This window comes from Rutidosis leptorrhynchoides, chromosome 2 (assembly GCF_046630445.1).
Source record: "Rutidosis leptorrhynchoides isolate AG116_Rl617_1_P2 chromosome 2, CSIRO_AGI_Rlap_v1, whole genome shotgun sequence".
NCBI classification, from domain to species: domain Eukaryota; kingdom Viridiplantae; phylum Streptophyta; class Magnoliopsida; order Asterales; family Asteraceae; genus Rutidosis; species Rutidosis leptorrhynchoides.
Window position 1 is genome coordinate 658203013 of NC_092334.1, and position 72089 is coordinate 658275101.

Here is a 72089-nt window from a genome sequence, read left to right on the forward strand (position 1 = left end):
ACAGCAAAGGCTCAGCATGCTTCAAGGTCTATGTAATGCTTCGTAAGTTTTTTTTTCTTCTACTCTTGTTCTGTAGTTTTTATTTATTATTTTTTTAATAAATAAACATTGTTAACTGACACCTATTGTAACACCTTAGATGTGTTTGGCATCACTGTCTTGAACGACAAAACATAAAAATATATGAAAATAGGGAAGATATTACGAAATACGAAAATCATGAAGGAAACCTCGTAGCAAATAACAAATAGACACTTAAACTTCGTCCTAGTACTTGTTTGATAGAAATCTGACAGCTATTATAAGTTTGTAACACCTTAAGTCTCACATCAATGATTATGGGATTATAAGGTAACTCTCATGCTTAAATGTTATTTTTGATATCACATGCATGGTACGTGTTGCGAGTACGCTACAGTTGTGCGTGCGAGGGCGAGGGGGAGTGACCTCTTGGGAAACTGTTCCATGTGTGGTCGCCAAGAACGAGACGTACGCCTGCACGCTAAACGGACAATGTTGTGGTCATGGTAAGTGGGGGTGTTATATGGCCAAAAGCAGGTGTTGCGAGCACGCTGCAGTAAAGCGTGCTTGGGCGATGACACTACCAGGATGGATGGCTAACCTCTTGGGAAAGTAGTTCTCGTGTGTGGCCGCAAAGATACATATTTTCTTAATTATTTTAGTTTTCAAGCTTACAGTCTAGCGGTATTTGAGGAGCCTTTCAACCAACGAGGTTGGGGGTGCAACCCCATCGTGGGCATATTCATGAATACATTTGTATTGAGTATGTGAGTTTCGTTCTAAAAAATTATTTTAGTTTTATTGGTAAACGATTCATGGTGTTTTTTTTTTTTTTTTTAAGTGAGAGGAATTTTATTAATAATACAACCAATATACAACTGATACATGGGCTACAAGAAGAAACCCATGTACCCATGCAGTAAGAAATTACCCCACACATGTACGCCGGTGAGAATAGAAAGATGATGGATTGGATAGTCATTCTAACTTTTCATGAGTGGCTTTTTTAGATATCCACTCGAATGAGTTCAATTCATCAATTGTATCTCGTTGAATATCATTTGTGTGGTCCTAGGGTTTTCTCCAACAATCTATTGGTTTTGGCTCTTCCAAATCCTGTAACCGCAAATCAGTTCAACCGTTTATCATAGCATTTTATCCTCCCTTGAGTGGAAGTTCCCTCCGTTACTGTTGAACATCTCAGATGTACTTAAGTTTGGCGAGATGTTAAGGCCCCACCAATTACAAACACGAGTACAAACCTCCATCACAAGCTAGCAAAATATTAGAGAATGATCTACCGATTCTAGGTGGTCATCCCAAATCAGGCACCTTACCAATTGAAATCCACACCTTTATTGTCAAGGCGATATGAACCAACATTCTCCTTTTTGTCTCTCCACACACAAATATGCCTATTTTCTCCGAACTTATTTCGAGTCGCACGTGTAAAATACAATCATATGAAGCTAAACATTTTACACAAAAAATACATATACCAACTCCAAGTCGATTAAGTGTTAAATTCGATAGATTAATAAGTTTCCCACATTCGAAAAAAATATATGAACTACGGAGTATTAAGAAATTATTGCGTTTTGTTTTGTCGTTTTTATTTTCTTTTGTTATGTTTATATACGGAGTAATACGGTTTTCTATATATTTAATATTTAATTTAATTAATCTGGTTTCGAAGCTGCACCTTCGACTTTGATTTCAACAACTACTAGCGTTTTGTCTTTTAATGCAATCCCAAGTCTCCCGTCCTGACTCTACATAGAATCTGTTGAAATAATCATTATTTTATCAACAAATCTTTTTGTAATTGACTACTAGTGTGATTGAAATAGTGTTATATTAAAGTATTATTAAACAATATAAAACGTTTGGATCCAAAGTGTTGGTAGTTATGCTAAAATAGTCATCTATGTCATTGATCAATCACACCGTGAGGTTCAATTATAGATAGTTCGGTAAGGTTCAATTATAGATAGTTTATAGTTGTTTTTTGCTTTCCAAATACGAGCATCTTTTAATTTTATTTTATATCTTTTGGTTGAAGACGTTTTCTTTTTGAAAACGTTTTCGTAACTATATGAGTTGTCGATATTATTGCCAAAAGAAAAAATAGACAATACTACGCCTTAATTAAATAGCATGGTTTCCCACAGTTTTAAGAATCGATAAATCACAAATAAATTACTTCGTATATGTAAAAATTATGGTTATGAGGGGCGATTCCATTGTTTACGCTCATTTAACCATCTCTAAATTTGTCATCTTCATATTTGAATGAACGACGAAATCTTTTATGCATTTTTTATCTTCAAAATTCATTCATCTCCAACAATTTCTTCAAAAGTATCATTTATAAAATACTTCATCCGTATCACTATAAGTGTTCACATTTGACTTTCAAAATCTTTCTATGTTAATTTTGACCGTAAATATCTTTATTTCTGTTATATAATATTTGATAAAATATATATAAATGAATTGAGTTTATAATGCGGTTTTATTTATATTTCATCAAATTTTATGATCAAAGTTAACAAAAAAAGACTTTAAAAGTCACATGTAGACACTTAGAGTGAGACAAATTGAATATATATATATATATATATATATATATATATATATATATATATATATATATATATATATATATATATATATATATATATATATATAGCCAAAAGTTCAAACGAGAACTATAAAAAATGCGAGAACTGCGAGAACTTTTGATTTATAAAGATTTTCACATGCAACTAGATTGAATTACACATAGACCTTGATTTATATATATATATATATGGTAGGATCAAGGGGGAAGTGACCAATCGGGGGGAAGCAAAATTTTTTTATTTTTTTATTTTTTTTCGTTTTTGAAAAAAACTTTATTTACGAACATTATTGATTGGATGAAAATATGAACATTTAATAAAGACATTTTGTGATAAATGTTTTTATTTTGGCGGGAAAACGCTTGAAGAATTAATATACAACAATTATCGTGTTTTTCGAGCGTATGTTGAGGTTTTAGTTATTAGGGTTTATAGGGTTTAGATATTAGGGTTTATAGGGTTTAGATATTAGGGTTTAGGGTTTAGATTTAGGGTTTAGATTTAGAATTTATTTTGGCGGGAAAACGCTTGAAGAATTAATATACAACAATTATCGTGTTTTTTTAGCGTATGTTGAGGTTTTAGTTATTAGGGTTTATAGGGTTGAGATATTAGGGTTTATAGGGTTTAGATATTAGGGTTTAGGGTTTAGATTTAGGGTTTAGATTTAGAATTTAAATTGAGTTTTTAACACGAACGGTTTAGAGTTTAGGGTTTAGGGTTTAGGGTTTTGGGTTTAGGGCTCAAAACCCTAAACCCTAAACTCTAAATCGGCCATATTTTACTTCACAAAACATGAAAAAAAAACGTTAACATTCTTCACGATCAATATTATCTTGAATGTTATTTTTGTCGATCGTTTTCCCGCCTAAATAATAACATTCATCACGAAGTGTCTTTACTAAATGTTCAAATTTTCATCCAATCTATAATGTTCGTGAACAAAGTTTTTTCAAAAAACGAAAAAAAATTTGCTTCCCCCCGCTTCCCCTCGATTGGTTACTTTCTCATTGATTCTGCCCATATATTGTAACTTTTTTGAAAGGACGATGAAATCTTTTGAGCATGATATATATATATATATATATATATATATATATATATATATATATATATATATTAACTTTTTTGAAAGGACGATGAAATCTTTTGAGCATTTTCTTATCTTCAAAATTCATTCATCTCCTCCGATCATTTGTTCAATAGTCTCATATACAAAATATATTATATTATATTATATAATATTATATATTGTATATATCTCTAATTTACGTAAATGATCCTCACATCTCACTGGCCCTTTAGGGCGGTGATAACTGTTGAAACCAAAAAACATGGTCCAACCCGACCGGGTTTCTTTTGTTGTGTAGGGAATAAAATTGGTAAACAATAAAAAATGCATGATCGAAATGTAAATATGTGTATAAATATGAATGAAACTCTTACACACTATAATTTTATTAGGGTTTTGCTAACTAGAATCCCATAATGACTATGAAATCAATATGCAATAGTTACACATCTTCAAATAATGAAATTACATATTGATATTATACTCATAATGCAAAATTGCATTATTATTACTTAAAATTTCATAGTCATTATTCAAAATTGTATTATCATTATATAAATTTGTATAATCATTATTTAATATGACCTTATCATTATTTGAAATTGTATTATCATTATCTGAAATTGCATGCACTATTTTAAAGCGCATAAACAATTTAAAATTGCAAACACATTTGTTTTTCTCTGTGACGAAGCGTGGACGATTTGATTTACATAACATTTGGAATTTTTCTAACCGCATTGTTTATAGAAGATTAAATAATAATGTGGTTTTGGACTCCGCAACGAAGCGCGGACCCCACCAATACTAGTTATATATTATATATCAATTTATATAATACTATAATAAATATTAATATCAATTCTATAATATTAATATTTCATTTATCAGTTTTTTTTTTTTTTTTTTTTTTTTTTGAAAATCAGCAAAATATATTATTAGTATAAAAGGAGATTACAAGGAGCCTTAGAGAATAAGGCTATTACAAAAATGTAACGACCCAACTCGTCGTATTTTCGGCCCATAATTTTTTTTCCTTTTTATCATAATAATATATGCAACATTAGTCCATGTACGTTTCTGAAAACATCATCATTACAATGTTAAGTTTAAACATCTTTAAAACATACAATATATAAATTAAGTTTACAAAACGGGAATGCAACCCGGGACCCATTTGACGTATCCAAAATATAGTTCATGACCCGACTAGTTCACTTTACAACCAAAACCGAGCATGGTGATTGGGAACGCTACCCAATCCTAATCAAAAGTATAAAGCAATCCGTAAGGCACTAGTCCCCAAGCTACCCGAGCCGCCACTTGCAACCTATAAAATATAAACAACGAGAGGGTAAGCTAATTGCTTAGTGAGTAAAACATTTATACACATACATATATAGTTTACCTACACGCATACCCAACACATAACCCGTATACACGTATAAGCAATCTAGCATTACCACATACAACAATCAACAACATTAGTATATAAACCGCCACAATAATATACTAAATCATAACAATGCATAAACATACCAAACCATTCCTCGCTATGGCACTACCGACTTGTAGACGACCAATAACGTCGAGTCTCACTCGTATGATGTCACCGACTTGTGAATCATCATGAGGTGTCACCGACTTGTGAATCACCAAAGGGTGTCACCGACTTGTGAATCCCCCACCAATACATATGGGTCACCAACTTGTGAACGCCATGTGGGGTCACCGACTTGTGAAGCACCACTAAGTGTCACCGACTTGTGAGACACTATGAAGTGTCACCGACTTGTGAGTCACTCCCCGGCATATGGTGTCACCGACTTGTGAATCACCATTAGGTGTCACCGACTTGTGAATCACCTACCGAGACACTACCGACTTGTAGTTCTCATCCCATCATACCAACAAATAAGTCACCGACTTGTGACACATACCAACCTAATACTCACGATGTGACACCGAAGAGCCACATCGCACACGAGTAAATAAACTACATACATACATGTATAAATATTCCACTCACCTCGATTACTTGAAGAAGCATATCCCGCACTTGAACTTCTTCCACCAACTTCACGTAATTCACCTACGCAAATCATACATGCAAATAAGCTACAACTTAAGCTTATTCGACTTAAAACATCACAAGTATAATTTCGACTATTTACACTTGACCAACTTTGACTAAGTCAAATCTCGCCCGAACCATCCATAATCACAATCGAATAGTGATTATGTTCCACTAATACATTTTACACAAGGTTTGATCAACCGATCCCCCATTTGGACTCACGACCCGCCCAAATTGACATAAAGTGCAATCTACGCCTTTTTGCACTTTTAACAATACTCAAAAGTTCAAAACTAACGAGACCACTTCCCGCGTTCCCGAAATATCTAAATACACCTCTTTTAGTCTTTGAACGCATTTTAATTCGACATTTACACAAAAACCCATTTTGACCTAAAAACTAGTCAAAACACCAAATTTGTGAACTTACATGTAACGACCCGACCAAAACCGTTATTGACGGCGTCGTTAACTTAGGTCCCGTTGCGTGGTCGTAGTCCCTATATGAGACTCGTTTGACCAAAATTATGTCGCGTTCATTTGAAAGGTATAAAGTTATAAAGTATGAATGAAATAACTTGCGACATAATTAGTTTAAAAACACAGTTGCTATAAATAGCGTAAGTATGTAAACAAAAGTTTGAATCCAAAAGTGCTATCCCTAGCGTATGCATGCATGGTTGACTCCAAGCAAGAAATCAGAGTGTATGCATGTATGCTTGACCCCAAGCAAATATGAATGTACGCGGAAGCATGTATCAAATAGCCATGTATGAACCTGAGAAACATATAGAAAACTGTCAACGAAAAACGTTGGTGAGATCATAAATGTATTTGTAAAAGTATATTTTGAACCACAATCGTTTGTATAGATGATTATCCAAATCGTATTTATTCCGAAGAATGTAGTTTGTATTGCGAGCACCCAATTACCAAAGCTTAACTGAATCTTCCCTCTGAATTTTGAATATAGTGTTAGAACATACACTATGCACGTTGAAATTATATTTCATCCACTAACGGTAGCGAACCGTCTGAATGAGGGTTCGTTAAACCCGTATGGCCACACAACATAATCACTCGCTTACACTTACACCCTGCAAGTGGAACTAATGATAATTGGATTGAGGACTTTTGTTCTAACTCGTCTGTATCCTTGTATTCGTATTTGTGTTCAAAGTATAAAAGTATGAAAAGTATATATACATGTGGAATGTATATAAGTATGTAATGTATATGTTTCTCAGCCCACGATTTAAAAGAATAAAAGTTGTTGAAAAGGTGGGACTATGATCTCACCTCGAGTGCACGAGTATAAAGGTACTTCACAAAGTAAACGTGTGCATGAAAGTTGCTTAGTCTTGACCTAAACAAGTAAATTGTATCAATTAACCGGTTACGACACATGGTTGGGTGAAATGTGTTCAATTAGTCCTATGGCTCGTTACGACTCGAATAGTATAGCATGTGAATCACGTTGTCAAGTTTCATGCAAGAATCAAGTATAAAAGCATGTTAGAACGATTGTAATAAAGTTTGAGTTGACATTTCAAAACCTTACCATTAGAAAGGAAATCTTATTACGTTTCCAACGATATTTGATTCATCGAAAACGGAGTTACGGTCAAAAAGTTATGGCCAAAACAAGTTTGCTGAAGTTCGGATGAAACAGGCAATTGTCGCGGCGCGACAAATTGCTCCGCGGCGCGACAAATGCCTATGTTGAAGGTCAGAAAGCCTGAAAAACATGTTCTAAAATCACCCTTTGGGCCACGGCGCGACAAAAAGCTCCGCGGCGCGACAAATAACGTGGTCTGGTGCCTGGTCAGTTTCAAAAGTTCAAGTCTTGATCCAAAATTCAATTTAGCACAAAACGCAAACCGTAAACACTTAGAATACGCATCTTATATCATTGGAAAGCTCTTTTGACAAGGAATACAATTAACTACCTTTCACAAGCAAAAACATCAATTACAATAACCGAAAACTCGTCAATTGATCAAGAAGGGTTTATTTTCAAAGTTTCAAGTTCGTAAAACGTATTTTATGATTCGGGAATCCAATTTACACATACGATATGCCGTTTCGAAGGTAATTAAGCATACATTACAACTAATCACTAACAATTAACATTCCATGGCATTCAAGCATCAGAAGTTCATGTCAAGAACTATCAAACCCTAGTCAAACATCACAAAATCAATATTCATGTTTTTGAAGTTTTCTTAATCAACCTACGCATCAAAACGAAGCTAGTGATACTAGTAACACAATTAAAACATGCACTTTAACAATCTAACAACATTAACTCATCCAAAATCAAGGATTAAGCTAACCCGTTTCAAGTTCATGCTAGTTACTCCAAAAACAACAAATCGAGCAAACCAAACATATATTCATGCTAGACACGAGCCATAGACACTAACTAACACCATTTCAAATCAAAAACACGAATTTAGAGAAATCTAGAGTTTTAGAAATGTTACCCAAAATGGATGAAATTGGTACCAAATCGAAGAGGATGATGAGAGGACCACGAATATGTAATTCGTTTTGAAGTTTGCTTCCCGATCCGAATTTAGATGATGAATTATGTTTGTGTTCTTGAGAGAAAAAAAAAAGAAAGAAAGAGAGAGAGATGGAGGGATTGAATGGTGGAGAAAATGGGTTGACTAGTTGACCTAGTCAACTAGTTTGCCCATTTGGCAACTCCGGTCCCTCGAGTTTCAAAGCGGGTGCGGGATTTAACCGATCGAATATTTTTAAAACGCTCGAGTAAACGGGTGATGTCAAAATTAAATAGCGGGAATATAATGAACGTTACTCACGGAAACTATTAATTTAAATACGAAAGATTATGTTTTAAAAAAAAAAAAAAGACGGTGTTAAAATTAAATTTAACGGAAAAACGCGGGATGTTACATTATCCACACCTCAAAAGAAATTTCGTCCCGAAATTTAGTTGGAAGTAGTAGTTGTTGAATCTTCCTCGAGATTTTGTGTTGCCAATTCTACGAATGAGGGAGAAGTACGTTCTAGGGTATTTCAACGAATTTTGACTGTCGGGATCATATGTTGTTTTAAGGTTTGGCTTCACGATTTATGGTTTCAACCGGTCCTCCTAGGAAGTGAGGTTTATCGTCGATAGTGAGTTCATCAGAGGAGATAACAAGTTCTCGTTTCGCAAAACACGTCTTTGAGTTGATACATCGAATGTAGGATAAACGGAGACCCAAAATGAGTCGGAAAAGTCTAAACGGCTAGCGACGGGTCCAAAACACCCCAAGAATTTAAAGGATCAAAATATCGCGGATTTAGCTTCCTACGTTTCCCGAAACGGATTTGCACCTTTCCAAGGTGCGACTCTTAACGTGACGCGGTTTCCCACGTGGAATTTGAAATGTTTACGTCTAACATCGGCGTAGCTCTTGGTGATTACGAGTCGCGTAGGGTTTTACCCGAATATGAATAAATTTTCTCGGTTGCTCATGAATAACCTCGGCCCCGGTGAATTGATCATCGTTTACTTGGTTTGACAAAGGAGAATGACGTTTCCGGGCACATGTGGTTTCAAAAGGTGTGACGTTAAAACTCGAATGAAAATCATTGTAGTACGAGGATTAAGCTAAAGGAAAATACTTTTCTCAAGTAAATTTGAAGTTAGTAATACAAATTCGTATTATGGTTTTCAAGACTTAAATCGTATGTTTGTTCGGTCCGTCGGGTTTTGGATGATACGCGGTACTCATGTCTAAACGTGGTCCCGAGGCTTTTTGTAAGGTACTCCAAAATCTAGAAGTGAAACGAGGATCTCAATCCGAAACGGGGTATATTTCCCTAAGGCATATTGAACAAGTTTGCTAGGAATTGAAAACGTTAGCTAGGACAAGTTTCTCAAGAAAATTCGCGTCGCGGAAGATTTATCAGTTTCCAAAAACGTTCGTCGGGGCAAGTCCTCATCGGTTTCTGAAAGAAAAACGTTCGTCGGAACTATTCACCCTCGAGGTGAATACTAGTATAACGTGGAGAGTCTCTCTCCATTGGGAATTTAGAATAAGGACCTCCTGAACCGGAAGTACGAGGGTGATGCAAAAGAAGTTTCCGCCTCGATGTGAGCATAACGAGTAAATTGTAGTTAGTCAACAAGACTGCGCGAGGACGAGCTAGTATACCCGTGTGACATACGGTTGAAGTCGAATGGAATCGGTAATTCATTCGGAAGCATAAGTATAGTTCGACAAAAGTCGAAGGGGTGTCCCCGGTATGGTTGTTATCAATATTCTCGGAGTTTTCGGATGTCCAAACCTGAAAAGATGAAGTCATGTACATGGCACATGGTGGTGTTTAGGTTGATCGAGTCTAACCACCATCACGCGTCACTAGAACTTTGGTATGTCTTACCGTAATATAACCACGTTGATCGAGTGTCGTTATATTACGCCAAATCATACCTCCATTCCCTCATCACTCCATGGGTTCAAGTTCGTGTCATCGTGAAAATCTAAAATGAACAAAATGTAACGACGTCTCAAACATGATTCGTATTGAATCGAAAGAATTAGTGCAACTCTAAGGATGCGTTCCCCGAGGAAAGTGTATAAGTGATTGTTCACGTCAATGCGGTTCGAATCAGACAATGACGTAGTTAGGTATGAAAAGAGTAACGAGTCATGATAGCGAGTAGTACGCAACCGTAGCGATAAATAGTGATGACGATACTCATCTAGAGTAGTGACAGTGACTTTACAATACTCATGGATTGTAAGATGAGACGGGGTGAATAACAACCAAGGAGTCAGAATTCCCGAACTAGAGTGACTAACGAAGTCGTGGTCATCCGTACGCGTATAAACTTTGAATTCGCGTGTATTACCAAAAAGTGGCGGAATACGAGTTCGTATGATGAAGGTTGGGTACCATTAAAAAGTTTGCCTAAGAATGATTCAAGTATAATGCACAAGTAGTCAAGTATGTGCTATCTATAGCAAATGTATGTCGGAATGCAAATGCTAACTATCCGGTTGTAGTCTAGACTCACTAATGCGTCCTAACGACTCTGTTAGACACACTAATGCACGTCCTAGTTCCCTACAACCAACGCTCTGATACCATCTGTAACGACCCGACCAAAACCGTTATTGACGGCGTCGTTAACTTAGGTCCCGTTGCGTGGTCGTAGTCCCTATATGAGACTCGTTTGACCAAAATTATGTCGCGTTCATTTGAAAGGTATAAAGTTATAAAGTATGAATGAAATAACTTGCGACATAATTAGTTTAAAAACACAGTTGCTATAAATAGCGTAAGTATGTAAACAAAAGTTTGAATCCAAAAGTGCTATCCCTAGCGTATGCATGCATGGTTGACTCCAAGCAAGAAATCAGAGTGTATGCATGTATGCTTGACCCCAAGCAAATATGAATGTACGCGGAAGCATGTATCAAATAGCCATGTATGAACCTGAGAAACATATAGAAAACTGTCAACGAAAAACGTTGGTGAGATCATAAATGTATTTGTAAAAGTATATTTTGAACCACAATCGTTTGTATAGATGATTATCCAAATCGTATTTATTCCGAAGAATGTAGTTTGTATTGCGAGCACCCAATTACCAAAGCTTAACTGAATCTTCCCTCTGAATTTTGAATATAGTGTTAGAACATACACTATGCACGTTGAAATTATATTTCATCCACTAACGGTAGCGAACCGTCTGAATGAGGGTTCGTTAAACCCGTATGGCCACACAACATAATCACTCGCTTACACTTACACCCTGCAAGTGGAACTAATGATAATTGGATTGAGGACTTTTGTTCTAACTCGTCTGTATCCTTGTATTCGTATTTGTGTTCAAAGTATAAAAGTATGAAAAGTATATATACATGTGGAATGTATATAAGTATGTAATGTATATGTTTCTCAGCCCACGATTTAAAAGAATAAAAGTTGTTGAAAAGGTGGGACTATGATCTCACCTCGAGTGCACGAGTATAAAGGTACTTCACAAAGTAAACGTGTGCATGAAAGTTGCTTAGTCTTGACCTAAACAAGTAAATTGTATCAATTAACCGGTTACGACACATGGTTGGGTGAAATGTGTTCAATTAGTCCTATGGCTCGTTACGACTCGAATAGTATAGCATGTGAATCACGTTGTCAAGTTTCATGCAAGAATCAAGTATAAAAGCATGTTAGAACGATTGTAATAAAGTTTGAGTTGACATTTCAAAACCTTACCATTAGAAAGGAAATCTTATTACGTTTCCAACGATATTTGATTCATCGAAAACGGAGTTACGGTCAAAAAGTTATGGCCAAAACAAGTTTGCTGAAGTTCGGATGAAACAGGCAATTGTCGCGGCGCGACAAATTGCTCCGCGGCGCGACAAATGCCTATGTTGAAGGTCAGAAAGCCTGAAAAACATGTTCTAAAATCACCCTTTGGGCCACGGCGCGACAAAAAGCTCCGCGGCGCGACAAATAACGTGGTCTGGTGCCTGGTCAGTTTCAAAAGTTCAAGTCTTGATCCAAAATTCAATTTAGCACAAAACGCAAACCGTAAACACTTAGAATACGCATCTTATATCATTGGAAAGCTCTTTTGACAAGGAATACAATTAACTACCTTTCACAAGCAAAAACATCAATTACAATAACCGAAAACTCGTCAATTGATCAAGAAGGGTTTATTTTCAAAGTTTCAAGTTCGTAAAACGTATTTTATGATTCGGGAATCCAATTTACACATACGATATGCCGTTTCGAAGGTAATTAAGCATACATTACAACTAATCACTAACAATTAACATTCCATGGCATTCAAGCATCAGAAGTTCATGTCAAGAACTATCAAACCCTAGTCAAACATCACAAAATCAATATTCATGTTTTTGAAGTTTTCTTAATCAACCTACGCATCAAAACGAAGCTAGTGATACTAGTAACACAATTAAAACATGCACTTTAACAATCTAACAACATTAACTCATCCAAAATCAAGGATTAAGCTAACCCGTTTCAAGTTCATGCTAGTTACTCCAAAAACAACAAATCGAGCAAACCAAACATATATTCATGCTAGACACGAGCCATAGACACTAACTAACACCATTTCAAATCAAAAACACGAATTTAGAGAAATCTAGAGTTTTAGAAATGTTACCCAAAATGGATGAAATTGGTACCAAATCGAAGAGGATGATGAGAGGACCACGAATATGTAATTCGTTTTGAAGTTTGCTTCCCGATCCGAATTTAGATGATGAATTATGTTTGTGTTCTTGAGAGAAAAAAAAAGAAAGAAAGAGAGAGAGATGGAGGGATTGAATGGTGGAGAAAATGGGTTGACTAGTTGACCTAGTCAACTAGTTTGCCCATTTGGCAACTCCGGTCCCTCGAGTTTCAAAGCGGGTGCGGGATTTAACCGATCGAATATTTTTAAAACGCTCGAGTAAACGGGTGATGTCAAAATTAAATAGCGGGAATATAATGAACGTTACTCACGGAAACTATTAATTTAAATACGAAAGATTATGTTTTAAAAAAAAAAAAAGACGGTGTTAAAATTAAATTTAACGGAAAAACGCGGGATGTTACATTACACTTCAAATCACATTCAACACAAGTTAATTGGTGATTTAAACTCCTAAACATGTTTACCAACTCACCAATTTCATCATCCAAACTCTAAACCCACTAAAATGGTTTTCCTCACCATTCACTAGTTCGAATCTTCAATTTAACAACTAGTGGGGTTTTGCTCAAGATCATACAATCAAAAGCCCTAAATATAAACATGAACACAAAAATGAAATTCGGAGTTAGGACTTACCGCTAGTATCTACTTGTAGCTAAGAACGAGGAGAACGACTTTCCTTCACGCACCAAGAATCGAATCACAAATCTTCACCTTCAAATATCACTTTGAATCTAAGAGGGTTTTGGGATTTGAGAGAAAAGAGAGAAAGAAAAGAGAAAAGAAATGAAGAAAAAGAGATAAGTGGCTGAGATTTAGAGCCACAATCTGATCCACACGCGAAAAGACAAAAATACCCTCGACCTACCCTTTTTTAAAACTGAAAATCGGATCAGTCCTGCAGGAAGGTCGCGGCGCGACCCTTCATCCTTACGGCGCGGTTGTTGAGGTAAAACTTCGAACTGGTTAAGTGCCCTCCTGATCTTGATTTGCTTGCATTCTCGCGGCGCGGAGGTCTCCATCGCGGCGTGGACCAACACGTATTTTGCCAAATTTTCGGTTAACTAAGTCCAAGACTCGTAGCATGACTCGTACCCTTCATACTGGCTTCGTATATACACCTAGACTACATCATAAAGTCTCACTCGACTTAATACCTTCATAAACCATGCATATACTTATACATGTATACATTCTCATGTGTATATATATATATATATATATATATATATATATATATATATATATATCGTGTACTCCATATACATAACGTATATTTATCAATATATACATCTAACATCTTCATGTACATATTTACACATATAATACACTTGTTACGTACACTTTACGCCCGAGATAATTATTCAAAATATCCGGGTCTTACAAAAAACGAAAAAGAAGAAACAAAACGACAAACGAAATTACAGAGAGCGAAAATGCAAAGTAATCTTCACCCTGCTTGTTCTCTAACCATGATCCTCGATACCATTGGGATTTGTTGTCAGATGTGTGAAGGATATCAAAACGAAAGGAGAAGACCGGATGCATATGGAGGCGCGCCGCGGCCTAGAGAGTAAACGAGAGACAAATCGATGAAAACCTTCTGTTTCGATTTTGTGCGTGGAGGCGCGACGCGGCCCCATATGGGCGCGCCGCGGGTCGTCTGACGGGAAGGAAGTTTTCAAAATTTTGTTTACTTGCTCCTTAAGTCATTGTATGCCTATAAATACATCTTATTGTAACCCTAAACCCTATGTACGAAAATATCAATAAAATCACTCTAGTTGACCGTGGACTAAAGCAATCACACCGATTGCATATAACCACGTAATTCTTGTGTCGTTTTCTTTACTTTTCATTATTATCGTTCGGTTGTTGTTTGTGGGATCACCAAATCTGAATTGATGATTGTTGTTTGGGTCCATAAATTCCCAACAACTAGTATCTAGAGCACAAGTTTCTATTAAAGGGCACGATGGCGGACGAAGGAAAGTTTAGAATTGATCGGTTCGATGGGCAGGATTTCGGGTTTTGGAAGATGCAAATAGAGGATTATTTGTATCAGAAAAAACTGCACTTACCTTTAAAGGAGGAGAAACCTGATGATGTTAAACAAGAAGATTGGGATCTACTAGATCGCCAAGCTTTGGGGCGGTTATGATGTCTCTTGCCAAAAACGTTGCTTACAACGTTATTAACGAGAAGACTACGTTTGGGTGCATTAAAGCACTTACAAACATGTATGAGAAACCTAATGCTGCCAATAAGGTTTTTTTCATACGTCAATTGTTCAACCAAAAGATGAAGGAGGGTGCTAGTGCTACGGATCATATCAATGATATTAACAATCTCATCTCAAGACTTGCTTCGGTGGAGATTGTATTTGATGATGAACTTCAGGCACTGATCTTGCTTTCGTCTTTGCCTGAAAGTTGGTCGGGTACCGTTACGGCGGTTAGTAGTTCTACGGGAACTTCTAAACTCAAGTTTGAGGGGATTCGAGATTTGATTCTTGGAGAAGATACTCGTAGGAGGAATTCTGGGGAATCTTCAGGGTCGCTCTTAAACACTGACAACAGGGGTAGGAAGAACGATAAGGGTACGAAGAATGGTAAGAAATTCAAGAAGAGGTACAACTCTAGGGACCGAGAATCGGCGGTTTGTTGGAATTGAAATCAAAAGGGTTACTTTAGCACTCAATGTAAGAATCCGAAAGCGGATAACGCTAGGGTGAACTTTATTTCCGGAGATACGGATGACGCTTTGGTGTGTTGTGTTGAAAATTCGGTTGAAGCTTGGATCATGGATTCGGGTGCATCATTCCACGCTAATCCTAGTAAGGAGATGATGAAGAATTTTAAACCGTATCGGGGGAAAGTAAGATTGGCGGATGACAAACGCTTAGACATAAGAGGCATTGGAGACATGATATTAAAGACCTCTCAAGGATCCGATTGGACGTTGAAATATGTGAGATACATTCCAGATTTGAAACGGAAGCTTATCTCAGTTGGTCAATTGGATGAAGAAGGCAATCACACTACCTTTGGTGATCGCAAGTGGCAAGTCAAAAAGATGGTCGTATCTTGGCATCGGGACATAAAAGGGGAACTTTATACATGGTCGAGGTATTCGATGATGATGAGGTTAATGTGACGAGTAATGTAGGGGCCGATTCTACTCTATGGCACCGTCGTTTAGGACATATGAGTGAGAAGGGGATGAAGTTGCTAGTTTCAAATGGGAAGATTCTGGATTTAAAGAAGGTGAATATCGGGTTTTGCGAACCATGTACCTTGGGGAAGCAAAAGAAAGTGTCCTTTGGGAAATCGGGAATTGCGCCAAAGAAGGAGATTCTTGAACTTGTTCATTTCGATGTTTATGGACCTACAACGGTCGAGTCACATGGTGGTTCTCGCTACTATGTCACCTTCATTCATGACTCCACAAGGAAGGTATGAGTTTATTTTCTTAAAGTTAAATCTGATGTATTTGCTACCTTTAAAGTGTGGAGAGCTGCTGTTGAAAACGAGACATCAGCAAAGAATCTAAAGACTATTACGAGGAACATGGTATTCGTATGTTGAAAACAGTTCCGGAAACACCACAGCACAATGGGGTTGCCGAACGCATGAACCGGACGCTCAATGAGCGGGCTAGGAGTATGCGGTTACATGCGGGCCTACCAAAGATGTTTTGGGCAGATGCCGTGAACACGTCAGCTTATTTGATTAATAGGGGACCTTCGACACCGTTAGAATTTCGAATTCCTGAAGAAGAATGGACCGGTAAAAAGGTGAGTTTGGCTCACTTAAGGGTTTTCGGGTGTAATGTTTATGTGAAGACCAAAGACATTGACAAAGACAAGCTTGATGCAAAATCACGAAGATGTACATTTATCGGGTATGGTTGGGATGACATGGGTTATAAGTGTTGGGACAATGAGGCAAGAAAGGTGATTCGTAGTCGAGATGTTATCTTCGATGAAAACTCGTTGTATGGCTCTAAGGTAACGGTTAAATCCAATAATGATCCGGTTATGTTTGATGATTTTGTTGATGTGAATACAGGTTCTAGTGGGAGTTCAAAAACTATTAAATTGCCGATTAACGGTGATGATCAAAACGATGGGGATGATTCGGAGAGTGGTGAAAGCTCCGAAAGTAGTGGGAGCTCTAATGGTGGAAAAAGTGGCGATGTAACTCAATCACCACAACCCGTTACACCACCATTGAGACGCTCAACTAGAACGCCCAAACCTAATGTTAACCCGTTACACCACCATCGAAAACTATTAAATTGCCGATTAACGGTGATGATCAAAACGATGGGGATGATTCGGAGAGTGGTGAAAGCTCCGAAAGTAGTGGGAGCTCTAATGGTGGAAAAAGTGGCGATGTAACTCAATCACCACAACCCGTTACACCACCATTGAGACGCTCAACTAGAACGCCCAAACCTAATGTTAGGTTTTCTCCATCGGTAAACTATTTACTCCATACCGAAAATGGTGAACCCGAGAGTTATTTTGAAGCAAGACATTCTAAAGAATCCATACAGTGGGAGCTTGCTATGAAAGAAGAGATGGGGTCACTAATAAAGAACAAGACATGGTCACTAGTGAAATTACCTCCAAATAAAAAGGCATTGAACAATAAATGGGTCTTTCGGGTCAAAGATGAGTTAGACGAAAAAAGCGGTACAAGGCTCGGTTGGTAGTTAAAGGACTTCAACAAAGGGAGGGGGTCGATTTTAAAGAGATTTTCTCGTCGGTTGTGAAGATGACTACTATTCGGTTAGTTTTGAGTATTGTTGTTGCTGATGACTTACATCTAGAACAATTAGATGTTAAGACCATATTTTTACATGAGGATCTTAATGAAGAGATTTACATGATGCAACCTATGGGCTTCGACGTAGTTGGTAAAGAGAAGTGGGTTTGCAAATTAAAGAAAAGTTTGTATGGGTTGAAACAAGCACCTCCACAATGGTACTTGAAGTTCGATGACTTTATGACTAGGAAAGGCTTCATGAGAAGCGATTCGGATCATTGTTGTTACTTGAAGAAATTCAAGCTTTTCCTATGTTATATTGTTACTATATGTTGATGATATGTTGATTGCAGGATCGGACATGTCGAAAATTAATAAGTTGAAGAGACAATTATCTCTTGAGTTCGAAATGAAAGATTTGGGTGCTGCTGAACACATACTCGGGATGAGTATTACAAGGAATCAAGTTGAAGGTACTTTAACTTTATCTTGAACCAAGTATATTGAAAAAATGTTAAAGCGGTTCAACATGGAAGATTCAAAGGCACGATCCTTGCCTTTAGGCGGTACTTTGAAGTTATCGAAAAGTCAATCACCTACAACGGATAAAGAGAAAGAGGCAATGGCTCAAGTCCCTTATGCATCTGCGGTTGGAAGTATTATGTATGCTATGGTATGTACAAGACCTGACATAGCTCATGCAGTGAGAGTTGTGAGTAAGTTTATGTCAAATCCGGCTATTGAGCATTGAGAAGGAATAAAGTGGCTTTTGTGCTACTTAAGAGGTGCTTCTAAAATGGGATTACAATTCACTAAAGGTGATTCCATTTTAAGAGGGTACGTTGATGCTGATTTGGGTGGATGTGATGATTCGGGGAAAAGCACTACGGGTTATGTTTTCACGGTTGGGAAGACTGCGGTTAGTTGGTTGTCTAGACTCCAAAAATGTGTTGCGTTATCAACAACGGAGGCTAAATATATGGCCGCCGCCGAAGCAAGCAAAGAACTAGTTTGGTTGAAGAATTTTATGATGGAGTTGGGGCGAGTTCAACAAAATTGGATCCTTTACTGTGATAATCAAAGTGCTATCCATTTAGGGAAGAACCCGGTGTTTCATGGTTGTACGAAACACATTAAGCTAAGGTATCATAAAATTCGCGAACTCATTGAAGATGATACTTTAGTTGTTATGAAAATTCCTGGTACTGAGAATCCTGCTGATATGTGTACTAAGGTGGTTACGATCGGGAAGTTGAAGTTTTGCATAACTTAAACTAGTCTTCTTGCTAACTGAAAATAGAAGACGTCGACTAGAGTAATAAAGGGTTATTGATGTTAGATTTCGACAAGTAGTGTTGAAGACCTTGTATCGAAAGTCTGCTCTTCCTGCGATGCTGAGTTTGCATGTTCCATGTTTGATTGGCGGTATAAAGAAGGTGGTTCGACGTTCTTGGTTGAAATGGTTGGAGTTGGGTTATTGGTTTGACTATCTTCAAGTGGGAGATTGTCAGATGTGTGAAGGATATCAAAACGAAAGGAGAAGACCGGATGCAGATGGAGGCGCGCCGCGGCCTAGAGAGTAAACGAGAGATAAATCGATGAAAACCTTCTGTTTCGATTTTGTGCGTGAAGGCGCGACGCGGCCCCATATGGGCGCGCCGCGGGTCGTCTGACGGGAAGGAAGTTTCCAGAATTTTGTTTACTTGCTCCTTAAGTCATTGTATGCATATAAATACATCTTATTGTAACCCTAAACCCTATGTACGAAAATATCAATAAAATCACTCTAGTTGGCCGTGGACTAAAGCAATCACACCGATTGCATATAACCACGTAATTCTTGTGTCGTTTTCTGTACTTTTCATTATTATCGTTCATTTGTTGTTTGTGGGATCACCAAATCTGAATTGGTGATTGTTGTTTGGGTCTATAAATTTCCAACATTTGTTAACCAATCTAACCATTCGAAAATTTACTTCTTTGAACGATATTTTATCCATTCGAAACTCTTGATTTGTATCTCTTGTAAAGCAACCGAACCCGTCAAGGATTGTTTTCGGAAGACCACCTTGTTACGATTCTGCCAAATAGTGTAAGCACAAACCCGAGATGCCCTTTTTGATCCCACATGCGCCATCTCACAAACCGATGGGTTATGAGGGGGAGGTACGCCCTACCAATTGTAAACTCGAGCCCACAGATCTTTTGTGAAGGGGCAAAACAAAATCGAATGAGCTAGAGATTCAACGTCATTGTCGCATACCGGACATCGAACTGTGTCAAGATCTATACCCCGTTTATCTAGTTCTGTATCTAGTTCTGTTCTAACGAGCCAACGGTTTTTTTGGACCCGCGATATAAACACCTCGATTTTTTGCGGTACCATTATATTTCTCATTGTTGGTTCTTCCGGGGCTAAAGCGTTGGAGAGTTTATCGTTGATTAAATCTGCTAGTGTACTCATGTAAAGCAACCCATTACCCTGAATATTACATTTCCATGAGTCATTCTCCTGATTACCAAACTCGAAATCAGCAACTTCGGTCTTAATTTGGTTCAGCTTGTCCAGGAGTCTGCCCATGGGTTCACGGGTCCAGGCCCATTCAAACTCCAAAGCAGGCCCAATTCGCGAAATTCGTTCCATTATTGTTGCTTCTTTATTCTACTGGATCCTGTATAGTCTTCCAAACCGAATGTAAAGGGGTTGATTACCAAGCCAAATGTCCTTTCAAAAGAGTGTTCTGGCACCAATATTTATCACTCTAACAAGAGAGTGAGCAAAAGGAATGTCTAGTTTTTCTAAATCGATTTTTATGGCCTTGACACCATTCCAAATCGACTTAGAATTGTTGCTAAAAAAAGGTTCCATAATCCTTCATCCCACCCTCCCGGCCGTAGATGCATTTATCAGGTTATCTTGACTTACATTATATTATAATCATAATCAAATCATTTCTCCTTTCACATGTTTATAATGATATTTTTTTTTTTCAAAGGCGTTTATAATTATTAATTATTAATTTTAACAATAATAATATAATCATAATAATTTATCATTATAATTACTACAGTATAACGTCATGAATTAATTTATACACTTTATTTACTATTGCTTAAAGCCTACCAAACTTGACTGAAACTATTTTTAAAGCACATGTAGAAACCAATAGGTATTTTGTCAACATTCCTCCAACTTCCCTTATAAAATGGTTTCGTTTCTTTTTAAGACCATCAATCACCAAAGCAAATATCATCATATCTCTTACACCTAGCTCAAGGTATGACTTTGATCTTCAAATCTCAAAACTACTTAATTAATTATAATTAACCAAGAGTTTAAGTTATAATTAATAACAAATACTTGTAGTATATACTGCTATTATAATTAATAACAAATACTTGATGTATATACTGATATGTTTGTTTTAATCATTAGTTTCTTCTTGTACAGGTTCTTAGACTTTTTCTACAAAGACAATGGGAGGAGGAGGCAGAATGAACGAGTCTCCGAAACCAAGAGATGTTTTCAAACATGCTCCTGTCGAAAAACCTCCATTCGGTATAGCTGATCTCAAAAAAGCAATACCTCCACACTGTTTCAACCGATCTCTTACAACCTCGTTCTACTATTTAATTCGCGATTTGTGCATGATCTTTTCCTTATACTACATCGCAAATAACTACATTACCCTCCTCTCCCCACCCTTTTCGTACATAGCATGGCCGATTTATTGGATCACTCAAGCAAGCGTTATGGTGGGATTATGGAATATCGTCCACGATTGTGGTCATCATTGTTTTAGTGAATACCAATGGGTTGATGATACAATCGGCTTTATTTTTCACTCGCTTGTTCTCACTCCATACTTTTCTTTCAAATATAGTCATCGTACTCATCACGCTAACACAAGTTCACTTGAAAAAGACGAAAATTGGGTCCCTAAACTCAAGGATGATACTTGGTTTGTTGAAATTCTTTCCAATCCAATAGGTAACGCGTTGTTTGTTATGTTTAGGTTAGTTTTCGGCTACCCTGGCTACTTTATCTTCAATCTTCATGGAAGAATCTATAAAGGGTTCCCAAGTCATTTCAACCCGTTAGGTCCTATCTTCAACGATAGCGAACGTGCTCAAGTTTTTCTATCCGATATTGGAGTATTCGCCGTTCTGTATGGACTCTATCGAATTGGTGTAAAACAAGGTTTCAATTGGTTACTTAACATCTATGGTTACCCCTTGATCATTATGTGTATGTTTTTCATGTTGTTCACATACTTGAACCATAATCATCCTTCGGTCGCTCACTACGATTCAAGGGAATGGGATTGGTTACGAGGCGCTTTAGGAACGGTTGATAGGGATTATGGATTATGGAACACATTTTGGCATGATGAACCTAATGCTCATGTGGTTCATCATTTGTTTTCAACTATTCCACATTATCATATTGTAGAGGCTACAAAAGCTGTGAAACCAATTTTGGGCGACTACTATAACTACGATGATACTCCGATCTTAAAAGCGATTTTTCGAGAGACAAAAGAGTGTCTGTTTATTGAAGAAGATCCAGAGAAGAAAGGTGTTTACTGGTTTAAGAAGTAGATTGATGTTGATCTCCATTAGTGTTATGTATCATATATGTTATTAAGGTACATTGAAAAAATATGTGAACCAAATCACGTGCTAAGATTTGCATAATATTTTCATTCAATTACAAAATATGGTAATCAGTACTTTACTACTTTATATATTATATTTCAAATAATTTAATTATAAGCAATAATTAACAATCAATTAATGGTGATAATTTGCGACAAAATCTGAAACTATACATGAAACTTACACAAATGTCGACATTTCATTTTTATGTTAAGGTTCGGGTCAACGGGTCGAATACCAAGTACGGAGTAATTAATTTCAGGTTATTTTAAGAAAAGATATAACTTGCCAGCCCATTAAATCTTTTAACGCATTTACCTAAACATTAAACCCTTTAATGCATTTATCTAAACTCAGACACCCACATAATACTTACACGAATATTTACACCACAAAATGTCTTAAGCAGGACTCGAACCCTGAACCTCAATGTTATAAGGGTGATCTTGAAACCGTCAAATCAATGTAATAGTCAATATATGTAAATATGGCAAAGATATGTTTTGTATTCCAACTAGCCTCGTATTTGTATTATTATAGAATTCTAGATTGCCTTGGAGCACAAGATGTTGGGGATGTATAAATACTTATTCTTATTAATAAGAAGATAATGATTCACATTATATTATGGTATCAGAGCCATAATAAAATGAGAAGATCACGATTCACATTATATTACATTGGCTCTTTAGTTTTACCTAAACATGTTGTGTGGATCTTGTCTTGGTTAAGTACTTTAGACTCATTGAGCCCAAATCATTTTCAAATTAGGTTTAGAAATATTGACCCGTAAACTCAAACAAGTGAACTTGACTCAACGTAAACTAGTCACTAAGTTACAATCTACTACGTACAACGCAATACGTTTTGAGTCTTAGTGTGATAACTGATAAGTGATACGTACGCACTATTATAGGCCGTTAATACTCATTATATGTTATGTTATTGAGTTACCCTTGGTGACCTCCATATATTACTTACAAAATAAATTGCCATTGACAAGCTATTATTAGTAGACTACACTTAGTGGACCCCCTTTAGTGGACCATTCTTAATAGGTTTTTCCTACTCCTTTTCTTATACAAAGAAGACAACTTACAAGAAGGACGACAAATTCTATTCTAGACAGACACACGATACAAGACAAAGAGATGGAGAACATCATCTCCTCTCATTAACATTCATTGAGGCTCGACAAAAGTGAACAACGAACACCCCCTCCATCTTAACCATTTTAACCGAGAGTTGTACCTTCGAGGTTAGAATCCTAACTATAATCAAACAACTGCACTCAAGTCAATTTTGGCTTGATCAATATGAACTGATTAAACATTATATTAAATGTTAGTTAAAAAGTATTTCATCAGTTCCATATTAATAATCCATTAAATCATTTTAAGTTGTCCAAATTATAGTCCACTTCCATAAATAATAATAATAATATAAATTTCTTTTATGGGCTATTGACCACAACGCCCAAATTCTCTCCGAACTATAAGGATTCGCTCCAAATTTTTTATTTTTTTTTTTTTTTTTTGCCAAAAAGCCCTCGCAAGTCGCAAACCCACGTGCGACTGTGCGATTGGTGAGTTTTCCGAGGAATTTGAAGTCTCGTTCTGGAGACTAACACGGATGACCAAGACAACTCATCTCGCACGGCCGCACGGTCACTATGTCATTTGTGACTTTCAGTGTACTGTGGGTAGTGCGGATTAGATGTACGACTAGCGTAGCTCGCAAGGTCTATCTTGCGATAGACGTGTACCTTATGAGGATAAGATTTTCTGACAATTCTTGATTTTTTAAGTTAATGTTTTGTACCTTATTTTGACTAAAAATTAACTGAGATTACAAATACATTCAGTTTGCAATATATACATTTTGCTCATGCACTTTCATCACTTTCAAACAAAACATTCAACCAATTAACTCTCAACAAAATTGAAGAATCTACACTACGTTCCAGATACGATTATAGCAACATATTATACAAATGAGTAACCAAAAATTTATTGTACGTTTATGTAAGGGAAGTTCCTCATGGGGAACATACGATGATAGCTTTGAACAAATTTCGTGGCTCTTTGTGATACATTGGGCATATCCTGATAGCGGTAATTATCAATAATCAATCGTGTTTTCCCTTTCAATTGTACATTAAAGTGAAATAATAATCAATCATTTTGTATATGTTTTTTAATGAAGCGGACTCGAATTTAGGAGCAATATCTCGTTGTTTGAAAAAAGACAAAATGTATAAGGTGATTGGTGTTATAAAGTCTTGCGTTCCAAATGCACTAGGTGATCTCAAAGTTGTGTTAAAGGATACTACGGGTTCTATTTCAAAGATAATTCATCACAAAATTCTAGAAGAGGTTAAGGACATTTTGTGACGATCGCTCCAAATCCATATGGACGAACACGTCATTCATTGATTTCATTGCGAGGTATTTGACCTCTATGTGATACATTTTGTAACATTGTATTCGTTTGAAAAGGTATTTCATAAATGAATATATAAATTCCAGGTTTTTAACATCTGATGATTTCTACGTATAGACAATCACCATTTAAATGGTTTACAATAATACATCTGTTGACAATACAGTCAAAATAAGATACATGGTAATGGTTTGGTGAATGCAAGTTTCTTGTATATAGCATGTATGACTCCAAGCACATATCTTGTATCACGTATAAGCAAACAGCGGAAGACTTCTAGAATCCTGAGAATAAACATGCTTCAAGTGTCAACACAAAGGTTGGTGAGTTCATAGTTTTAATATTACACATAATCCGTATATCAATGTGGATTACAAAAGTTCAGTTGTTTTATTCAAAACGTTTATCAATAGGTTTTACATAAAAGGTGGATCACAAGATTTCAGTTGTTTCATCCGAAACGTTTATCAATCGGTTCTACAAAATTGAGCACCCTGGTAACTAAACTTTAATGCTTATATAATTTGTACCCTTTGTATAATCATCTTAATAATACACGCAAACCAACGTGTACGCTTCTCAAATAGCATACGTCCGTTAAAAGGCTAGCGCTCTAGCTCGGACGGGGATATCAAGCCCTATGGATCCATATACAACTACTCGCGCCCACCAGTTCTTATAACTGGCAGTTACTAGTTACCAAAGCTAAGGGATTTTCGGTTCAAACTCAGTGTAGAATTTAGTATGTACTTGTATCCATTGCGTTTAAAATAAAGTGCATGTATTCTCAGTCCAAAAATATATATAAAAAGGGATCATATGAAACTCACACATATAAATATTGTAAATCAGTTAATAAAGCATTTGCATGTATTCTCAGCCCAAAAATGTAGAGAGTAAAAGGGATCATATGAAACTCACAGTTAAATATTGATATACAATATTGTAGGAAAGCACGTAGACGCATCGGAGATGATAAACACGAGGTTTGCTTCACAAAAATACCCCCGAACATTACCCATAACCTCCTTGGTAATAACCCATATTTTCCTTAGCTCTAGCTCGCTCGGAAACTCGTTTTGAAAGTGACACGCTCAAGACCTCGTCGTAGTATTTTATGTATAATATTAATACTACTACTAATAATAATAAGATTAATAATAATATTAATCTTAATAATAATAATAATAATAATAATAATAATAATAATAATGGGTCTGAGGCACAATGGCCATGCGATCGCATGACCTCTTTTTCCAGCTCACAATCGTGTTGTATTTTAGTTTGTCGACATATTTAAATATAATATATTATATTTAATTTATATAATTATTTATATATTATATTATATTTACGTGCATAGTTAACTTGTAACTTTTGTTCCGATAAGTCGTACGTTGTTACTTGACTTATGTCCCGGTTCCGGTTTCTCGAATGTCCTTTCGTACGCTGAGAAAACTTGCATTTTACATTTCGTGACTCGTACCTTTGTTAAAATATAGCCTTAAATTATTCCTAAACTATACCACTCAAAGTATATCTTAAACTTTCGAGTATTTTGGTCATTTACTTCTATAAATCATCGTCTCGCTATTTGTTAAAATACATTTTTAAAATAGCAAAGTTACTGTAGCAAAGCTACTGTAGCAAGTCAATTTTTACTGTAGCAATTCACTGTAGCAAAGTAAATTTTACTGTAGCAAATAGTGATTTTCGAAAACACTGTAGCATTTTGGGTACTGTAGCAATTTGAAAATACTTTATCAAATTAGTGTTTTACTGGTTCATCTTAAACGTTTTAGTTAACTTATCTAAATATCAATCAAATCAATAATCGAATGTTACTATCGTTTACTAAATAACTTGAAATCATATATATTTAATTAGATATATAAACCAATAAGTTTAATGTACGGTATTATGCAATTAAAACTTTGTTACGTTTTCAAGTTATAGTATATATATGTATCTATTTACATATAATTGTTCGCGAATCGTTGAGAAAATCGAAGGGTACTTGAATAGTTCAAAAATTTTGAGATTCAGTTTTACAGACTTTGTTTATCGTGTCGAAATCATTAATCCTTTAAAGATTAAGTTTAAATTTAGTCGCAAATTTTCTGGTCATTACACATTATGTGAGTCGGATGTGTTCTGATAGTCCAAAATCCTTATGTAATTATGTCTCTAGATTCATCAAGTCTTTGTCTTAACATTACTATGAATAACTTCGTAAACGTCTTCTACAAATATGGTTCTCACCTTACACCCATGTGTTACTTTCTACCAAATCCTTTCTATGTAGATGTTGCATGAACGTCGCTAACGGGATAATTTTATTTCAAGTGTTGTTGTTTCATTTATAATTAAATGTCATTCTACAATGTGTATTAGACGTTTATATCTTGTTTTATTTTTAACTACTCAACTATTTTAGGAACACCAAATGACAAGAATATACTACATAAATAGTACATAAAGTAACAAACGTTCAGACAGATCCCAAGATAGACCATGCGAGCTATGCGACTCGTACACCTAATGCGCGCGATCCACAAAACGCAGAAAGTCGCAAGTCGCATATTGACAGTGCGATTGTGCGACATGAGTTGTCTCGATCATGCCTGTTAGTCTCAGATCGGGACTTCAAATTCCTCGAAAAAATCACGAATCATATAGTCGCAAGTGGGTTTGCGACTTGTGATGGCGTTTTGACAAAAAAAAAAAAAACTTTTTGTGGGCGAGTCCTTATAGTTCACTGAGAAATTGGACATTTTGATTAATAGCCCTTTCCTTTATACCCTTCACTTTTGCATATAAGACTTAAAAATAAAAGAAAAAATGTAAGAAGTAAAAATGTAAAGTAAAGAAAAAGTACATTGTAATGATAAGATTTCTTAAACTGTATGTTTTTTGTCTGTTAAATATTTAATATTGGTATGAGAGAAATTTAATAACAACTTCTCAGGTCTTCTTGTAATACATACAAAAAAATTGAGTCTTCGACTAATAACCATCTATTAACCAACTATCTGAGATAGTCTATATACATCAACCATAAGGTTTTCAAGATTCCGAGCTTCTTGATTGTGTGTGCCTATTGTAGATAAATCCTTGTAGGGTCTTACACACGCTTCTCGAGCCTAGGTTCTAAAGGTTAGCAAGTTATGCTACATGGGTGTCTTAAACATACTTGCATGTCCACCTCTGAATATCGTATTTTTCTTGGAAAAAAGTATTTTGTCAAGGTCTTTGAAGCGTCAATGTACGCTATCTAAATATAGTGTTTAAGCAGAATAACATAATTATTGAAAACAACAATTGTAACATAGCTGAAAATGAAGCATATTATGTACATGTATGAAAATATGTAAAGTACGTGGATTGAGATATGTGAAACGTATAAATAAATTACAAATGAACTTCGTGATAGAAACGTGCACTAGAGGATTCGATTTGATTTGGTTGGACTTCTTTGGTCGATTCGTGAAACTCAATGATTGTTTTTTTTGCAGCTGTTAGGATCACCCATGAGGACTTAACCACTCACGCGTTTATCTCCTACACAGTTATACCCGCCCCCAACTGCGTGCCCAGGACGAAACCCGCACCAATTCCATACGGGCCGGGCATGGACGGTAAAACTCTCCTCCCCTTTACCCCCCAACGCGATGTGGAAAAGGTGCCATGGGTGGAATTTCATGGCAGAGATGAAATTGTGGGTTAATATGTAGCCAACGAGGGTAGAACTCCTGACCTCCCCTGAAGGAGGCAGGCCACCAACTGTGTAGGAGATGAACGTGTGGGTGGTTAAAATTTTAAATTGTTTGTTAATGATTTGTAGTTTTAAATATTAATGCAAGTTTTATTTAATTTTCGATGTAATTTTTTATGTAAGTAATCAATCAAATTATAAATTAAATAAAATAATAAGATAAAGTATTAATATTAAATAAAACAAAATACTTTTACTCTCCAGAACACTGAATTAAAATGTTAGATCACTGAACTAGGGATAAGCATGGTACTGTACCGGTATCGAACCATACCGAATCGGTTGGTACCGCTAACTTTTTCCTCCAAAACTGAGTACCGAATAACGTACCGTTATTATCGGTTCGGTACCGGTACGGTTCCGGTACCGGTATGGTAAAAATAGGTGCTATACCTATATGGTACCAAATTAAATTTGTCACCAATTTTTTTTGATACACGTACAGTGTTGTTCCTATATCAAAGAAAGTAAAGAACAATATGATGCAAAATTTTCTTGTGTATCTTCATCCTTGTTTGTTTATAACCACGAAGGTATATCTTCTGGTGGCAAAATAGAAGTAAAAAACCACTTGAAATATATATATATATATTTTTTTTTACGAGGAACCCCTACTACGAACGGGCACCTTGGCCTCCCCGCAGCGAGTAAACCCCGGGTAAACGGCAAGCCAACCCTCCACCGCTACCAGGTAAAGCATCCTCAGGCTATTGGTCTCTTAAGTTCGCCCCAAGCGTTTGAAGTGCCTTAAAGGGAATCGAACCCGTGACCTCACCTTCATTGAAAGTATTGGTGGCCATCCAAGCTATGCCTGGATGGTTCACTTGAAATATAATTGTCTTAGTGATTATGTTGATAAGTCGAAGGGTACATTCAATTGATTATATTGCAAAAATGGAAGTAACCACATATGTTGATAAGCTCGTGAACTGTTGGTATGTTTACAATTTGTGAAATTTCAAACCCTTAAACTTCAAACAACCACAAGTTATATGTTATAACCCCAATTAATTGCATATTACAGTGAATAGATTTTGATGATGTAATTAAAAAAAAAAGTCATCAATGAAAATGTAAACTATCAACGAACTTAAGACGCAACCAAAATATGTAAATCATGAATGAATAACTTATATTTGTAATATGGTACCGGATACTAAACGGGAAAATACCGGTACCGTACCGAAAGTACCGCATTTAAAATTTTTAAATATTTAAGTACCGAATACCGCACCGATTATAACCGTACAGTACCGGTTCGGTACGGTACTGGTACGGTACGAATAGCGTATCGGGAATTCGGGTACTAATGTTCACCCCTACACTGAACCGTTAGAATCACTACTAGTAAATCATTTTTAACGTGCTACGCCCAAACTAATAAAATAGGATCCATGTGCCCTTTACAAATGAATTTAAATGGTTGACCATAAATATGCCGAAGTCGTAGAAGGTGAACTGCCGATCCAGTTTTTGGATCCAGAAAACCTAACGACAAAATATATTACGATTTTCAACTACCTTTAATTTCGATTGATCGACAGGACAAAACTTAAAATATAAACATATTTATTACTGAGTAATATTTATTTTTCTTATTATTATTATTATTATTATTATTATTATTATTATTATTATTATTATTATTATTATTATTATTATTATTATTATTATTATTATTATTATTATTATTATTATTATTATTATTATTATTATTATTATTATTATTATATCATTATGATATGATTTCATTATCACTATTAATTAAATAATACTATAATATAACCAGAAGCTATATATTTTGTTAATCAAAATACCTCGGGAGATTGATCATTGATCATGCATATATAAATCCAAAACAAGATCAAAGCTGTAGTAAAATAAACTATTGCTCATATACTTCCAAAACATAGGTAGTTAACTAGTACTGTACCTTGATTGCGCAAACACTCTAAAAAATGTTATACAGCACAACCAAATAGACCAATATTAATATAATGTGACAATAAGAAACTAAAAACTTAACAATACTTAAGCACCCAAGCACCTAGTATAAAATGCAGAGGCTTCACTTATTTAGATATCAAACTAATATCAAACACCATAGTTTCTCTTTGAGGTATCTTTCTATTCTCTAAGATCCAATCCATACATCTTATGCTTAAGATGACTTTATGAACAAACACTAACCATACATTTTTATGTTTACCTTTTCAGGATCCTTTGTTCAAAGCAGTTAACATGGGAGCAGGTGGTCGGATGAATGATACAACTCCTGGTGCTAAAAATGTCCTCGAACGTGTTCCCGTTAAGAAAACTCCGTTCGAGATTAGTGATCTCAAGAAAGCAATACCGTTACATTGCTACAAGCGCGATCTCTTACGTTCTCTTTACTACCTTTTTGGCGACATAGCCATATGCTTTACTTGGTACTACATTGCATCAAATTACATTCCTCTACTACCTAAACCACTCAACTATGTAGCTTGGCCGATTTATTGGTTCGTCCAAGGTAGTAGTTTTATGGGCATATGGAGCATAGGTCACGATCTAGGTCACCATAGCTTTAGTGACTACCAATGGCTTGATGACACAATCGGCTTTTTCGTTCACTCATCTTTCCTCACTCCATATTTTTCGTTCAAATATAGTCACCGTAGCCACCACGCTCACACTAACTCAATGGAGTACGACGAGGTATGGATCCCTAAAAGGAAAGCGGACACATTCTATTCCGAAATTCTAAACAACCCACTCGGGAACATGTTCATGACTTGTGTTCGGTTGCTTCTTAGCTTTCCTTTGTACTTTACCTTCAACCTTCACGGTAGACCGTACGAAGGGTTTGCAAGCCATTTCTACCCTCAAAGTCCGATATTTAATGATAGCGAGCGCCTACAAATTTGGCTCTCTGACGCTGGAATACTCGTTGCGTACTACACGCTCTACAAGATCGCAATGGCCACAAGTGCAACATGGTTGTTTTGCATCTACGGCGCGCCGTTATTGGTTATGAACGCCCATTTCATATTTTTCACATTTTTGCATCATAGTCATCCTTCTCTAGCACATTTTGATAAAAGGGAGTGGGATTGGATTAGAGGTGCTTTATCAACTGTGGATAGAGATTATGGAATCTTTAACCATATATTTCATGATGTAACTAATGCTCATGTGGTGCATCATTTGATATCACATATCCCTCATTATCATACTGTTGAGGCAACTAAGGCTGTCAAGCCCATTCTTGGCGATTACTATAAATACGATGATACCCCGATTTTAAAGGCTTTTTGGAGAGAAACAAGGGACTGCATTTATGTAGAACCTGATGAAGGTGCAGAACAGAGTGGTGTGTACTGGTTCCGAAAGTAGACTCCATAAGTTATGCTTTAATTTATATAATATAATCCATGAGTTTACAATAAGTGTTCCAAGAATTGTACTACTTTTTTTTTTTTTTTTAAATTATGTATACCTTTGTAACAGCATGTAAGAATGTATGTTAATGAAAATTTCTTGTATTTCGTGTTATATCTTATCTTCTTTTTATAAAATAAATAACAAAGATTATAAGGTCCAATTTGATGAAATCCTGTGTTTTGAATAAAAAGGGAGCAACATGGTTCAACAAGGGACATGGGACTAACAAGCTATTCAATCCAATTGATCATATATTCATATGTAACTGGATATTAATTAGATATTGTTGTAAATTTAAATTTTTTTTTTTTTTTTTTTTGTTGGAAAAAAAACTAAAAATCTTATAGAAACATGTTGGATTGTGAAATAATGTTTATTGCTTGACAAATGATTACAATACAATCAATATAAATAGCCCATCTAACATAAACCTTAATGGGCTTGGAACAATCTAGAATAACCCTTATATAATTGGGCTTTAAAAAATATATCGGCTAACGGTATAGAGTCGGATTAGCTACCGGAGGACCTGATGTGCCCAGTTTGGAGGTGGTCTCAACAGGCGTGCGGCTCGGGTGTAAGACCCGTTTATTCGTACGATGTATATATGAAGAACACTCACGACGTACAACGAATATATATATATATATATATATATATATATATATATATATATATATATATATATATATATATATATATATATATATATATATATATATATATATATATATATATATATATATATATATATATATATATATATATATATATATATGTGTAAAGAATGTATATATATGTATCGAGTATGTATATATGTTGTGTATATATATATATATTATATATATATATATATATATATATATATATATATATATATATATATATATATATATATATATATATATATATATATAGTGTACAAGGGTTGAACGTAGGGTTGTATAATGGTATAAAGATGATTGTACGATGCGTGTAAGAAGTGTACCAAGCATGTGCGTGTTGCTTGTTCGAACGTCGAAGAAAACTGGACGTTGTTTGGAGTTACAAGGTGTGTACGTACCTTTTCGACCTCAAATAAAGTTTGAGTTGATGTTTCAAAGCCTTACCATTGGAAAGAATATCTTATTACGTTTCCAACGGTATTTGATTCATCGAAAATGGAGCTACGGTCAAAAAGTTATGGCCAAAACAAGTTACTGGAAACTGTTTTTTCTCGGTTACCAGTACCTGTAAGGTTGAGCGGCGCTCCACCCTTTAGAGCGGCGCTCCGATTGCGTCTGGTGCATTTTTCATCATTTTTAAAGAGTTTAAATGAGGGGTATTATGGTCCTTTCGCATATGGACGGTTTGGGGACCTCAAAACTGATCCAAAACTTTATCCTAACTCATTTCCTCCTCTTTTCTTCACTCTCACACACATCAAACCCTAGAGAGAGAGTGAGTGGTTCTAGAGAGGGAATTGGAGGTTTGGGGAAGAAGAAGAGTGATTCGGGCCGGGTCTCAAGAGTTAAAGTTGTTCACCTCGTTCACGGCTACGTTGGGGTAGTGTTGGTAAGTTCTAACTCCGAATTTCTTTGTTTATGATTCTTGTTCATGTTTGGGGTTTGAGCTAGTTAGGGTTATAAACCCCATTTCTCATGAAATTGGGGATTTTGTTGTATGTATTGTGTAAGTAAACCAGGTTATTGAGGGTTTAGGGTTTAATGACGAATTTAGAAGTATTTGTCATGGTTTGGGTGTTAAATCACTAGGTTGTGAGTTTGTTAGTGATTTTGGTGTTCTTAGGAACAAGTTTGCTAGTCAAATGGGTGTTGACTTGATTTGGTGTCAAAATGGGTTTTGAGTCAAGTTTTGGTGAATCAAGTATGTAAATACTTGATTTAGTTGTTAATTAGTGTTTTGGAAATATAATCACTAGTCGTTAGTGATTATGGGGCGTTTTTAAAACTTTGGTCAAAATGGGTAATTTGAATTGGGTCAAAATTGATGATGACACTAATTTGGATTAAATGGATGTTAAACGCTTTTGTTAAGTGTTAAATGATGTTTTTGGATGTAATTACTCGCGAGGAGTAATTTTGGGTTAAAATGATATTTTAACATAAGTCAAACGTGGTCAAAAGCAATATGGGTCAATATTGCACGTGTTGGGGTTTTGGTGTAATTGGCATTTGAAATGGTTACTACCTAAGTAGTAATTTAGTTTTAAGACCTAGGTTTGGTCTAATTGGTGTAAAGTATGATGTGGGTTAAATTGTACTTTGTTGTGTTGGTTTGAATTACCACCCGAAGTGGTAATTGGTTTGTGTCCATTAGGTGATTAAATGGGCGGGTTTTGGCGAGCAAGGTGTGATCCCTCGGCTAAGGGATGTTTGTGTCGAGTTCTCTTTTAGAGAATGACTATTTATGTGTATATTGTGCCTATGTGTAATATAGGTGATTACTTGCTCGGATTTGAGGACGGAGATCATGTTGTACATGACTTGTGCGGGCATTCCAAGGTAAGTGGAATAATTATGCGTACGTGTATATGGCGTATTTATTTGTGAATGTTATGGTATGAACCACGAGCCGGTAGTGCCATAGCATGTATGTGACGAGTAGCAAGTGTGAACCACGAGCCGGTAGCATTATAAAATAAAGTGTGAACCACGAGCCGGTAGCACTATAAAATGAGATGTGAACCACGAGCCGGTAGCATCAAGTGTGAACCACGAGCCGGTAGCACTATAAAATGAGATGTGAACCACGAGCAGGTAGCATCAAGTGTGAACCACGAGCCGGTAGCACTATAAAATGAAGTGTGAACCACGAGCCGGTAGCACTATAAAAGAGTGAGACTCAAATGCGCATGGTGTGAACCACGAGCCGGTAGCACCATAGCGTTATGGTTAACCATATTATGTTGTTGGATATTGTTTAGCATGATATATATATATATATATATATATATATATATATATATATATATATATATATATATATATATATATATATATATATATATATATATATATATATATATATATATATATATATATATATTGTGTTGAGTATATGCTAATGTGGTGTTGTGATAGTGTACGAGTTATTAGCATTATGAGTATGATGGTATGCTAATTGAGTTATATTTTCGTACGAGGTATTTGGTGGGTGTGATTGCAAATAGATGGGTTATATATGTGTATGTATAATTGTTGCACTCACTAAGCTTTGCTTACCCTCTCGTTGTTTGCATTTTTATAGATTTGCGTGGAAGATGGCTCGGGTAAGTGTGAGGACTAGTGGACTTGCGTAGTTTGCTTTAGAAGACGTGATGTTGGATTTGATTAGGATTGGGTAGCTTATCCCCAATCGCCATGCTCGGTCTATGTTTTGTATTAAACTAAAATGGGTCAAAATGGTCACTTGTCGTAATTTGAGTCGATGTGGGCCCGGTGTGGTAAAACCCGATTTTATCGTGGGAAATTCTTAGTTTTACTTATATTGACGTGTTATGATAATTTGTTTCATTTAAAAGTGTTGAGAAACGTGTTTTACGAACTAGCATAAAAAGAAAGTGGACAGGCCACTTTGGAGCGGCGCGGCCCTATATGGAGCGGCGCTCCATATGTTTGAAACTGGGCTGTTTAATAAAAAAAAATTGTGTTTTCGGTTGGATAACGGGTTGGGTTGTTACAAGTGGTATCAGAGCATGGTCTAAGGGAATTAGGTGACCTTGGTATAGGTGCCTAGTCTTAGACTTATTGGTGGTTATGCATTATTTGCGGGACTTGTAGGAATATGGGTCAGATTGAGAATTGTTAGTGCCTTAGAGTAGGTGACTAACTAGGACTTGTGTTTGTCCAATGTGGGATTTTGTGGGGCCTTATTACGTGTGTAAATTAGTGCCTTAGATTGCTAGTGCCTAATGTAAGTAGGCGAACTTGAACGTTGTTTTAGTGATAGTTACCTATGTTGTAGGTTGACTTGTTGTTGTGGTGTACATTTGTACGTTTATTATTATATTGTATATTGGTGTATATATATACAGGTATCTTTTGGTGCGGTGTCCTAGGGACGAATCTATTGGAGAGATTCGCATGTTTGACGGTTTGAGTGATCAAGTTCACGGTAGGGACTTGGGTCATTCGGGTACTAGGAGTTATCGCGTGTTATTTTATGTGAATGTTGCGTCAGTCCGGGTAAAGTACTTTGCATGACCATGTGGAAATGGTAAGGTACGCATTTGTAATAGTGATTGATCACCATTATTACGAAAGTGTATCTTGACACCAAGCATGACATGACGGGTACCGAGCGGAGTAAACGTGGCTTGGTTGGGGTAGATTCGGGATGAATGAGGAATATTTTAATGGCTCCTAGGATATAGTGGTCTCGAGTGATGTGCTTGTTGTCACATCGAGTTCTTTACGAGTCGGGAAGTGTTACGGTGGATTCGGTTAGCTAAGGTGAGTGAGAAACTCACGAGTTTGGTGCGTGCTTAGTCACCCTAAGTAGTGGGTGCACTGTTGAGATTGTTATTGGTTTTAGTTACCCATCATAACTAGGATGACCGATTTACGTGTGCTTGTGTGCGGCGAAGACTTGAATTCCGTAATGGAATGCAATAAGTCTAATGATTGTAGTTTTGAGTTACACTCGGTAGAGTGTGTGGTTAGAGAATCGTGTTAGGATTCTTGTTGTGAGTCGCCTTGGAATTGGCGGAATCGGGGAGTCTTTGGATCGTTAAACTCATGGGAGTGGGACCCGTATGACAGTGATTGCGTAGTGTGTTAGCGTGTTGTGGGTTATAGGGTAACATTCCTAACGGAATACCCCTTGATGATGTGGTTGTACCGATGTGCGGAAGAGTGTAAGACTTGGTGTTTCCAATCATCTCTTTAGTGTTAGACGAAGGGTTCGCGAGGCTATATCGTTTGGGCCTTGTGGAAATTGCGGGTAGCGTGTGATTGCTAGAAACTTTCAATAAGACGATAAACCGTAAGGTATGTCGGGTAGGTATGACTACGGGTGATTATTATAGAGAGATGGGTGACATCGGGTGTATGGAACCTAAAGATCGAGTTTCTAAAATTCGGTTGATTGTGGTGGGAGTCTGCATGACACGGCGTCAGGTGCCTTCTTATACCTGCTCGTCTAATGTTCAACTTCGGTGATGGTGTGATCACTTTGTGCTTAGGGTGCCTATGAGATACCCTTGGAAGCATCGAAGATTTTAAATAGTGATGGACGGGTGATAGTAATTCGACGGTTGCGAAAGTCGAAGTTTAAGAGCATTGCAGTAAATACTTCTTATGAAGTGGCGGATGAGCGAATATTGTTGCTCTTAAGTGTTAGACGAGTAAAGATGACCGGTGAGCCGGTGATGGACTTAATGGTCAGTTAAGCCAAAGGTTATGATAAAGTATTGATGTTGTGGTAGACACAATTATGGTGTCGGATTTGGTCACTCTTCTCCATGAGAGTGAGAAATTGTTGATAAAGGTTCGTTGTGTAGAAGGTCGGGCGATCTCGAATGAGAAGTACGACTGATTAAGCAGAGTCGCATATGCATAGGCTTAGAGGCGTATGTAGGACTTTGGTGGAGTTCGCTTTGCGAACGATGATGGGCTATTAATTCTGATTTGTGGTGTGAAGGTGCGATGTCATCGCGTGTACGGCATCTATTATATATGTCGGCTCTAAGAGCCTAAAGTGAATTTGCGGTGATTTGATGTTTATGACCAACGGTGAGAATGGTCAGGTGTGACGTGGAATTACAATTCCGCGGGATGTTATCATCTTGGCGGTGAGGATGGGGAGATAAATCCTAAGTGGGGGAGTTTTTACTGCCGTCCGAGGAAAACTCTAGTGGTGTTATGTATAGTGAAATGTCGGAGCGTACTGTGCTAAGCCTCAATAGGTATTTGGAGTTCCTAACGAGGAAGAGCGACGGGTTGCTAATGTCGAATCGAGATCGTGCTTTACGATGGTGAGTTACAATTCCGGAATGTTATGCGTGAAGATTGTGATGGTGGGATCGAAGGGAGTGTAAGTCTTCTTATGTAAAGTGGTCGTGTAGTACCAATGTGCGGTATGAGACCAAATATGAAGTTTAAGATTCCAGAGTAAGAGAATGACACTGTCGTTCGGGTGCTCTCGTGAGGTAAAATTGGGTTGGTGCGAAACCCGAATAGTACTGTTGAGTAGGTACGAGTTCGATTTCGGTATGGATACTATATTTTCCCTTTCAGGAAACGTGATCGTGAAATCGTCAGTGGATTATTCCATTTTATGGACGATTGTGAGGCGCGGAGCGCCGATTACGATTGTCTCACATAGAGACGTGCGGATGTTGTTTGTTTATCTCACATAGAGACGTGCGGATGTTGTTTGTTTATGAGGGTGTTTGCCCTAGTGATGTGACCCGTTGGTTGCATTGAAATGTCGAGGCCATCCTTAAAGGACGATCTAAGTAGGAGGACTCACCCGGCGTTGGTGAATATTTTGTGGGTCGTGTGGCAAATTGTGAATTTGTTGTGATGATAATTCACTGTTGACGGGATTCTAGTACGCGAATAGTTTCCATGCTAGTACAAGGGGGCTGTCTTGTGTGGTTGTGTTGTAGGGTTTGGAGGAGAAACCCTGTGTTTAGTATTAGTGAGTTGTTTGGCGCGAGGTGTATTATTGTCGTCCTGGATTAATTCAGAGACTGATGGTCGTGTGCGGATTAATTTATGGGAAGTTTGTGCCCCTAGTGTGATTAGTTGGTGATACCGAGATTTCTTCGTTGAAGGAATGTAGCTTGTTGCGAGTTGTAGCCAAGAGAACTTGAAGGAATATATGGAGTTTTCTGTATTTCCTAAGTGGGCAGTTTGAACGTTGAGCGCGTGAAATATCGCTTGTTGCGGTAATGCACGCTAGTGATTATTAGCGTGTGGTGAAAACTTCAGATTAATGAAAAATGTTATTGGAATTGTTGCGGACATCGAGTTTGGAAGTGTGTCGGAGGACTATAGAGTGTGGGTTCGAATTTGGTTAAGTGACTAGGATCACGAGGACGTGATCAAAATAAGTGGGGGAGAGTTGTAAGACCCGTTTATTCGTACGATGTATATATGAAGAACACTCACTACGTACAACGAATATATATATATATATATATATATATATATATATATATATATATATATATATATATATATATATATATAAAGAATGTATATATATGTATCGAGTATGTATATATGTTGTATATATATAGTGTACAAGGGTTGAACGTAGGGTTGTATAATGGTATAAAGATGATTGTACGATGCGTGTAAGAAGCGTACCAAGCATGTGCGTGTTGCTTGTTCAAACGTCGAAGAAAACTGGACGTTGTTTGGATTTACAAGGTGTGTACGTACCTTTTCGACCCCAAATAAAGTTTGAGTTGATGTTTCAAAGCCTTACCATTGGAAATAATATTTTATTACGTTTCCAACGATATTTGATTCATCGAAAACAGAGCTACGGTCAAAAAGTTATGGCCAAAACAAGTTACTGAAAACTGTATTTTCTCGGCTACCAGTACCTGTAAGGTTGAGCGGCGCTCCACCCTTTAGAGCAGCGCTCCGATTGCGTCTGATGCATTTTTCAGCATTTTTAAAGAGTTTAAATGAGAGGTATTATGGTCCTTTCGCATATGGACGGTTTGGGGACCTCAAAACTGATCCAAAACCTTATCCTAACTCATTTCCTCCTCTTTTCTTCACTCTCACACACATCAAACCCTAGAGAGAGTGAGTGGTTCTAGAGAGGGAATTGGAGGTTTGGGGAAGAAGAAGAGTGATTCGGGCCGGGTCTCAAGAGTTAAAGTTGTTCACCTCGTTCACAGCTACGTTGGGGTAGTGTTGGTAAGTTCTAACTCCGAATTTCTTTGTTTATGATTCTTGTTCATGTTTGGGGTTTGAGCTAGTTAGGGTTATAAACCCCATTTCTCATGAAATTGGGGGTTTTGTTGTATGTATTGTGTAAGTAAACCCGGTTATTGAGGGTTTAGGGTTTAATAACGAATTTGGAAGTATTTGTCATGGTTTGGGTGTTAAATCACTAGGTTGTGACTTTGTTAGTGATTTTGGTGTTCTTAGGAACAAGTTTGCTAGTCAAATGGGTGTTGACTTGATTTGGTGTCAAAATGGGTTTTGAGTCAAGTTTTGGTGAATCAAGTATGTAAATACTTGATTTAGTTGTTAATTGGTGTTTTGAAAATATAATCACTAGTCGTTAGTGATTATGGGGCATTTTTATGACTTTGGTCAAAATGGGTAATTTGAATTGGGTCAAAATTGATGATGACACTAATTTGGATTAAATGGATGTTAAACGCTTTTGTTAAGTGTTAAATGATGTTTTTGGATGTAATTACTCGCGAGGAGTAATTTTGGGTTAAAATGATATTTTAACATAAGTCAAACGTGGTCAAAAGCAATATGGGTCAATATTGCACGTGTTGGGGTTTTGGTGTAATTGGCGTTTGAAATGGTTACTACCTAAGTAGTAATTTAGTTTTAAGACCTAGGTTTGGTCTAATTGGTGTAAAGTATGATTTGGGTTAAATTGTACTTTGTTGTGTTGGTTTGAATTACCACCCGAAGTGGTAATTGGTTTGTGTCCATTAGGTGATTAAATGGGCGGGTTTTGGCGAGCAAGGTGTGATCCCTCGGCTAAGGGATGTTTGTGACGAGTTCTCTTTTGGAGAATGACTATTTATGTGTATATTGTGCCTATGTGTAATATAGGTGATTACTTGCTCGGATTTGAGGACGGAGATCATGTTGTACATGACTTGTGCGGGTATTCCAAGGTGAGTGGAATAATTATGCGTACGTGTATATGGCGTATTTATTTGTGAATATTATGGTATGAACCACGAGCCGGTAGTGCCATAGCATGTATGTGACGAGTAGCAATTGTGAACCACGAGCCGGTTGCACTATAAAATAAAGTGTGAACCACGAGCCGGTAGCACTATAAAATGAGATGTGAACCACGAGCCGGTAGTAGCATCAAGTGTGAACCACGAGCCGGTAGCACTATAAAATGAAGTGTGAACCACGAGCCGGTAGCACTATAAAAGAGTGAGACTCAAATACGCATGGTGTGAACCACTAGCCGGTAGCACCATAGCGTTATGGTTTACCATATTATGTTGTTGGATATTGTTTAGCATGCTATATATATATATATATATATATATATATATATATATATATATATATATATATATATATATATATATATATTGTGTTGAGTATATGCTAATGTGGTGTTGTGATAGTGTACGAGTTATTAGCATTATGAGTATGATGGTATGCTAATTGAGTTATATTTTAGTACGAGGTATTTGGTGGGTGTGATTGCAAATAGATGGGTTATATATGTGTATGTATAATTGTTGCACTCACTAAGCTTTGATTACCCTCTCGTTGTTTACATTTTTATAGATTTGCGTGGAAGATGGCTCGGGTAAGTGTGGGGACTAGTGGACTTGCGTAGTTTGCTTTAGAAGACGTGATGTTGGATTTGATTAGGATTGGGTAGCGTATCCCCAATCTCCATGCTCGGTCTATGTTTTGTATTAAACTAAAATGGGTCGAAATGGTCACTTGTCGTAATTTGGGTCGATGTGGGCCCGGTGTGGTAAAACCTGATTTTATTGTGGGAATTTCTTAGTTTTACTTATATTGACGTGTTATGATAATTTGTTTCATTTAAAAGTGTTGAGAAACGTGTTTTGCGAACGAGCATAAAAAGAAAGTGGACAGGCCACTTTGGAGCGGCGCGCCCCTATATGGAGCGGCGCTCCATATGTCTGAAACTGGGCTGTTTAATAAAAAAAATTGTGTTTTCGGTTGGATAACGGGTTGGGTTGTTACATCGGGTGGCAACCTGTCATGTCAGCACGCTCAATAATCTCGGTCGCATATTTCTTCTGAGATAAAAACATCCCCGAAGAATCGCGTGTAACAGAAATTCCCAAAAAATAATTAAGAGGACCAAGATCAGTCATAAAGAACTCGCAATGTAGCGATGTGATGACCCGCTGAAAAAAGGCAGTGGAAGAGGCTGTCAAGACAATATCATCAACATATAAAAGTAGATAGGCGGTGTCGGCCCCTTGACGGTATATGAACAAGGAGGTGTCACAACGACTCTGCTAAAAACCGACACTCTGAGCGTAACCAACAAAATGCTGGTACCATGCGCGAGGTGCCTGCTTCAATCCGTAAAGGGATTTCTGCAGGAGATAAACATGATCGGGTCGTGAAGGATCACGAAAACCTGGGGGCTGATGCATATAAACAGTCTCTGTGAGATAGCCGTGAAGAAAGGCATTCTTAACGTCGAGCTGGTGAATAGGCCACTGTCTAGAAAAGGCCAAGCTAAGAACGGCCCGGATGGTGGCTGGTTTAACAACCATACTAAAAATCTCGTCATAGTCAATACCAACCTGCTGACTGTGACCATTGGCTACAAGTCTAGCCTTATACCTGCTAAGAGTCCCATCTGCATTAAACTTGTGCTTAAACAACCACATGGAGCGAACTATGTTCGTATTCGATGGGCGGGGCACAAGGGTCCAAGTACTATTATTAATTAAAGCATTATACTCTTCAGTCATAGCGTGTTGCCAATTAGGGTCACGGAAAGCTTGTGGGTAGGTGGTGGGGATAGGTGATATGGTGGAGACATGAAGGTTAAGGCGTAGGATAGGCTTGGTGGTGCCAACGCGATGCCGAGTGACCATAGGGTGAGTGGAGGTGGTGTTGTTGGAAGGATTAGGTGGGTTGTGCGGTGGTTCGGGAGGAGAGGACGGTTGTGTTGGCGGTGAGGGTGGTGTTGGTGGAGTCGGTGGTGAGTTGACGGTGGGAGACGGATATGTGGAGTCAGCAGAGGAGTGTACGACTAGGCTTCGAGATAGGGGATTAGGTGACAGGTCTAGAAAATCATATGCGGTTGGTGGGGTGGAGGGAGACGAAGTGGACAAGTCGGATCCGTAAGGAAAAATGTGTTCGTGAAGAGTTACATGGCGTGATAGGATGACTTTGTTAGTTGAAAGATCGAGGCATCGATAGCCCCGATGGTTCGAGGGATAACCGAGAAAGATGCACGGAGCAGAGCGAGGGGCAAGCTTATTTGTAGTATTTAGGTGTGGGTAACAAAGGCATCCGAAAATGCGTAGGGTGAAGTAGATAGGGGGTTGTTTGTAGAGACGTGTATGGGGTATCTCGTAGGATATGGCATAGGATGGTAAAAGGTTCAGGAGGTAGGCGGACATGTGAAGTGCTTCGGTCCAGTAAGTCGAGGGAAGTTTTGCTTGGAAAAGTAGGGTGCGTATAAGGTTATTGATGGTATGAATCATTCTTTTGGATTTTCCATTTTGTTGAAAGGTTTGGGTACATGAGAGGCGTAGATAGATGCCATTAGTTTGAAAAAGCTTGTGTAATGCGGTGTTGTCAAATCCCCCCCCCCCCCCCCCCCGATCACATTGGAAGGCTTTTTCTGTATTAAATTGTGTTTTAACAAATGCGCGGAATTGAACAAATACGTTAAACTCTTCGAATTTGTAACGTAGTGGAAATACCCACAAATAATGCGAATAATGATCTAAGAATAGAATATAGTATTTAAAACCACTTAAACTTAAAACAGGTGAAGTCCACAAATCGAATGAATAATGTCAAAAGCAGAAGTAACAGTTGAAGTAGAACTATGAAACAGAAGTCTCACGTGTTTGCCAAGTTGGCATGCATGACAAAACTCGGGAGACTTCGTTTTATTACAAGCTATAAGATTATTAGAAATAAGACGGCGAAAAGCTTCAACGCTAGGATGGCCAAGACGTTGATGCTAAGTAGTGGAGGTTGTAAGTAAGGCTTGTTGTTGTAGTGTTAAAGACTGGTTGGTGAATGGGTAGAGATCTCCGGTGCTGTCACATCGAAGGAGCTGGCGGTTGGTCATGTAATCCTTCACACAAAAACCAAATTCATCAAAACAAACAGATACTTTATTATCGCGGGCAAAACGACGCACAAAAATAAGGTTTTTAACTATGTTGGGGTTAACAAGGACATTAGAGAGGTATAAAGGGCGATGTACGTTAGGCAACACGCTATGGCCGGTGTTGATGACGGGAATTGAATTACCATCACCAACGGCTACCGAAGGGAAATTGAAATAATTAAATATAGTATTTAAACAATTAAGGCTAGATGAAAGGTGGGCAGAAGCACCTGTGTCCATGTGCCAACCGGCATTTCTGAAATCCTGGAGAGTTGCGGTGTTAAAAGCTTGTGGTAGTACAGTTTCTTGGCCATTAGTAGGTGTGGGCTGATAAGTAGCAGCAGCAGGCGATGGAACCATATAATGGGCTGGGTAGTACACAGGCCCAAGTGGAGAAACACCATAAGAAGAGGCTGCGTTTGCAGCTTGCGGTACCGGACTCAACACATGCCCGGCCCAATTTGCTTGTGGGCTGAGGGCTGGAAAACTTGGCGGGCTGCCCTGTTGGGCCAATGGTATATGAGGCTTAAACTGAAACGGGACCATGGGCTGTGAAACAATGGACTGATTCGTTTGCTGTTGGGCTAGCAATCTTTGTTGGGCCGCAATGATTTCAAGTAACTGGGCTTGTGAGGGAGTGGAAGACCAAGCATTTTGAGAAGTAGCTGGGCCTGACTTTGCTCGGCTGGGCTGATGAAGGTAACGACAGCCAGATCCGAACCTGCAGTGTCCACGATTGAAGTTACGGCAGACCTGCAGGTTTGTGGTGGGGCGTGGTGGTGTGGTGGGTGGATTGATGGCCTGAGCGACCAGGGCGGTGGGTGCAGATGGTGTTCCGGCGGTGTCAGCGGGTCGGTTTTTTCGGGTTAACTCCATTTGTTCTAACGTGATTATGGAGCGAACAGTGTCATAATTTGGGAAGGGATTGCTATGCAATATAATGTGTTTAGCGTGAGGGAACCGATCATTGAGACCATGGATCGCATAAGTAACACGGTATTCGTCTTTGATGGTGGCCCCGAGGTTGGCTAGCATGGCGGATATGACGTCGATTTTGCGAAAATATTGTTCGGGATTGAGGTCACCGATATTAAGGGCACGAAGTTCGGCGGTGAGTTCCACCACTTTAGATCGTTTGTTGTCTTGAAAGATCTTTTTCAAGATTTCCCAAGCTTCGAAGGCGGTTTTAGGTTGCGAGTTCAGGAGCTGTTCTAGGAGAGGTTCGGATATCGTAAGGTAGATCCACCCTAGAACAGCAGCATCGGTTTTTTGTGTTTCTTCATCGTCATGACTTATGGTTGCAGCTTGAAGAAAGGCTGATACGTTGAAGGTGGAACAATGATTCGCGAAGAGAGCACTCCAATTGGTGTAGTTTAGCTTTGCAAGATCTAGTTTAATTGGTATGAGATGCATGACCGAGGTGATGGTGTAAACTTTATCTTATTTGTTGGATGGAGCCATGGAAAAGAGAAGAAGGCAGTAGAATCGGCTAGGGTTTTTTTGTTGTTGTTGTTGTTGTTGTGATTTAGTCGACTGCAGCAAGCAGGTCGAATTAGGGTTTTTTTGTTAGGGATCGATGATTAGCTGCCGATACCATGTTAGATTGTGAAATAATGTTTATTGCTTGACTAATGATTACAATACAATCAATATAAATAGCCCATCTAACATAAACCCTAATAGGCTTGGAACAATCTAGAATAACCCTTATATAATTGGGCTTATATATCGGCTAACAAAACGATGGTCATTTTCCTTTTGGAAAACGCCCTCAAAAAATATAAAAGAAACGGGTGGAAATGGAAGATCGCGTCTAGAAAGCAGCCATCTAAAACAAAAACTATCCATACGAGTCTTCCCTAACAACCCAAAAAAACCATAAAACAAATTAACAAATTCTAAACCGATTCCAACACAATAATACCATGAACCAACCAAGCGAATTAAGTATTCTTGAACTAAGTGTTCTAAATTCAATTACTTTATAAGGTATTAAATGCACAATCAAGCTGATTAAGTTTTTTGAAACACAAAAATCAATTAATTGATAGATGGAGGTTACCAAATGCTTATATGAATACATTAGTTTATTTCACTTTCCTATGTGAGTTTTTGATTCGCACTCATTAACCGATTATCTCCAACAACCGTGCCTTATAATAAATGATCGATAGACACAAATGTTTGATTGGTTGACTAGAACGTTGGCTCCACAAAGCGAAAATGATCTGACATGATCACGATTGACCCACAGTCCAATCGTGTATTAACAATGGACGTTCGTTCCACATTTACATTTTTTATGCTGTCAGTTTGACTTTTATATAGGGCGTCCTGTCAATTTTATAAACTTTGTTTAAAAATAAAAGTAGGCCTTTTATACACAACAATTTATACATAAGTTCATTAATACTTAAAAAGGTCATAAGCACTAGCATCAAGCAAAATAACAATTGTAGAAAAAGTAATATCAAATCAAATATATATATATATATATATATATATATATATATATATATATATATATATATATATATATATATATATATATATATATATATATATATATATATCTTATTCTATAATTTTTAAATTCTTAATGAATAAATGAACCTAAGCATTTAATGTTAGGCTATATATTTTGAGCCTTTTAAGATATTGGCCCCTATACAATTGCATACTTTATACGCTCCAATATTCGACTGTGACTTGTATCATTCACGGGTGTCGATGCATTTATATAATTTCTAACAAATAACATAATGAGTGTTAATCACATTGCAATCATATAAAACAAGTAGAGTGCATTTCCAGCACGGTAATCTACGATTAAATTTTAACCAAGCATGCACTAACAAGGTATTAGAAACATTGTATAATATTCAACCAACGAGGTTGGGGGATAATAACGCGCTAAAAGTCATGTTTTTCATCATGTTATATTCCCCATTTTAAATACTTTATTGAATAATACTCAAATAAATACTTTTATTGACCTAATTTTTGAAAATATCGTAAAAGCAAAGACGATGATGCAATAATCGAAGTAAACAAATTTACAATGAAGAAACCAGAGTCGAAACAGTGAACGATCGAGAAACGCACATCCTGGACAAACCTGTATACGGTACCCACACGAATTTGGTACCCACAAAAACATACCCGGATCCGGTAGCTAAGATTCGGCCGACATACTCACATTTAAACCCGAATCCATTACCCTGACTGGTACCCAGATCCGGTACCTGCAATCCATTCGGTTCAGAAGAAAACACACCCAGATCCGGTACCTTGACTGGTACCCGACTTCGGCCGCGTGCAAAAATCCAACTGATATCGCTTGTAAAGTCGATTTTGTTTGTCGCGGGACGAGATTGAATCGGCGGGTCACAACAGGGGTATCCAATGTATTATATTAATATGTGTGGAGCCTAAATTTTCTTTTAAACTTTTTAAGGGTAGCAAGAGTAAGTTGACATAGGGTCGTGTTTTTGAATGTTTAACGAATTGAAGATCAAGAGTATATATAACGACCCTCATTTTTCCATTCTATATTTTTTCAATATTAAATGCCCAAACAATATAATTAAAACTTAATAATTAAACTTTAATCCATAATTGTTAAGTATTAAGAATTATAAAACATATTAATTAACTTTGTGCAATAATTGACAAGTTAATAAAAGATAAAAATAATAAGCTAATTAACTTCCATGAACAAAATGTAATAAATTAAAACTTAATGTATGTAACTAATTAATCTTAAACAAGTTTGGAATCATTTAAGCTAATCTAAAGTACAAGGACTAAAACAAAAAAGTTCCAAACTCCTCCCTTGATGCCCTAGCCGAAAATTAAAGGGATAAAATAACCCTTTTGCCCTCCCAAAATCGACCACCATCACCACCCATGCAAACCCTAACTTGTTCCCTAAGCACTCCTAATTAAACCCTAATTCTAGATCTTTCTAACCTCACCTATAAATAGAGGTCTAGGCTAATGCTTTTCATGTACCAAGTCATTCTATTAATCCTCTCTCAAAAATCACAAATCTCTCTCTCTCTCCCTCTCTTGGATTTCAGCCAAGAAAACACACCACACCACCACCATCTTCAAGTGATCTTCAAGTAATCTTCAAGTGATCTTCATCATGTTCTTCGTGTTCATCAAGATCTTCAAGTGTGTTCTTCGTTATTCAAGTTCTTTGATCTTCATCACTAAGTTTTCTCATAGCTTTCTTGTTAATCTTCATCAAGGTAAAAACCCTAGATCCAAATCTTTTAAAATTCTTGTTTCAATTCATGTTTATATTCATAATAATATTCATGCATGATCTTAATATTCATATTTTTCATGTAAAAAAAATATACATATACATATACATACATATATACGGTAAAAAAAAGAAAGAAAAAAGGTTTAGATCTTGAAAACCCTAATGATTCACCAAGATTGTGATAATGTTTAAAAATGGTAACAAAATATACATATACATATACAATCGGCATATGTATATACATATACATACCGATTTAAAAAAAAAATGTTTTGTTAAATCTTAAAAAAACCCTAAAGATTTGTTAAAGGTTTGTTAGAGATTTGTTAGTGTTTAAAAAGGAAACAAAATATATACACATAATATATATACATATGCGACATATATATACATATATAAAAAAAATATTATATATATATATATATATACATACGGTTATAAAAAAAAAAAAAAAAACCATATATATATATATATATATATATATATATATATATATATATATATATATATATATATATATATTAAATACTTAAACCCTAATTAACCTAACCCTAATTTATTAAAACCCTAATATAACTTAACCCTACACATTAATTATATAGCCCTAAAAATCATTACCTAATCATTACTTTCCTAAACCCTAATCATTTAATACTACTTTAATTAATTAAACCTAATTAATTAATACTACTACTTACTACTTAACCCTAACTACTAATACTACTTAACTAATAAACCCTAATACTACTAATAATTTACTTAATACTACTTATACTAATACTAACACTTATACATTTATACTACTACTTAACACTTACGCTATTACTAACACATATAATATACTACTTATATTATAATACTTATATTATAAAATTTTGACCACGATTACAATAGTCATTCACGATAACGTGAGGATTACTCGAACGTCAATGCTACTTAAGGCATAGGGTGATCCTTGGTACCACTATGGGACGCTTGTGGATTCCGAATGTCAAACTTAGATTTTGGTCAAGAAATCCTTGGCCAACCGGTAACAATTGGTCATTTTGGTGACTCGACGGTGGAATAGATGTTTGGGTATGGTGCACAATGTCAAACCCGACTATAGTAATCATACACTCGCTTGCACACTTAATAAGTGGTAGACTTATTAAGGACAACTCACTAGTGTTCAACACTAACTTACTAAAAATGGAAACTTACTAAAAGTGGAAACTTACTAAGAAGGGGAAATTAGTAAAACAAACTACACTTAAACACTTTCATATTTAACTTAAACTTGGGCAAAACATTTAACTACTCTTAAATGTCATTAGGTTGACTTTTTGCTCACATTCATCCAACTCTTCTATTCTAAGGAATAACAACTCTCTCCTACTTACTAAGGTGAACTTCATAGCCCCACTTTATATTGTGCACAACTTATTTAACTTTTTGGGGTGAGACACATGCTACTTTTACTATTTACAATTTAGATACAAGTACCAACTGTTAAACTATGCTATACCTGGCTATGTCCTACAAAGTCCCTACAGTGATATTTTTAATTGCTCGTTAAATGCATTCTTAATTATTGGGGGTAGGCCTATCGGGAGTAACGTCCCCGATACATTTGACTAAGTCTTTGTATTACTTAATAATGAAATTAAACCGACAAGGACAGAACAACTTGTCATTGGGACAAACTTTAAACGTTTAGTCTAAATATCACGAACTGGCATAACTTTTTAATCTGCGAGATCAACTTTATAAACAAAAATCTTGTGGTCTAAAACAACAGTCAAACATATTTGTTAAACCTATGAACTTCACTCAACCTTTTTGGTTGACACTTTAGCATATTTTGTCTCAGGTGCTGATTGATCAAGTTTACTTACCTACTGCTTATGTGATGCTACTTGGACTTAGGATCAAGAACTAAATCATTTATTATTCTTGCATTTGAAATATTTACTTTATTGTAATTTCAAATTCTTGTAACGACATTCTATTTTTCGCTGCGTACTCAATAAAGTTTGTTTATCATATAGTATTGTTCTCTTATTATAAAATGTTGGTTTATTTGATATTAAGTCACATTTCACCCAGGCCCTAACTGGGGGTGTGATAGATTGGTATCAGAGCCAGGTTGTTATAGAGAACTATGATTGCATCTTTATGTGTGCCTTACTTGCTAGCTAGGGTGCCTTAGTAATCTAGGAAACTATAACCTTTCCTGCCTTAGACTTAAAGCACTTAGGATTTCCTTATAATCTTAAAACATTGCTTTAACATTCATCTAATCGAAATCTCTTTCCTAATGTTAGGATGTCTAATTTTCATCAAGCGAACAAAATGACTCTTTTCAAGCCAACCGAAAAAGATACTGAAAGGTCTTCCACTGAAAGACCGGTCCAAAGTCCACCTTTTGGCCTTGGTGGTCCTCCCTTACCAAACTATGGTCCGGATACTTTACCTAAGGCTCCCGAATACTACCCGACCCCGGGAGCTGAAGACAAGGGGAAACGTCCTGAGGAAACTGGTCCATCCAGAAAAAGAGCTCGATCTCCTTTTTGTGATAATGATGCTAAGTATGAGATAATGAACTTACGAAAGACTATAGAAAAGAAACCTTCGCCATGTGGCAAGATTTGAGGTTCGAATGGACGAGAAAGACCGAGAAGTTAAGAAACTGGTGGAAGAGAATGCTAAACTGATAAAGGAGTTGATGACACTGAGGTATAAGGAAGAACGTAACACTCGCTGGGGAAAACGGTCACTTGCTTATCTCAAGGAGGATGTTAATTTCCAGATGAAGATGGAGAGAAATCGAGTTGATAAGCAGCTTGCTCTAAAGGAGTACGACAACAATGCAGTCAACAGCCGTGTTACTAACCTCTATGATAACCTCGAGTACCTCTATGAGAAACAAAAGGCGAAGAACAGGAAAGTTGAGGAATTTATGAAGAAGGTTGAGGACGAGAAGAAGAAATATGAAGACTACTTCAATCTTAATATTTCCTAGTTTATTTTTCCAATTTCTTATCTATGTTAAGGCTTTGCCTAAACTATTCCTATTTCCAACTCGTGTAATAAAGGCTTATTTAATGACTCGTTCTAATAATATAAAGTGTTTCATTTATATCATGTGATATCAATACTTTATTTCATTCATACTTGTAATTGCTCAAACTTATAACTTGTCAACTTATCAAACTTATGTTCACTTCTATATAGTGACATCATGGTTCATCCAGCTGCACCTACCGTTAACAACATTGTGTTGACCACTGAGCAATTTCAACAGTTACTTGCAGCCGCCCAAGGCAACGTCCAACCTAATCATGCCAATAATAAACCAAAACCTTGTTCTTACAAGGACTTTACGAACTGTAACCCTCCCGCTTTCAAGGGAAGTGAAGAGGTCGTGGAACTAGTCTGATGGTTCGAGAAACTAAAGTCCATCTTCCGTGTCTGCAACTGCGGGGACAATAACCGAGTTAAATATGCCACTACTTCATTAGCTGGCAATGCTATGACTTGGTGGACCGCTCATGCTAAGTCTGTGGGAATCGATAATGCTAATGCAACCCCATGGGATGAACTTAAAAGCATGATGGTTAATCAGTTCTGTCCTAGAAGTCACGTTCAAAAGCTTGAAGCTGAGTTCTGGGAACTCAAAGTTAAGGGTACTGACATAGAAAGCTACACTAATCGTTTTCTTGAGCTTTCTACATTGTGTCCCGAGATGTTTCCTACTGAGCCGAGGAGGATCGAAAGGTATATTGAAGGTCTCCCTGAGGATGTTCAGGGAAATGTTATCTCTGCTGAGAAAGTTACCCTTGATGCCGTGATTCTCATGGCTCAAAATCTGATGATGGCCAAAATAAGAAGAGCTTTGGCTATTAAGCAAGTTGATACTAAGAGTAGTGATGGAAAAAGAAAATTTGAACCATCTCAAGGTTCGACTCAGAATGTTAGTAAGAAGCCTGCGGATAGTACAAGGACAAATTATAAAGGTACCTATCCTTTTTGTGTTCGTTGTGAGAGGCACCACCCAGGGCGGTGCACATCTACTTCTTCTTTATGTAAGAAAGTAGGACATGTAGCTAAGACTTGTAAGACTCCTTCGAAAGATAAAACTGTTGTTCCTGCTAAAGCTCCTCCTACTTGTTACACTTGTGGGGAGAAGTGTAGCGACCCGACAAAATCGTCATTGACGGCGCCGTCTACTTAGGTCCCGTTACGTGGTCATAAGTCTTTAAAACAACGTTTGACCAAAATATATCGCATTTATTTCAATTATAAAGATGTTTCAAAGTTTACAAAGTAGTTCAACGCCTAAACATGTTACAATGTTTTAAGTACAATTGAAACATATGCGATACAAATTAAGTTAAGTCAAAAGACGCTCTACGTATGGATGTATACTCGACATCCAAGCAAGTATCAAAAATAATGTGCGGAAGCATGTAACACCTAGCGTTCAAGGACCTGAGAAAACATATAGAAAACTGTCAACGAAAAATGTTGGTGAAATCATAGGTGTAATAGTAACGTTGTTTTTGAAACACAAGATTTAATATAGTTGATTATCCAAATCGTTTGTATTCCAAAAGTATGTTCGCGAGCACCCAATTATCAAGACTTAACTATTTTGTACCCTGTTACGTAGTGTTAGAACATACACTATACTCGAAAATATATTTCATCCGCTAACGGTAGCGAACCGTCCGAATGAGGGCTCGTCAAGCCCAATGTGATCACATAACATAAGTTCACGTTTACACCCTGCAAGTGTAACTAATGATAACTGAATTGAGGCTTTTTGTTCTAACTCACTGTGGAATGTTTGTTTTCGTTCTTGTGTTCAAAGCATAAAAGTATGATACGTATATGTTTCTCATCCCATAGTTTAAAAGTAAAAGTTGTTGAAAAGGTGGGACTATGATCTCACCTTGAGTGCAAGCGTATAAAAGTACTTCACAACTAAACGTGTGCAAGAACGAATGCTAGTATTGACCTAAACAAGTAGGCCGTATCAATAACGGTAAACACGATTGGTCAAAGTTGTTCAATTAGTATTATGGCTCGTTACGACTCGATTACATATAGCAAGTGGATCACGTTGCCAAGTTTCATGCACGATTCAAATATAAAAGCATGTTAGGGTGATTGCATAAGTATTTAGTTAAGTTTAAACGAAAGTCAACTTTGGTCAAGTTAAAGTCAACAAAAAAGTCAACATGTTCGATGTAGTGACCCGAACTTTTCCATGTTTATATATATTAATTGAGATTTATATTTACATGATTAAATGTTTCCAACATGTTAAGCAATCAAACTTGTTAAGACTTGATTAATTGAAATATGTTTCATATAGACAATTGACCACCCAAGTTGGCCGGCGATTCACGAACGTTAAAACTTGTAAAAACGACATGACGATATATATATGGATATACATATGGTTAACATGAGATTATGATAAGTAAGTATCTCCATAAGTATATTAACAATGAGTTATATACATATAAACAAGACTACTAACTTAAGGATTTCGAAACGAGACATATATGTAACGATTATCGTTGTAACGACAGTTAAATGTATATATATATCATATTAAGATATATTAATATATCATAATATCATGATAATATAATAATTTAACATCTCATTAGATATAATAGACAATGGGTTAACAACATTAATTGAGATCGTTAACTTAAAGGTTTCAAAACAACACTTACATGTAACGACTAACGATGACTTAACGACTCAGTTAAAATGTATATACATGTAGTGTATTTAGATGTATTAAAATACTTTTGGAAGACTTCAAAACATATATCAAAACACTCATACTTAACGAAAATGGTTACAGTTACTTTCCCATTCTTTTCTTTCATCAAGAATTCTAGTCGTATTTTTACCCGTATTATACACAGCTTCAAAACGTACTTACTATGGGTATATACCAATAGGAACTAGCATGGGATTCCACTCTTGATTATGTCATGTATGACTAATCAATTTTAACTTCTACCATGAGCTAGTCAACTAACTAGAACTCCTTTTAACCCCACTCACCACTCACCAATTACCACTCATCATTCACTCCATTTCACTTCCAATTCTCTTTCTAATTCTCTCTCAACACATCCACACTATTATGAACGTATTTTTCCAGTAGTTAATCATCATCTTCATCAAAAATCACTTCAAGAATCAAGCTATAATCATCATAGGAAGAACACTTCAAGAACACTTCAAAAATCCCTTCAAGTTTACTAATTTACTTCCAAGCTTTCTAATCCATTCCAAGTAATCATCTAAGATCAAGAAACCTTTGTTATATACAGTAGGTTATCTTTCTTATTCAAGGTAATATTCATATTCAAACTTTGATTCAATTTCTATAACTATAAACTATCTTAATTCGAGTAAAAATCTTACTTGAACTTGTTTTTGTGTCATGATCCTACTTCAAGAACTTTCAAGCCATCCAAGATCCTTTGAAGCTAGATCATTTATTGTCACTTCCAGTAGGTTTACCTACTAAACTTGAGGTAGTAATGATGTTCATAACATCATTCGATTCATATATATAAAACTATCTTATTCGAAGGTTTAAACTCGTAATCACTAGAACATAGTTTAGTTAATTCTAAACTTGTTCGCAAACAAAAGTTAATCCTTCTAACTTGACTTTTAAAATAAACTAAACACATGTTCTATATCTATATGATATGCTAACTTAATGATTTAAAACCTGGAAACACGAAAAACACCGTAAAACCGGATTTACGCCGTCGTAGTAACACCGCGGGCTGTTTTGGGTTAGTTAATTAAAAACTATGATAAACTTTGATTTAAAAGTTGTTATTCTGAGAAAATGATTTTTATTATGAACATGAAACTATATCCAAAAATTATGGTTAAACTCAAAGTGGAAGTATGTTTTCTAAAATGGTCATCTAGACGTCGTTCTTTCGACTGAAATTACTACCTTTACAAAAAACGACTTGTAACTTATTTTTCCGACTATAAACCTATACTTTTTCTGTTTATATTCATAAAATAGAGTTCAATATGAAACCATAGCAATTTGATTCACTCAAAACGGATTTAAAATGAAGAAGTTATGGGTAAAACAAGATTGGATAATTTTTCTCATTTTAGCTACGTGAAAATTGGTAACAAATATATTCCAACCATAACTTAATCAACTTGTATTGTATATTATGTAATCTTGAGATACCATAGACACGTATACAATGTTTCGACCTATCATGTCGACACATCTATATATATTTCGGAACAACCATAGACACTCTATATGTGAATGTTGGAGTTAGCTATACAGGGTTGAGGTTGATTCCAAAATATGTATAGTTTGAGTTGTAATCAATACTGAGATACGTATACACTGGGTCGTGGATTGATTCAAGATAATATTTATCGATTTATTTCTGTATATCTAACTGTGGACAACTAGTTATAGGTTACTAACGAGGACAGCTGACTTAATAAACTTAAAACATCAAAATATATTAAAAGTGTTGTAAATATATTTTGAACATACTTTGATATATATGTATATATTGTTATAGGTTCATAAATCAACCAGTGGCCAAGTCTTACTTCCCGACGAAGTAAAAATCTGTGAAAGTGAGTTATAGTCCCACTTTTAAAATCTAATATTTTTGGGATGAGAATACATGCAGGTTTTATAAATGATTTACAAAATAGACACAAGTACGTGAAACTACATTCTATGGTTGAATTATCGAAATCGAATATGCCCCTTTTTATTAAGTCTGGTAATCTAAGAATTAGGGAACAGACACCCTAATTGACACGAATCCTAAAGATAGATCTATCGGGCCTAACAAGCCCCATCCAAAGTACCGGATGCTTTAGTACTTCGAAATTTATATCATATCCGAAGGGTGTCCCGGAATGATGGGGATATTCTTATATATGCATCTTGTTAATGTCGGTTACCAGGTGTTCACCATATGAATGATTTTTATCTCTATGTATGAGATGTGTATTGAAATATAAAATCTTGTGGTCTATTATTATGATTTGATATCTATAGGTTAAACCTATAACTCACCAACATTTTTGTTGACGTTTAAAGCATGTTTATTCTCAGGTGAATATTAAGAGCTTCCGCTGTTGCATACTAAAATAAGGACAAGATTTGGAGTCCATGTTTGTATGATATTATGTAAAAACTGCATTCAAGAAACTGATTTCGATGTAACATATTTGTATTGTAAACCATTATGTAATGGTCGTGTGTAAACAGGATATTTTAGATTATCATTATTTGATAATCTACGTAAAGCTTTTTAAACCTTTATTTATGAAATAAAGGTTATGGTTTATTTTAAAAATGAATGCAGTCTTTGAAAAACGTCTCATATAGAGGTCAAAACCTCGCAATGAAATCAATTAATATGGAACGTTTTTAATCAATAAGAACGGGACATTTCAGTTGGTATCAGAGCGTTGGTCTTAGAGAACCAGAATTTTGCATTAGTGTGTCTTATCGAGTTTGTTAGGATGCATTAGTGAGTCTGGACTTCGACCGTGTTTACTTGAAAAATGATTGCTTAACAAATTTTGTTGGAAACTATATATTTTTAACATGTGAATATTATGTGATATATTAATCTCTTAACGCGTTTGATATTATGTGATAGATGTCTACCTCTAGAACAAGTCCCATTGACTCACCTAATAATAATGAAGAGTCAAATGTAAATTGGAATGATTCGTGGACTGATTCACAAGTTCCCGAAGAGGAACCGGAAGAAGAGTCGGAACCGGAAGAAGAATCAGAACCGGAAGAGGAGGAACCGGATGAAGAAATAGAACCGGTGGGGGAAATAATAAAACGGTTAAGTAAAAGAAAATCCTCAACCAACCGACCAAGGTTAATTATGGTCAATGGTGTTTCCGCCAAGGAAGCAAAATATTGGGAGGATTACCAATTCTCCGATGAATCGGATTCCGACGAGAATTCCGATGATGTTATAGAAATTACCCCAACTGAATTTAAAAAGGCAAAAGAAAATAATAAGGGAAAGGGCATAAAAATAGAGAAATCTAATTCCAACCCCGATGAACTTTATATGTATCGTCAACCCCCGAAGTCCTTAAGTTGTAACAATGACCCGGGAACCTCTAAACCACCAGGTTTTTCTAAACCAATGTGGAAAATTACGGCTCGTATTAGGGGAACATCATATATCCCTAGAAACTTGGCAAAACGAACCAAAACCGAAGAAGAAGAAACGAGCGAGTCGGAATAAGATAGTTGTATTCGTGTGGTGTAATATATGTAATATAGTGTGCTTATGCTTTATGATATATGTAAAAATTGCTTGTATTAATAAGTATTTTTTTTATGAATCTAACTCTTGTCTATTTTACAGTTTAAAAACACAAAATGGATAGACAACCCAATATTTTAAGAGACCTACCCGGAGACATGATTGATGAAATCTTGTCTAGAGTCGGCCAGAATTCCTCGGCACAACTATTTAAGGCGATATCAGTTTGTAAGACATTCGAAGAACGTTCCAAGAATGTCTTGGTTTATAAGAGACTTTCGTTTGAAAGATGGGGGATATCACATTGGGAAACCCATAAGTTACGATGTGTTTACTTTGACGCATATATTGCGGGGAACCCAAATGCTATTTTACGCAACGGGTTAAGAAATTATTTTGACTCAATATATCCGAATATTGGACTTCGTGATTTAGAAAAAGCGGCTAACATACAACATAAAGAAGCATGTTACGCTTACGGATTAGTAATGTTCGCTTCTCACCAAAGTGAGAACAAGAACATCGGGCTACAACTATTAAACAAAACGTTTCCACAAGTGACGGAGTCGGTAATTGGGGTAAGAAATGAGGTTTTTAGATTATTACGGGACTGTTGGACATTACGTAACCCTCGTCCCTTTGACGACGTTACAACACGCTGTCTTATCAACGGCCATAACGGTTATGTTGCACAAGACCAAGGATGGGAAGTAGTCCTAGTAAAACCAGAATGCATGACTTGTTTCTGGACGTATGAATTACGTGTCTTTATTGCCTTTGCTGAACGACTTGTGTACTAGCTAGAATTATCTTCACAACTATCTTGTATCAAAGTTATTGTGTGCTATATTTCATGCTTTATGTAAAATAAGCGGTATTGTAAGTTTGTAAAATATTGTATAAAAGTTTGAACGCGAAATATTATTATAATCAGTTTTTCATATAGAATTGTAGTAGTTGAATTGTATATTAGCTACTAAGTATGAACTTAACGGGTAGGTACTACCCGAATTTAAACTTATAAAACGCTAATATGAAGAAAAAGCTTTTATAAATGAGTTCATATTATGCTACGAAATACTATTAACTACTCTTAATATTCTGTATGATTAACTTGTTCCATTTAACTATTTTGAAGGAAATGGCACCGACTACTCGACACACCGTGAATATGAATGAAGAGGAATTCCGTACTTTTCTAGCTTCAAACATAGCCGCAGTACAGGCTGCGCTACATACCAACAATAACCTTGGATCTAGCAGTACAGGAAATCGTGTAGGATGCACCTACAAAGAATTCACTGCCTGCAAACCTTTGGAATTTGATGGAACCGAAGGACCGATCGGATTGAAACGGTGGACCGAGAAGGTCGAATCGGTGTTTGCCATAAGTAAGTGTACTGAAGAGGACAAAGTGAAGTACGCTACGCATACCTTCACAGGTTCTGCGTTAACATGGTGGAATACCTATCTAGAGCAAGTGGGACAAGACGATGCGTACGCACTACCGTAGTCAGCATTCAAGCACTTGATGAACGAGAAGTACCGTCCCAGAACCGAGGTCAATAAGCTCAAGACAGAACTTAGAGGGTTACGAACCCAAGGATTTGATATTACCACGTACGAAAGACGATTCACAGAATTGTGCCTATTGTGTCCGGGAGCATTTGAAGATGAGGAAGAGAAGATCGACGCGTTTGTGAAAGGATTACCGGAAAGAATCCAAGAAGATATAAGTTCACACGAGCCCGCCTCCATACAACAGGCATGTAGAATGGCTCACAAACTAGTGAACCAGATTGAAGAAAGAATTAAAGAACAGACTGCTGAAGAGGCCAATGTGAAGCAAGTCAAAAGAAAGTGGGAGGAAAATGGTGATAAGAATCACCAATACAACAACAACAGCAATCGCAACAATTATCCCAACAATCGCAACATCAATCGCAACTACAACAAACGGCCCAACAACAACAACAACAACAACAACAACAACAACAACAGCAACTACAACAATCATCCCAACAACAATAATAACCGCAACAACAACAACAACAATCAGAAGCAGCTATGCCAAAGGTGTGAAAAGTATCACTCGGGGTTCTGCACCAAATTTTGCAACAAGTGTAAAAGAAATGGTCATAGCGCGGTGAAGTGTGAGGTCTACGGACCAGGGGTTAATAGAACGAAAGGAACAAATGGTGTCGGAACGAGTAATGGCGGAGCAAGTAGTGTCGGAGCAAGCTATGCCAATGTAGTTTGTTATAAATGTGGAAAATCGGGCCACATTATTAGAAATTGCCCGAACCAGGAGAACACGAATGGACAAGGCCGCGGAAGAGTTTTCAATATTAATGCGGCAGAGGCACAGGAAGACCCGGAGCTTGTTACGGGTACGTTTCTTATTGACAATAAATCTGCTTACGTTTTATTTGATTCGGGTGCGGATAGAAGCTATATGAGTAGAGATTTTTGTGCTAAATTAAGTTGCCCATTGACGCCTTTGGATAGTAAATTTTTACTCGAATTAGCAAATGGTAAATTAATTTCAGCAGATAATATATGTCGGAATCGAGAAATTAAACTGGTTAGCGAAACATTTAAGATTGATTTAATACCAGTAGAGTTAGGGAGTTTTGATGTGATAATCGGTATGGACTGGTTGAAAGAAGTGAAAGCAGTGATCGTTTGTTACAAAAATGCAATTCGCATTATACGAGAAAAAGGAAAACCCTTAATGGTGTACGGAGAAAAGGGCAACACGAAGCTACATCTTATTAGTAATTTGAAGGCACAAAAACTAATAAGAAAAGGTTGCTATGCTATTCTAGCACACGTCGAGAAAGTACAAACTGAAGAAAAGAGCATCAATGATGTTCCCGTCGCAAAAGAATTTCCTGATGTATTTCCGAAAGAATTACCGGGATTACCCCCACATCGATCCGTTGAATTTCAAATAGATCTTGTACCAGGAGCTGCACCAATAGCTCGTGCTCCTTACAGACTCGCACCCAGCGAGATGAAAGAACTACAAAGCCAATTACAAGAACTTTTAGAGCGTGGTTTCATTCGACCAAGCACATCACCGTGGGGAGCTCCTGTTTTGTTTGTCAAGAAGAAAGATGGTACATTCAGGTTGTGTATCGACTACCGAGAGTTGAACAAACTTACCATCAAGAACCACTACCCACTACCGAGAATCGACGACTTATTTGATCAACTACAAGGCTCGTCTGTTTATTCAAAGATTGACTTACGTTCCGGGTATCATCAAATGCGGGTGAAAGAAGATGATATTCCAAAGACTGCTTTCAGAACACGTTACGGTCATTACGAGTTTATGGTCATGCCGTTTGGTTTAACTAATGCACCAGCTGTGTTCATGGACCTTATGAACCGAGTGTGTGGACCATACCTTGACAAGTTTGTCATTGTTTTCATTGATGACATACTTATTTACTCAAAGAATGACCAAGAACACGGTGAACATTTGAGAAAGGTGTTAGAAGTATTGAGGAAGGAAGAATTGTACGCTAAGTTTTCAAAGTGTGCATTTTGGTTGGAAGAAGTTCAATTCCTCGGTCACATAGTGAACAAAGAAGGTATTAAGGTGGATCCGACAAAGATAGAAACTGTTGAAAAGTGGGAGACCCCAAAAACTCCGAAACACATACGCCAGTTTTTAGGACTAGCTGGTTACTACAGAAGGTTCATCCAAGACTTTTCCAGAATAGCAAAACCCTTGACTGCATTAACGCATAAAGGGAAGAAATTTGAATGGAATGATGAACAAGAGAAAGCGTTTCAGTTATTGAAGAAAAAGCTAACTACGGCACCTATATTGTCATTGCCTGAAGGGAATGATGATTTTGTGATTTATTGTGACGCATCAAAGCAAGGTCTCGGTTGTGTATTAATGCAACGAACGAAGGTGATTGCTTATGCGTCTAGACAATTGAAGATTCATGAACAAAATTATACGACGCATGATTTGGAATTAGGCGCGGTTGTTTTTGCATTAAAGACTTGGAGGCACTACTTATATGGGGTCAAAAGTATTATATATACCGAACACAAAAGTCTTCAACTCATATTTAATCAGAAACAACTAAATATGAGGCAGCGTAGGTGGATTGAATTATTGAATGATTACGACTTTGAGATTCGTTACCACCCGGGGAAGGCAAATGTGGTAGCCGATGCCTTGAGCAGGAAGGACAGAGAACCCATTCGAGTAAAATCTATGAATATCATGATTCATAATAACATTACTACTCAAATAAAGGAGGCACAACAAGGAGTTTTAAAAGAGGGAAATTTAAAGGATGAAATACCCAAAGGATCGGAGAAGCATCTTAATATTCGGGAAGACGGAACCCGGTATAGGGCTGAAAGGATTTGGGTACCAAAATTTGGAGATATGAGAGAAATGGTACTTAGAGAAGCTCATAAAACCAGATACTCAATACATCCTGGAACGGGGAAGATGTACAAGGATCTCAAGAGACATTTTTGGTGGCCGGGTATGAAAGCCGATGTTGCTAAATATGTAGGAGAATGTTTGACGTGTTCTAAGGTCAAAGCTGAGCATCAGAAACCATCAGGTCTACTTCAACAACCCGAAATCCCGGAATGGAAATGGGAAAACATTACCATGGATTTCATCACTAAATTGCCAAGGACTGCAAGTGGTTTTGATACTATTTGGGTAATAGTTGATCGTCTCACCAAATCAGCACACTTCCTGCCAATAAGAGAAGATGACAAGATGGAGAAGTTAGCACGACTGTATTTGAAGGAAGTCGTCTCCAGACATGGAATACCAATCTCTATTATCTCTGATAGGGATGGCAGATTTATTTCAAGATTCTGGCAGACATTACCGCAAGCATTAGGAACTCGTCTAGACATGAGTACTGCCTATCATCCACAAACTGATGGGCAGAGCGAAAGGACGATACAAACGCTTGAAGACATGCTACGAGCATGTGTTATTGATTTCGGAACCAGTTGGGATCGACATCTACCGTTAGCAGAATTTTCCTACAACAACAGCTACCATTCAAGCATTGAGATGGCGCCGTTTGAAGCACTTTATGGTAGAAAGTGTAGGTCTCCGATTTGTTGGAGTGAAGTGGGGGATAGACAGATTACGGGTCCGGAGATTATACAAGAAACTACCGAGAAGATCATCCAAATTCAACAACGGTTGAAAACCGCCCAAAGTCGACAAAAGAGCTACGCTGACATTAAAAGAAAAGATATAGAATTTGAAATTGGAGAGATGGTCATGCTTAAAGTTGCACCTTGGAAAGGCGTTGTTCGATTTGGTAAACGAGGGAAATTAAATCCAAGGTATATTGGACCATTCAAGATTATTGATCGTGTCGGACCAGTAGCTTACCGACTTGAGTTACCTCAACAACTCGCGGCTGTACATAACACTTTCCACGTCTCGAATTTGAAGAAATGTTTTGCTAAAGAAGATCTCACTATTCCGTTAGATGAAATCCAAATCAACGAAAAACTTCAATTCATCGAAGAACCCGTCGAAATAATGGATCGTGAGGTTAAAAGACTTAAGCAAAACAAGATACCAATTGTTAAGGTTCGATGGAATGCTCGTAGAGGACCCGAGTTCACCTGGGAGCGTGAAGATCAGATGAAGAAGAAATACCCGCATCTATTTCCAGAAGATTCGTCAACACCTTCAACAGCTTAAAATTTCGGGACGAAATTTATTTAACGGGTAGGTACTGTAGTGACCCGAACTTTTCCATGTTTATATATATTAATTGAGATTTATATTTACATGATTAAATGTTTCCAACATGTTAAGCAATCAAACTTGTTAAGACTTGATTAATTGAAATATGTTTCATATAGACAATTGACCACCCAAGTTGGCCGGCGATTCACGAACGTTAAAACTTGTAAAAACGACATGACGATATATATATGGATATACATATGGTTAACATGAGATTATGATAAGTAAGTATCTCCATAAGTATATTAACAATGAGTTATATACATATAAACAAGACTACTAACTTAAGGATTTCGAAACGAGACATATATGTAACGATTATCGTTGTAACGACAGTTAAATGTATATATATCATATTAAGATATATTAATATATCATAATATCATGATAATATAATAATTTAACATCTCATTAGATATAATAGACAATGGGTTAACAACATTAATTGAGATCGTTAACTTAAAGGTTTCAAAACAACACTTACATGTAACGACTAACGATGACTTAACGACTCAGTTAAAATGTATATACATGTAGTGTATTTAGATGTATTAAAATACTTTTGGAAGACTTCAAAACATATATCAAAACACTCATACTTAACGAAAATGGTTACAGTTACTTTCCCATTCTTTTCTTTCATCAAGAATTCTAGTCGTATTTTTACCCGTATTATACACAGCTTCAAAACGTACTTACTATGGGTATATACCAATAGGAACTAGCATGGGATTCCACTCTTGATTATGTAATGTATGACTAATCAATTTTAACTTCTACCATGAGCTAGTCAACTAACTAGAACTCCTTTTAACCCCACTCACCACTCACCAATTACCACTCATCATTCACTCCATTTCACTTCCAATTCTCTTTCTAATTCTCTCTCAACACACCCACACTATTATGAACGTATTTTTCCAGTAGTTAATCATCATCTTCATCAAAAATCACTTCAAGAATCAAGCTATAATCATCATAGGAAGAACACTTCAAGAACACTTCAAAAATCCCTTCAAGTTTACTAATTTACTTCCAAGCTTTCTAATCCATTCCAAGTAATCATCTAAGATCAAGAAACCTTTGTTATATACAGTAGGTTATCTTTCTTATTCAAGGTAATATTCATATTCAAACTGTGATTCAATTTCTATAACTATAAACTATCTTAATTCGAGTAAAAATCTTACTTGAACTTGTTTTTGTGTCATGATCCTACTTCAAGAACTTTCAAGCCATCCAAGATCCTTTGAAGCTAGATCATTTATTGTCACTTCCAGTAGGTTTACCTACTAAACTTGAGGTAGTAATGATGTTCATAACATCATTCGATTCATATATATAAAACTATCTTATTCGAAGGTTTAAACTCGTAATCACTAGAACATAGTTTAGTTAATTCTAAACTTGTTCGCAAACAAAAGTTAATCCTTCTAACTTGACTTTTAAAATAAACTAAACACATGTTCTATATCTATATGATATGCTAACTTAATGATTTAAAACCTGGAAACACGAAAAACACCGTAAAACCGGATTTACGCCGTCGTAGTAACACCGGGGGCTGTTTTGGGTTAGTTAATTAAAAACTATGATAAACTTTGATTTAAAAGTTGTTATTCTGAGAAAATGATTTTTATTATGAACATGAAACTATATCCAAAAATTATGGTTAAACTCAAAGTGGAAGTATGTTTTCTAAAATGGTCATCTAGACGTCGTTCTTTCGACTGAAATTACTACCTTTACAAAAAACGACTTGTAACTTATTTTTCCGACTATAAACCTATACTTTTTCTGTTTAGATTCATAAAATAGAGTTCAATATGAAACCATAGCAATTTGATTCACTCAAAACGGATTTAAAATGAAGAAGTTATGGGTAAAACAAGATTGGATAATTTTTCTCATTTTAGCTACGTGAAAATTGGTAACAAATATATTCCAACCATAACTTAATCAACTTGTATTGTATATTATGTAATCTTGAGATACCATAGACACGTATACAATGTTTCGACCTATCATGTCAACACATCTATATATATTTCGGAACAACCATAGACACTCTATATGTGAATGTTGGAGTTAGCTATACAGGGTTGAGGTTGATTCCAAAATATGTATAGTTTGAGTTGTGATCAATACTGAGATAAGTATACACTGGGTCGTGGATTGATTCAAGATAATATTTATCGATTTATTTCTGTATATCTAACTGTGGACAACTAGTTATAGGTTACTAACGAGGACAGCTGACTTAATAAACTTAAAACATCAAAATATATTAAAAGTGTTGTAAATATATTTTGAACATACTTTGATATATATGTATATATTGTTATAGGTTCGTGAATCAACCAGTGGCCAAGTCTTACTTCCCGACGAAGTAAAAATCTGTGAAAGTGAGTTATAGTCCCACTTTTAAAATCTAATATTTTTGGGATGAGAATACATGCAGGTTTTATAAATGATTTACAAAATAGACACAAGTACGTGAAACTACATTCTATGGTTGAATTATCGAAATCGAATATGCCCCTTTTTATTAAGTCTGGTAATCTAAGAATTAGGGAACAGACACCCTAATTGACGCGAATCCTAAAGATAGATCTATCGGGCCTAACAAGCCCCATCCAAAGTACCGGATGCTTTAGTACTTCAAAATTTATATCATATCCGAAGGGTGTCCCGGAATGATGGGGATATTCTTATATATGCATGTTGTTAATGTCGGTTACTAGGTGTTCACCATATGAATGATTTTTATCTCTATGTATGGGATGTGTATTGAAATATAAAATCTTGTGGTCTATTATTATGATTTGATATCTATAGGTTAAACCTATAACTCACCAACATTTTTGTTGACGTTTAAAGCATGTTTATTCTCAGGTGAATATTAAGAGCTTCCGCTGTTGCATACTAAAATAAGGACAAGATTTGGAGTCCATGTTTGTATGATATTGTGTAAAAACTGCATTCAAGAAACTGATTTCGATGTAACATATTTGTATTGTAAACCATTATGTAATGGTCGTGTGTAAACAAGATATTTTAGATTATCATTATTTGATAATCTACGTAAAGCTTTTTAAACCTTTATTTATGAAATAAAGGTTATGGTTTGTTTTAAAAATGAATGCAGTCTTTGAAAAACGTCTCATATAGAGGTCAAAACCTCGCAATGAAATCAATTAATATGGAACGTTTTTAATCAATAAGAACGGGACATTTCATTCGAGTCGGGTCCCGAACTATTTTTTTGAGGTTTTTAATCATATATGAGCATGTTAGAACATGTTAATCGGTGGTGCGTAGTATAGTTAGAATTTAACGGTAAACGACCAAAGAAATCAGAACCTGGCAGTTCATCTGGACGGCGTCTAGATTGGCTGGACGGCGTCCAGATGTGAAGGTCTGGACAGCGTCCAAGAATCTGGACGGCATCCAGATTAGTGCACAGGTCCTGATGCTGAAATTACACAAGTGCACGAACCAAACTTCAAACTATCACAATTTATGATCCGCAAATAATCAAAACATGTATCTTATACCGTTGGAAAGGTATTTTGATGAGGAAAACAACTAAACATATTTCATCAATCAATTCACATTTTCAACAACCAAAACTGCATTAAATGCTCACCATTTATTACATTCAAGTTCATTAAATGCATTTCTTGATTCAGTGATCCAATTTACATATATGATATGCCGTTTCGAAGGTAATTAAACACACATTGCAACTAAACACTTATCAACAACATTGTCAAGCATTTAATGCATCAAAAGTTCATAATTAAGTCTATCAAACCTTAACCAAAATCACAAAATCAATAATCATGTTAATGAAGCTTTCTTGATCTACTTACACATCAAAATGAAGCTAGTGATGCTAGTAACACATTTAATACATGCACTTTTAACATCTAACAACATTTAAGCAACCAAAACACAAGATCAAACACACCAAAATTCAAGTTTATGCTAGTTACTCAAAATAACAAGATCGAGCATACAAATCATATATTCATGTTAGACTTGAGCCATAGACACTAATTAACACTTTTATAAGTTAAAAACATCAAGAACACAATTTTCAAAAGTTTAACATAAAAGCATGCATAGACATATATACTCGATCACTAGTCAGGGATACACTATTAATATATAAAAGATAGGATATGAGTGCTTACGTATCAATATTGTGATTCAATATTGCAGGAAAGTACGTAAACACAACAGAGATGATAAACACTAGTTTGACCTCACGAGCATACTCTCGAACATTACCCATAACCTCCATAGCTATAACCCATAATTTCTTTAGCTCTATCCCGCTCGCAAAACCCGTTTGAAAACACGCGAGCAGAACCTCGCCGTAGTATTTTATGTAAATACTAATACTAATAATACTCTGAATACTAAGATTAATAATAATAATTATCCTAATAATAATAATATAATTAATATATATATATATATATATATATATATATATATATATTGAGAGAGATCGAGAGGGATAGAAGAATGGATCAGAAACTGAAACACGTCGAGTTCTATACATATTTTGGCCAACCACACCCCATGCGATCGCATGGGGTTTGTGGAGACAATTCATGCGATCGCATGAAAACATTTGGCAGCTGGTATCCATTAAGTTTCTTGCAAACACACGTTAATTAATATTATATATAAATTGTATTTAATTTACATAATTAATTATATATTATATTAAATTTACGTGCATAGTAATTTTGTAAAATCATTTCCACTGAGACGTACGTTGGAAAATGATTTATGATTCAGTTTCAGTTTTTCGAACGACGTTTCGTATGTTTAGAAAACTGGTACTTTATGTTTCGTGTAGTGTACCTTTATACATAACAAGACTCAAATCAATGAAAAACAATCCCACTCAAAGTGTAACTTATTCATTTGAGTATTTTGGTCATTTACTTCTTTAAATCTTCGTTTCAATATATATACATATATATAAAATAGTATTTTTAAATCAAAATGTTTATATATATAAAAGTTAATTTTATATTTAATCATTTTGTAAATATATATATATATATATATATATATATATATATATATATATATATATATATATATATATATATATATATATATTTACATACATATTCATTTACATACATATTCATTTACATACATATTCATTTAGAAATATTAACTTATATATATTAGAAATATTTATTTAATAATATAATATTTAGTTTTTAAAATACTAATTATGTTTCAAAGTATAATTTTAGATCGTTTACATAATAGAGATTATAATATCATATAACGTTTTCATTTTAAAACTTAACTAGATATAGTTCATTTATGTACAAGCGTTTATTTTAACATCTTAAACGTACTAATTAACATATCTGAATATCAATCGAATCACTTAAGCGAATGTTACAATCGTTTACTTAACTACTTTTGAAATCATAAATCTTTAATATACCTAAACAGGTTTTCAAATAAACGTTGCATGTTATTTATATATCTAACACCCAACATTTCCACTTACGTTATATAAACAAAGGCATTTTAAATAATCAAATTCTATTGTATCGAAAAACGTTTTTGTACATTTGAAATTAAATCAATTGATTATTATGAAATTTAGTCCTACACTAACTTTTGTCCGATCCTCGTTATTTGACACATTGTCCTCATATGTAGGTCACTTTACCAATTATTCCAAATACCGTTAAAAAGAAACGATTTCTCAAATCAACGTGGACCTCACAACAGAGACCTATAACCATATCATAATCCTTAAGGTCTTGATAAATATCATTTAATTCAATCGTTTGATTTTATCTTTTAACTTTGATATTTCCATATATCAAATAGATATAAAAACCAATAAGTTTAATGTACGGTATCATACACGTAATACTTTGTTAACGTTTTCAATTAATATAACTATATATTATATATACATATCTATATACACATACATGTTCGTGAATCGTTAGGGATAGTCGAAGGGTAATTGAATATATGAACATAATTTCAAAATTTTCGAGACTCAACATTACAGACTTTGCTTATCGTATCGGAAACATATAAAGATTAAGTTTAAATTTGGTCGAAAATTTCCGGGTTGTCACAGTACCTACCCGTTAAAGAAATTTCGTCCCGAAATTTGATCGTGGTCATCATGGCTGACAATAAGTATGTTTTCATGACGCATATGAGCTGAGAATTAGAGTTTTATCATCATTGTGTAATATAGATAAAACAATCTGATTTTGTAAAGAGTACGAGTGAAGCTATCATAAAAGAGTGAAACGAGTAAGTGTAGATTCGTCATATCTTTTGATGTAGATAGGATTGATTTCCAGAGTTCAAGGGATTTGGAGAAAATCCTCGTAATAAGATTTGATTCATCGGTAATCAAGAAAATTAGGATCCGCTTTAAATGTGATCATTTGTTTTGATTGCTCTGTCAGATATTTTGCTATAAATCCACCCCCTTCATTTCCTTACAATTCACACCTTCTATTCTTTCTTCTTTAATTCATACTTTGAATCATTCGTCAATATGCTCCATCCAGTTCTGGTTCTCGATATACTTCTAACTTTCATATCTGTCATTCTTCTTTTTCATCTACCGCCGGAAGAATCTATTTACTTCTAACATACTCTTGGTTTTATAGTGTTTTTAGTTCTCCCGTGTCTTTATATTGCTATATGCATCGATATATATGGTTTGTAATTTCTGGGGTGTTGTTGAGCGTTATATCTTCCCTTATATTTCAAAGTCCCTGCTTCTGTCTTCTATAATCATTGTCATCCACAGTTGATGCTCTCTCCTATTTGCTGCGATTTATACTCCAATTTCTATTTCGGAGCTTCATGTCTGTTTTCTCTTCTATCCATTAAGCACCGCATGTAATGGTCCAGAATTCGCAGATATGAATTTCGGAATGAACATAGTTAATGTTCTAAGAAGGAAATTGTAATGGCACGATCTTGATTTGTCAAATTACTAGAATACCTCGAAAAAGACCGAATTATCAAGAAAATATTTTCTTGATATGTTTAGAGTTTAAGTAGAATACAAGAGTCGTGTAACATGACACATAATGACGTTATGATCTGTGAATCATCACGTTCCATTTAGAAACGCAGCATGACTTACTGTAATATAATCACGTTGATCAAGTGTCATTATATTATACTAAATCATGCTTCAGTTCCCAACACTACTTCAAAAACATTCATATTTTAAACTCGAAGGTTTCAGAATTTAAAAACTAAAATAGTTTCTTTTATGATGTAACACAGATAGCGCGAAGAGATAAATGATTTCGGATAACAATAGTTATGAAGATATCTTCAGAAATATCGAAGATATTTATAATGAGAGATATGATGATATCTTAGAATTTCTAACATCGATGGATGATGATGAAGATTTGTCCGTAAAGGTTTAGAGTCAGGAAAAAGGTATTTGCTAAAGACTTGAGCAGACACTGAATCATTTGGATTCTTTGAAGGCAGATTTAGTCGTTGTGATTTATCCACAACCTCCTTCATGGTTTGCTCAATCCATTTTTCAGTTCCAAACCTTCCCTTTTTCTGAGCTTTGCCAACACACTATTCTTTATCATCAAACTTTTAACTGTTACGGTTTTCTACAGTTTCTGCTGCTTCATTCAACTTTTCCAAAAATTCGGAAAACTAATTCGTAGATTGAGATGTTTTTCAGAAACTTCACATTCGAAGTATATAAGTCTAAGAGATAGACGTTATATGTACACATATAACTGTTGGCGTAGACATGCTGCAAGATTTCAAAATACTGATTGCTGATTCCCAGTAATTGATATGACAATTCTTGTTACAAGATGCAGATGAGTAAATGATGGGGTTTCGATAAATATAATGATTTTTCGGAAAGTTAAAGATCAGTGAAATTGTTGGTAAGTTTATTGCTAATGTGGTGAGATATAAAAGGTTCTCCGGTAACAATGACGAAAAGGTAACGTCTATATCGAGGTTATAATAAGACTGTTTCAACTGAAAAGTCGAAGTTGACTTGCTGGAGCTGTGACAAAACTGACTAATTTGAAAAAGAATTGCAAAGTTATTTTTTTTTATTTTTTTTATTTTTTTGCTAATAAATGCCAAAGGGTCTGACACGGATACGTGTTAAACTATGACTTTGGTTTCGAGAGTTTTTCAGGTGCATGACTGTGAGTAACATGTGGTTGGATCATCATCTCGATTGTTCATTATTTGAAGTGTCTTCAGGAATTTCGAGGAGCTTGAACATAGATTGTAATCGTTAATATTCATATGATGTTCTAGGATTTTGAATGATACAAATACTTTTCTGGGTTCTATGAATAGAAATGATGTTCTAGCATAGTTTTAAAATCAAAGTATAGCTTTGAAAGATGTAGGGATCTAAGAGTGATGTCTTCTGTTAAATCTTGACTTGAATTTTGATTTGTCAAAATCAGAATATGTAATCAAATTTGGATGAGAATGGTTGTTTTAATTTCTATGAAAGAATGTATATTGTTGTGAAAATAGCGAGTATAGTTGATGATTGCTGAATCAGAATCGAAGAATGT

General features: G+C 36.0%; 4 protein-coding genes across 4 annotated transcripts in view; 3 read left to right on the forward strand and 1 right to left on the reverse strand.

Moving 5' to 3' along the window:
- Positions 1 to 54, forward strand: part of LOC139894642 (uncharacterized) — a 2764-nt gene extending 2710 nt beyond the window's left edge. The window contains exon 1 of the mRNA XM_071878046.1: positions 1 to 54. This exon is cut by the window's left edge and continues 2710 nt beyond it. Within this exon, the coding sequence (XP_071734147.1) occupies positions 1 to 36 (36 nt within the window). The 3' untranslated portion in view covers positions 37 to 54.
- A 21172-nt stretch (positions 55 to 21226) lies between these two features.
- LOC139893833 (omega-6 fatty acid desaturase, endoplasmic reticulum-like) lies at positions 21227 to 22446 on the forward strand. Its single transcript, XM_071877020.1, has one exon. It carries the CDS (start codon positions 21245 to 21247, stop codon positions 22367 to 22369), a length of 1125 nt encoding a protein of 374 aa, XP_071733121.1. The 5' UTR covers positions 21227 to 21244; the 3' UTR covers positions 22370 to 22446.
- Positions 22447 to 30884: 8438 nt separating this feature from the next.
- On the forward strand, positions 30885 to 32018 carry LOC139893834 (delta(12) fatty acid desaturase DES8.11-like). Its single transcript, XM_071877022.1, has one exon. The coding sequence runs from the start codon at positions 30885 to 30887 to the stop codon at positions 32016 to 32018; it is 1134 nt and encodes a 377-aa protein (XP_071733123.1).
- Positions 32019 to 43946: 11928 nt separating this feature from the next.
- On the reverse strand, positions 43947 to 45512 carry LOC139890191 (uncharacterized). Its single transcript, XM_071873088.1, has one exon. It carries the CDS (start codon positions 45510 to 45512, stop codon positions 43947 to 43949), a length of 1566 nt encoding a protein of 521 aa, XP_071729189.1.
- Positions 45513 to 72089: the final 26577 nt, after the last annotated feature.

What these genes read in the sequence shown, in the direction of transcription:
- LOC139893833 (XM_071877020.1), top strand. Translation starts at nt 21,245, where the DNA reads ATGGGAGGAGGAGGCAGAATGAACGAGTCTCCGAAACCAAGAGATGTT.
- LOC139893834 (XM_071877022.1), top strand. Translation starts at nt 30,885, where the DNA reads ATGGGAGCAGGTGGTCGGATGAATGATACAACTCCTGGTGCTAAAAAT.
- LOC139890191 (XM_071873088.1), bottom strand. Translation starts at nt 45,512, where the DNA reads ATGCATCTCATACCAATTAAACTAGATCTTGCAAAGCTAAACTACACC.